Source organism: Mytilus galloprovincialis, chromosome 4 (genome assembly GCF_965363235.1).
Source record: "Mytilus galloprovincialis chromosome 4, xbMytGall1.hap1.1, whole genome shotgun sequence".
In the NCBI taxonomy this organism is placed as follows: domain Eukaryota; kingdom Metazoa; phylum Mollusca; class Bivalvia; order Mytilida; family Mytilidae; genus Mytilus; species Mytilus galloprovincialis.
In genome coordinates, this window is record NC_134841.1 from 25,940,517 (window position 1) to 25,991,936 (window position 51,420).

Genomic DNA, 51,420 nt, shown 5'->3' on the forward strand with positions numbered 1-51,420 from the left:
TTTGTTGTCAATTCAACAGTTCGTTTCATGTACATGTATTTTAGTTCATCTTCAGACGGAAACAGAACACTTTCACATGTGCATGACGGTAATAATGAAGTAATACATGTGCATCTTCGGACGGAAACAGAACACTTTGACATGTGCATGACGGCAACATATAAGTAACATATGTGCATGATGGTAACAGTAAAGTAACACATGTGCATGACGGTAATAATGAAGTAATACATGTGCATCTTCGGACGGTAACAGTACACTATCACATGTGCATGACGGCAACAGATAAGTAACATATGTGCATGATGGTAACAGTAAAGTAATACATGTGCATGACAGCAGAAGTTAAGTAACAATGGACCAACAGTATAACAGTAAACTAATAACCGTTATAAATTACACAAAATGCTACCAATGTTGGTCCAGCTTTTGTTATCTTCTGTAAATACATAAATATCGTTACCATTAAATATATAATGTGTGGTAGAATCCACTTTTGTTCCAGCAGTGATTGTTGTAGGCCTCAGCGCATGATTTGAAGCTTTGTAGTAATTCTTATTACCGTTATTGTCAATAGGAAATGATGAAAGAGAACTACTTTGTACACGGTAAACAGTATCACCAGAAAATATAAATATGTCACCAACACCGTTAACGATAATAGCATCTATGTCTGTCTGTGGCATTGTCAGTCCAAAATTACTATCTAGTGATATATTACTTATAGAAGAACTTTGAATCAAAGAACTATAGGTGTAGATCATCTGGTCTGAAATGGTAAAAAAAAATATGAAGAATAAAACCTAGAAGTTATCTCATTCTCAGGATATGATTTTAACTTATTGAACTTTGTTAAGAAATACGTTAATTTTAACCTATGTGTTCCGTGACAGGTTTAGATCCACGACTAATAATTGCTCAAAATAAAAAATACTTTAACAGCTAAAATGTCAATCATATGTGTTTGGTGTTTACATGCAAATTTTCTGTTTTAATTTGTGTTTGATTTCTAGAGTCAGCATATTCTGCGGGAATCATTAAGAATAAAAGTGTCATGAATATTACATTTTTATTGAAGTAATAAACCAATTTTTAAGACGTTTCGGCCATAAATTTTTTCTCAAATAGACAAGACCTTTCTTCTCGATTCTTTTAATTAGTTGTAAGACGCTTTACCCTGTTTCCGAGTCCAATACATGTATTGTTTTTTTTCTAAATCTCTCGCCAACATTTAGTTGAAAACAATGCTGTACAATTCTATTTAAAATTCTGATATTAGGGGCTTTATATAGTTATCAGAGGTACCAGGGGTGGTGTTCTCGAAGCTATCTTAGGATCAGGACGTGTCCTAAGTCTATCTTATGACAAGACTTTGTCCTAAGTCGTGTTCTCGAAGCTCTCTTAACTTGTGATATATCTCATTTTTCGTCCTAACTTTAAGACACCCAATAAGGTGTCTTAAGATCATCCTATCTTCATCCTAGCATAATAAAGTTTGAATTTCGCTTTTTGCTCATTATTTTTCGTGAAAGTGAACATGAATGAAACGCATCATCGGTTATTAACTCGTATATAAAGAAATTGTGCATGATTTATACTTTGAACCTCGTGTTTCACGATTCGATTACACTACAAATTTAATTCTCATTCCAAAAGAAATTGTTTTCCAGTTTAAATAAGAATCCTTTTTGATATAATTACTTTTGTAACTGTGTATTAATTCTGTACATGTTATTATAAAATTCGTAAACAATTTTATTAAATAGTTTCGTCATTAATAAATGTTTTATCAAAACAAAAAATTACTTTAACGATTTAATATTTCGACTTAGGATGTATATATATATATATTATTTAGAAAACTACCCCTTTACATCGGGGGCACCAGTCATCAGGGTAGAAGATATGGTGCGTCTATACTATATTATTTACAATTATATATACATTTTAGTTAATGGTTTCATTATAGAATGTCTTTGAAACAATAACATACATGGCACATTAATAAGACAAAAATAGAGATTTCTAAAATACATAATCATAATATAAAAAAAAGACAATTTGTAGAATGTTAAAATATACATGTAATTAAAACACTCATAGACAAATATGACCATGCAGCATGTATAAAGCATAAAAACTAAGATCAATCAATATATAATAGTAAATATGAGTAAGTTAACTCAAAGGTTATTTTGGTTCAACCATAGTTTGGATATGTTTAGGACGTCCTATCATAAGATTAGTCTGAGATAGCTTCGAGAGACAACTTAAGAGTGTCCTAAACTGACCCTAAATCCATCCTAAAATTGGTCTAAGATGTGCCTTAGGACGAATCTTAGGATACTTTCGAGAACACCACCCCTGGATTATAATTTAATACGCCAGACGCGCTTTTCGTCTACATAAGACACATCAGTGACGCTCAGATCAAAATAGTTATATAGCAAAACAAGTACATGGGATGAGAAAATCCTTAGTTTTTCGAAAAATTTAAAATTTTGTCAACAGGAAATTTTTTTAAATTACCATATAATTGATATTCATGTTAACAGCGAAGTGCTGACTTCTGGGCTGGTGATACCCTCGGGGACGAAACGTCCACCAGCAGTGGCATCGACCCAGTGGTCTTAATAGTTATATTTATACGGTGTTATACAGAGAATGAAAAGTTGTTAAGTTACATTTGCTTTGTGAAGTGTTTCCTATATCTTACCTTTTACAAGCATTGTATTAGTTCCATCAGAATAACCAGCATCAACCTTCGAAGGTGCATCCGTAAATATGTTTGTCAAATCTTCTCTCCGAAAATTGAAGGTTGTCAAATCATTTACAGAAGTATATATTTGAATATATTTGTCAAAGAATAACCATATTTCGCCATTACTGATTCTATATATTGCTGCATCTACAGAACAGGTATAACTAATGATCGTTGTCGTGGAAACGGTGGTTGCTTTTGGTGAAGTTTCTTGTGTTGTTTCATAAGAACTACTAGAACTTTGAACCATAGTGTTTGGTGTTGTTTCAACGGAGACTGCTCCTTCGTGTGTCGTTTCTGGTATTGTGTTACATTTATCAAACTAGAAAGAAAGAAGATATTTTCTTTAAGCTTTTTTTAAAATAGAGCATAGTTAGTTTTAAATATAATTGACGGGTTTCATTAATGTAGAATAAGTCGAAAAGTAACCATCGTATATTATATCGCGTTACTCTAGAGTATGTGCTAAGCATATATTTATTTTGAATGCTATTTGATAGATGAACGAGGAATCTTTAGAAGCTGTTGACCAAAACCAGGGTTGACCTGCGTCGATACATGTTTTTGATTGAGTTTGCGTAAGACATTACTGAGTGATCATTCCTTTCATTGAAGGCAACGAAACTTTGACGAAAGTCAGTGGCGTAGCCAGGGTTGAAATGATGTGGATGCCTTCACCGAGCGCAGCGAGTCGGCGAACTTTTTTTGGGAGTATTTAATGCAGAAAATTATATTTTTTTTTCAGACATTGTTCCTGTAAGCACATGTACTCCCCTAGAATCCGACACTGGTTAGATTTTTGTTTAATTTCAAAATACCCACCAATAATTATATTTCAAACAAAATTTTAATGTTTTCTCGAAATTCTCGAAATTGAATGTAATTCATAATTTATTTATTTGATGTAAAAGTTTCCCACCAATCTTATATTTGACATCTCATAAACGGTCCCATCACCGCGGCACTTCTGTATAAAGGAACTGAAGTGTCCTAGCATTTCTCAAAAAACGGCCCCATCACAGCGGGACTTCGGAATATATGAACTGAAGTGATCCCATGCATTAACGCGTAGCAGGGGACATCATCGAAATTCCTGGTGTCCGTCCATCCGGTCTTGTTTGCACTCTCATGTGTACAATTCTTGCCAGATTTTTATATCATCAGCAATGACAATTTCGAAAATAAGTCCTAAGCTTTTGCAATATAAATTATAACTGAAATCCCATTGCATTTTCTCTGAAGCTTTTATTTCTCCGTTAAAAATAAAAGGAAAAGGAAAAGGAAAAACATTATTTTTTATTAGTTATTGCCCTTGTTCCTTGGTTAAATAAAATATGTGCAATGCAGGGGACATATGAACTTTGTTCTTTTATTGAAAATAAAATTAATATGTGGACCTAGATAGAAACTGGAATTTACCGATAAGCCTAGGAATGATCACACTCTATTATAGATTAGTTTTTTTTTTCACGTCGTCTTTCATGTCACCGGAAACGATATCAGGATATGGTGGTTTAGTTGTCAGTTATGTTGTTAATGAGTTGTAGCAGACATCGCTCCGCTAGGCTCAATTTCAGATGAAAGATGTCCGAGGATCTGTGCATCGTCCTCTGCACTTGCCGTAGCCGACGACGTAATCTTTTTACGAAAAAAAAAAATCGAAAACACTTTTCTGCGATTTATCCATCTTGTTTTATTACATGAACTAAATTATCCTTAATAAAAGACCACGCATACTTCATCGGAAATAATTGGATGTTATCCTCATATCCTAACCCTTGTTACATACGGATACCTCCGAGTTTAACTGCTGCGAACATATCTTTATTTATATTTTCCCCTGTCAAAATGATGTGGATGCTTGAGCATCTGAGCATACATGCAAGCTACGCCACTGCTTTGTGTTAAATTCCGTCCGGAATCAGAAATCTAAAAGTATACAGGTGTAGTTTCCTATTTTCAAGTAAACCATTTAGGCTAAAAAATATTTTTTATCTTTCCGTTCCTCTTTTTTTTCATTCATTGAGATATATCCCAGAAATAAAAGGCTTTTTATCAAGTTTTCAGCCAGAAATGTTCATGTTGGTTGGCATTTATTAGCGGAAATAAAAATCGAGTGTTATATTGACTGAATGTAAATACAATGTTTGAATAGAAAATATTTCCATTGAATGTTTCCACATTCTGCTATTATGAGAAATGATGAAATGAAACTTTATAGAATGGAATTTTATTTGTAAAAGGAGTTGATGATTAACTGACAATACAAAAAGCGGGCACCAAACAGTGTTGAACGACTTTAGAAACGTCATAATCGTTTTCAACAGCATCGATGTAGACACTTCTTTCCGTAACCGTCTTTCCGTATAAGGAGTCGGTTAACGCTGTGGATATTTGTTGATATCTTCATTCCTAGTACTAGGAGATAAAACATCATCTATTATAGCTATAAAAAATTATGCTCAAATTCACCTAAACAATATTAGATCTGCAAATTTGGTATTCGAACCCTTGCCTAAATGAGATCGTGGCAACACCGACAGCATTATGACCTAGACCACTCGACTAACGAGATTGTATAAAATTATTTTTATTGGTCGAGTAGTGCCTTTTATCGTCGGCTTTATCTAGGATTTAACACAGTACGTGATGTTTAAGGTAGGTTCACACTGCCGATCAGATTAACTCGATCAAGTCCGATCAAGACAAATTACGTGATCGGGAGACTGGTCTGACTCAATCGACAAGCATGCTCGGGATAGTCTACCTTGCTCTTCATCGATCTGACTTTCTACCCGAAAGTTTTTGACATGTCAAAAACATTTGAATAAGGATCGAGAAGCAATTCACTCGAGAAGAGATCGAGAATTCGTCGAGTAACGGTCGAATTGATCGGGAAAGGATCGTGAAGAGATCGAGTTTGGTCGGAATACAACAATTTTACCGATCAGTACTCGATCATTTCGACCTTTGCTCGAATAACGTCCGATCATTTCCATATTAACTCGACCAATGCCCGATCGCTTCCAGATCACTGCGACTTCTATCTTTATTTTATCCCAGACCAATTCGATCAATACCCGATCCGTTCGCGACCACATTCGACCACTCTTCGATCTCTACTGGGCCATACACGAGAACACATGACTTCTACACGATTCTCTGAAAGTGTGTGCAGATCTGATTAACTCTCATAACTCTGCTTCCGCAGAAATATATTGGCAACGTTTTTTTTATTGTACAAAAATTCCTCCATGTATACAGTTCGTGTCTTAACTTTTGCAAGGAGAGGTAACATTTTAAAAGAGAGGCAAAAGACACCAAAGGACCAATCAAACTAAAAGGTCGATAACAGCAATAGCAAAAAACGAAAACATCAGGTGTTCCGGAAGGGAAGAAAATTCTGCAATTTTGGCACAGGCGGATTTTTCAAATATAAAGTAATTGTGCAATAACATTGATTTCATTATTATTGAAAAATCCGCCGGTGCCAAAATTGCAGGATTTTCTTCCCTTCTGGAACACCTGATATCTTCCGAGGTTTTGTTGGGTTACGTATTGCTATGTGCATGCGTTTTTGACAATTCAAACAGGGTCAGCAAACTCTGAATTAAACGATGCATTTGTTTCTGCTTCTGTAACGTTTAACAAACTATAACAAACGGCACACACCGTTTACCAAACTTTGGTGAAAAAAATGCACTCTGGATAACTTGATAGATATATGTAAAGTTGTAAACAGTTTCAGAAAAGGCATCACTCCAGGGGATTGAACTTCTACTTTGGGTGAAATTTTGCGGAAATATGTGACATCTTTGCCCTCTTTTGCAATACTTTTTAGCACATGCATGCAGGTTGTTGCCATACAGCAAATAGAAAATGAATATCTTTAACCCTTCAACTACTGGATATCAAATCTATGAAAAATACTGATTACATACTTATGCACAATATATGACACAAACGGTACGCTTTATATGTAAGATAGAAAGAACAAGGAGTGGTGAAGTTTATGTATATTGCTGTCTATCCAGAGTCAAATCTCATTTTGTGGTGTCATTTCCCAAAAAAAGAGCTATACAACTACCATTACATATCAGTGTCCACTATGAGCAAGTTTTTATAAGCACTGGGTTCCTCTTTGTTGAGTTAGTGCAAGTCTCTCATACTGCCCACACAGTGGTCATCGTGTCAGCCACTGCCTCGCCTAGATTTCTCGGCGCCCGTTGCTGTCTACATCATTTTCTATGCACTCTTCAAGCTCCGTCACAGCTATTAACCTGTCCCTCTGAGCTCTTTTAACACCTTGTCTACAAATCCAACTGCTTTATTTCTATTTTAAATGTATGATTTTACTCGGACCTTCTACTGAATATAACCAAATAAACGGAGAGTGTGTCCAGCTAGCATATATAACATTATACAGGGTCATTACGCAAGAACGGCCAACCAAATTCGTATTTGTATTGTGTTTTATGGTAATAAGCATTGTGTATACGGCGTTTCATAAAATTTGGTGGAAGCAAAATAAAATTAGAGAGCGGAAACTAATAATGTTGGGACGTGCGTACGGACAAGGGTAACACTTAATGTCAACTCCGAAGCGGCGGGGAATAAAAATTTCGGAAAAAAATGTGCATACCCGACCAATTTGAGATTATCCTTGCGACCCATATACGATCTGGTCGCACTGGTCTGGTCAAGATCAGGTTGAGATCGTGAATAGTTGATGTGGTCTAGATAGTCGAGTAAAGATCGTTAATTGATCGGAATTATCGAATAAGTATTCATTTTGTTGTCGGGATGAAGTTATGTTGAAGTCATTAATGATTCGTGAATGGTCGAGTTAAGGTCGTGTACAGTCGGATGGTGGTCGGGTAGAAGTCGTTAAAAGGTCCGATCAAGAATTTGGTTGAGCTTAGTCGTGGAATTTTGGACAGTCGGGATAATCGAGTTAATCTGACCGGCAGTGAGAACCTAGCTTAAGTGGCAAGTAGATGGTGTACCTTTCAGACCTGTATTAAGACAGTACATGTTGTGAAGTGGCTGGTGAATGGTGTACCTTTCAGATCAGCTATGCTGCCTGTCGTAAAGAATGATAATGTTACTTACCGCAAATCAAATTTGTTTTTTTTAAAATTTGACAACTTGAACTTTATAACTCGACAGACATTCTCAATTGGATAACACGTAGTTATACATTTATATATAATATACATGCATATATTTTATATGATTGATAAATATGATTTTTATTTGGTAAAGATCTTCGAATAATACTGAAGACAGTGGCGTAGCTTGCATGTATGCTCAGATGCTCAAGCATCCACATCATTTTGACAAAAGAAAAAAATAGCAGCAGTTTAACTCGGAAGTATCCAAATATAACAAGGCTGAGGATATGAGCAGTCATTTTCGAAGCACTATGCCTGGTCTTTCATTAAGGATAATATCGTTTATGTAAACAAGATAGTTGAATCGCAGAATAGTGTTTCAAGTTAACTTTTGGTCGTAAAAAAAGTCTACGTCATCGGCTTAGGCAAGCGGAGAGGACTGATACGCAGACCCGTGGACATGTTTCATCTGAAATTGAACCTAGTGGAGTGATGACTTCTCATTTGACTATAGCAACTAACAACTAAAACACCATATCCTGATATCGTAACGTTTCTTGCGACATGGTAAACGACGTGATGAAAAAATCAATTTGTAATAGATCGTGTTAAGTCCTAGGCTAACGAATTCCCGTTTCTATCTAGGGTTAAATACTAATTTTAATTCAATCAGTAAAGAACAATGATCCAATTTTCCCCGCCAAGCACATTTCATGTCATATTTTAACTATTAAAGGACAAGGAACAAGCTAGGGAATAACTAAAAAAGCACTTTTTATTTCTTTCTTTTTTTCTTTTCAATAAGCTTCACAGCAAATGAAATGGGATTTCCATTACAATTTATATTTCAAATGATCATAACTGGTTAAAAATATTTGATCACGACTTATTTTCCAAATTGTCAAAGACATTGCTTATGATATGAGTTTCACTTAATCTGACAAGAATTGTACACATAAGAGTGCTAACAAGACCGGACGATCGGACGCCCGGTATTTCTATGTCTCCTGCAACGCGTTTAGCTCAGTAATAAAAAAATCAAAAATCCAAGGTTGTAGACTCAAATTCCTGGAAAGAGAAGTCACTTCAGTTCCTATATGTCAAATATAACTTTAAGATTGGGTGCAGAGGCGGAATTAGGGGGGAGGGGGGGGGGGCAAGGCGGCCCGGGTCTCCCCTTTTCTGCGAAAAATTTGGTTGCTTATATAGGGAATCACTGAAGCATGACCGGAGCGGGCCCATAATTTCTGGATCCGCCACTGGGGTGGGAAACTTTACATCAAATATTTATGAATTGAATGATGGTAGTTTCGAGGAAACAATAACATTTGGTTAAAAATATAAATATATGTATTGGTGGGAATTTTGAATTTAAACAAAAATCTTACTAGTGTCGGATTCTGTGGGAGTATATGTGCTTAAATAAAAAGTAATTTTCTGCATAAAAAGGTCCAAAAAAAATTTCGCCTCGCTCCGCTTGGCGCCGAGACATCCACATCATTTCAACCCTGGCTACGCCACTGGAAGATAAAAGAAAAGCTTGCCTTAAAACAGTTGACAATCGACATTTCGTTCGCGCACCCTCATGAAAATCGATTGGTAGTTCCCTTATATATATATATATACAGATTAATGTATGAACCGAAGCTATACACCATTTTCTCTACAAATAAGGAATAAAGCTGATCATGCGACACATGGAACATTGTTTTATACTGTTCTACGTTAATAAAGCATTGGCAGGTTGGTTTGACCTTGACTTATTTCCCACGTCTCTTTTTATGCGTCCTCGATACAAAGACGACCAATCATCGGCATGTTTAATTTATCTGTGCTCATGCTTTTTAAAAACGAAATATAAAGGAATAAAACCAAAATGAAATTGTCCATTAATTGATTTCCATTGTAGTACTAAATATACAAACGTATAATAAAGTAAAACTGCAATACATTGAATTGCATAATATTAAACATAAAATGACTTAAATTGAAATGTATACTTTCGATCAAATTAGTACGCAGCTAAATCGATTAACTTTTATTTTGCTAGTTTTCTTTGATACATCATGCAATTAGTAATAGATATTCTCATCCGGTGGATTTCAAAAGTAACCAATACAATATAGTAATGGAAAGAAAAGATAGCATCGGACATAATATATATCGTGTTTTTTCGCGGTTTTTTTCACTTTTCAATTAAAGCGGAAGTCATTGCTGAATTAAATGTTTTAATAAAATAAAGTTAAAAGACAAAACTATGATGTATTGGGGTAAATGTGATCTCCGTAACTGCAGTTACGTATATCCAAAGATGGCGAAGGATGTTTCTGGTCAATATTTCTTTTGTCAATTTTGTAATAGTAATGTATTGTTCTTTGGTATTTCGTGTCTTTTGTAACGTATAACTAAATTTGAAACTGAAATACTAAGTGTTTTATTCATAATTCGACCGCTAAATGGAGAAAACAGCCATCTAAAATATCGTGTTGATATGGGTAACTGAAGTAAATAAATTTTTAATGATATCCGTATCTTGAAATATTGATATCCGTAACTGATTTTATTTCTAACTAATTCGATCATGTTTGGTATGAAATAAATGTCTCTGGTAATTAAAAGTTTAACATATTTTAATCAGAAATGTTCTTCGAAGACTTAAAATTATATAGGTGAAAATATTGATCAGGCTTCCAATTCTATATTTCTATATAGATAGATATAGGAAGATGTCGTGTGAGTGCCAATGAGACAACTCTCCATCCAAATAACAATTTAAAAAAGTAAACCATTATAGGTCAATGTACGGCCTTCAACACGGAGCCTTGCATTGGCTCTCACCGAACAACAAGCTATAAAGTATAAAGGGCCCCAAAATTACTAGTGTAAAACCATTCAAACTGGAAAACCAACGGTTGAATCTATATATATATATATATATATATATATATATATAAACGAGAAACGAGAAACACGTATAAATTACATAAACAAACGACAACTATTGTACATCAGATTCCTGCCTAAGGACAGACTCAAACATTTGCGGCGGGATTAAACGTTTTAATGGTAACTATTTAGTCAGTAGCATGAAAAATGAGAAAGAGGGCGGAAATTTGGTAGCTTTAAGAGATGAAATACAAGTAAAATTGAGAACGGACATTCCTTAAACAAACAAAAAAAAATCAAAATCTCTAACACACCAAACAAATTTATAACAACTGTCATATTCTTGATTTGGCACAAGCATTTCCTAATGTAAAAAACTGGTAGACTAAAGCTGGTTCTATAGCTAGCTAAGCCCATACCTTGTATGAGTCGGATCAGATGATAAACAACAAGTGTATAAACACCAAATTTCAAGACCCCCAAGAGTGTCTCAGTATTGGAAAAATGGTCTCCATTGGTCTACCTCCACCTAAACAATGGCCAAAGTGGGGCGTCCGTTTTGCTGTCCGGGATGCACAAATACGCATCCACGTTCGGTCAGAATGGGAACCTTTTTTCAATCAGATGCCTCGTGTAGAGAGAATTCTGTGCTTTTTTGTACGTTAATAATCCTTGTAACAACTCTTTGAGGGGTCCATAAACGGCATGTGACAAAGACAAAAGTTTGTCCCTATCCAATCTGCCATTCCCGTGGCAGTCCAAATTTTTTCGACCTTCATCCAGGACGGCCTCTGATGCAAGACTTACCTACTGTATCTATATTTTTTCTCGTCCTGAACATATATATAATAAAAAAATAATGTGATACGAGTGTAAAGAGACTCTCCTTAATGCTCATATCACATAGTCTGCTATAAAAGGCGCCGAAAGGACAAATGTAACACAATTCAAACAAGTCAACTAATGGCCTTATTTTGGGGCAAAAAAAAAAAAAAAAAAAAAACCAAACGAAAAACACAACCACTGAATTGCAGGCTTCTAATTTGTGTCAGGCCTAGGCAAATACAGGATGTGTCAACGATAAACATGTTACCTGGTGTCCAATCCTCCCCTAACCTGTGACAGTGGTGTAATGGAACAACATAAGACTTAAAAATCAGTTGAAAAGGCTTCAATCATCATGTGAATGCAAATACAAATATTTTTTACACAAAAAAGCGAACGTGGGAGGGTACTTGTACATCAAAAAAACAAACAGACTCTAAACAAAGATCTGTGAGTAATCGCAAGTACTGAAAGCTAGTTCAAAGCAAAAAAAAAAACTATTAAAAAATCATGGATCTATAACTAATTTATCAGTTATAACACATCCAACATCCAAAGGATTAAGTGTGAAAAAGTCTTAAACAGTGGGTTTTTTTTTCTAAAGTTGTTATATAACATTGTGGGCATAAAACGCCACACACGAAGTTGTAAGTATAAAGGATTAAGTATCATAAAGTTACACTTTTTTGGCCTCTTAATTTCGGAAATCAAAAAGGATTATAAATCTACTAGATAAAATCCTACACGAAATCATACGAATCCAACTAATAACATGTATGTAAAGAATTGTACTTACGTTAAGCAATAGCATTTAAGAATTGAATGCTTCTTTTTGTTACTTCATTGGGGTTTGAAAGCGTTTACCGAAGTACATTTTGAATGATCCTCGCTTCATTCTAAAAATGTACGCACGGTCAACGCTTTTACACCCCTATAAAGTTACAAAAAGAAGCATTCAATACTTATAATTACATTTTTTAGCTATGAGCATGAAAATTCGAATTTTATATATTTAATTATTTAATTCACATGTGCACTTTATTGTTGGAGCACGTGTTATCATGAGTGAAAAGTTGTATTGAGCAATGCAACTGCTTACGTAATAACACGTGATGTGCAGTTAGCCAATCAGAATAAAATATTATAATGAAACATACATCTATTGTTATTATTGAGTAATGCAATTGCTTAAGGAATAACACGTGATGTGCAGTTAGCCAATCAGGATAACGTATTATAGTGAAACATACATCTAATGTAATTATTAGGCTACATATAACTTAAAATGTGTGGTTGCACAGTCCATTTTGATGTGAAAAATTTGTCCGACCACGATGACATCAGTAAAACTGCTGTAGCATAGATCCAACTTTACTAGGAATTCTTAATTCCAAAGATTCCTTGTGCACAGATATCCACTATTAAGAGAATCTTGAGAGGAATCTCGTTTCAAATGGGGAACACATACTCCATAGGCAGGCGCTGCTGGAATTTTGCTACGTAGAAATGGAAACTTCACAATTGGAAAGCAATTTATCTCCTACTTTTGGTCTCATCTGTCCATAAGTTGTTAATCTAAATGAAAGTCTAGATATGAAGTAGACTTGACTGTATCTGTTGTATCCTTTATTCAAAGTTTGATGGGATAGCATAGTCACAAATATTTGAATTATTTTTGAGCGGACATAATCTATATAGCAGACTTGAGGTTTAAAAAAAATATAGTTTCATTTCAGTCTTACTTAGAAGCTCATAATAAGTGACTATTGCAGAAAAACAAAAATATGAAAAAAGGAAGACAAGATGCCAATAAAAAAGAAGGGGCAAGCAAACAACATATAGATAAAAAAAAAAAAAGACAAGACAAAACAGAAATAACGTTGAAAAACAAACATTAGTCCAAGAATATATCACACAGACTATATAACCCTACAAAACAAAGGGGCGAACTAAGTAATATACCAAGGATTTAATCCATTTTGCGATTTTTATGTGACAAAATTACATTTTATGGTTTAACCTGTTTCTTTTAACTAGAAAATTAAAAATAGAAATAGAAAACAAATGTTTTTTATTCATAGGGAATGGACGAAAAATAATGAAAGCTGATCAGAAACTTGCACAATAAACATGAAAAATTCATTTTTGAGTTACCAGTAAACCAACGACACATCAACAAATGATCAATGTAAAATGAATAAATACTGCTAAAGTTCCCATTTTGGTGATTTATAATTTTTTATCTTTACTAACAAGGTTTTAAAAATTAAATTGATTTTACTCAAATATAGTGATACTGACATACTTGATTAAATTTAGATTAAGTGAAAGATATTTGAGTTAAGTTATGCTGGCCTTTTTGTCTGCAACGCATCAACACTCATTAGTGTAAATCAATTTGGAACCCACATATGATCGATTTGACATATTTTGACTGAGCTATAATAGGTTCCAGATATGTACTTATTCAAATATTTATCATCACTCCGATATGTCGAAAGACAAATTCATGATTTCCATTGTCTATAATTATGCATGTATAGTTTGGTGTAGATGTCAGTTGCTTAGCCAACTCGGTTCATTCTAAACATTTCCTTCCGGAGAACCATACATCAATTTCTGGTAGATGTGAGTTAGCATGTTATAAGCTTTAATTAGTTTGACGTATTCTCTGTTGAAAATCGTACATTGATACAACTTAAGTTATCTTGCTCATCTGCATTTATTTTTTCTTATTTTCATGTTATTCCCGTTGAACTTCGTGTATTGTCCAAATCATCTGTGATGTTGATAAAAATGAGAATGGAAATTGGGAATATGGGGTCTCACTGAAAGAAGATGTTAGTCAAATCCTATTTATGAAAGTATTGTCGTCTCACTGAAAAATGATGCTAGCCAATCTAAATGTAAAATAATATTGGGGTCTCAATGAAAGGTGGATCTAGGTATTATGGTTTCACTGAGAGGTAGTCAATTAATGTTTCGGCTTTTTTCTGCTCTTTGATTGGGTTGTTGTGTCCCTTTGACACATTTCTCCATTTTCATTCTCAATTTATTAAGATGTTATTGTGGGTTCACCGATAGGTGATACAAGTCAATCCATATTTAAGATGGTATTGTGGTCTCACTTACAGATGATGCTAGTCAATCCAATTCAAGATGGTATTGTGGTCTCACCGACATGTGATGCTAATCAATCCATGTTCAAGATGGTATTGTGGTCTCACCGACATGTGATGCTAGTCAATCCATGTTCAAGATGGTATTGTGGTCTCACTGACAGGTAGTGCTAGTCAATTAATGTTAGAGATTGTGTTGTGGTCTCACCGACATGTGATGCTAGTCAATCCATTGTAAGATGGTACTGTGGTCTCATTGACATGTGACGCTAGTCGATCCATATTTAAAATGGTACTGTGGTCTCATTGACAGGTGATGGTACTGTGGTCTCCCTTACAGGTGATGCTAGTCAATCATATTCAAGATGGTATTGTGGTCTCATTGACAGGTGATGGTACTGTGGTCTCATTGACAGATGATGGTACTGTGGCCTCATTGACAGGCGATGGTACTGTAGTCTCATTGACAGGCGATGGTACTGTAGTCTCATTGACAAATGATTGTACTGTGGTCTCATTGACATGTGATGGTACTGTGGTCTCATTGACAGGTGATGATACTGTGGTCTCATTGACAGATGATGGTACTGTGGTCTCATTGACATGTGATGGTACTGTGGTCTCATTGACAGGTGATGGTACTGTGGTATCATTAACAAGTGATGGTACTGTGGTCTCATTGACAGATGATGGTACTGTGGTCTCATTGACAGGTGATGGTACTGTGGTCTCATTGACAGGCGATGGTACTGTTGTCTCATTGACAAATTATTGTACTGTGGTCTCATTGACAGGTGATGGTACTGTGGTCTCATTGACAGATGATGGTACTGTGGTCTCATTGACAGGAGATGGTACTGTGGTCTCATTGACAAGTGATGGTACTGTGATCTCATTGACAAGTGATACTCGTCAATCTATATGTAAGATGGAACTGTGGTCTCATTGACAGTTGATGCAAGTCGATCCATATCTAAATTGGTACTATGGTTTCATTGACAAATGACGGTACTGTGGTCTCATTGACAAGTGATGGTACTGTGGTCTCATTGACAGGTGATGGAACTGTGGTCTCATTGACAGTTGATGCAAGTCGATCCATATTTAAATTGGTACTATGGTCTCATTGACAGGTGATGGTGCTGTGGTCTAATTAACAGATGATGGTACTGTGGTCTCATTGACAGGCGATGGTACTGTAGTCTCATTGACAAATGATTGTACTGTGGTCTAATTGACAGGTGATGGTACTGTGGTCTCATTGACAGGTGATGGTACTGTGGTCTCATTGACAGATGATGGTACTGTGGTCTAGTTGACATGTGATGGTACTGTGGTCTCATTGACAGGTGATGGTACTGTGGGCTCATTGACAAATGATGGTACTGTGGCCTCATTGACAAGTGATGCTCGTCAATCTATATGTAAGATGGAACTGTGGTCTCATTGACAGTTGTACAAGTCGATCCATATTTAAATTGGTACTATGGTCTCATTGACAAATGATGGTACTGTGGTCTTATTGACAGGTTATGGTACTGTGGTCTCATTAACAGATGATGGTACTGTGGTCTCATTGACAAGTGATGGTACTGTGGTCTCATTGACAAATGATAGTACTGTGGTCTCATTGACAAGTGATGGTACTGTGATCTCATTGACAGGCGATGGTACTGTGGTCTCATTGACAAGTGATGGTATTGTGGTTTCATTGACAAGTGATGGTACTGTGGTCTCATTGACAGGTGATGGTACTGTGGTCTCATTGACAGGTGATGCTAGTCAATCCATATGTAAGATGGAACTGTGGTCTCATTGATAGGCGATGATAGTTTGGTCTCATTGACAAGTGATGGAACTGTGGTCTAATTGACAGGTGATGGTACTTTGGTCTCATTGACAGGCGATGGTACTGTGGTCTCATTGACAAGTGATGGTATTGTGGTCTCATTGACAAGTGATGGAACTGTGGTCTCATTGACAGATGATACAAGTAGATCCATATTTAAGATGGTATTTTGGTAGTGTTGAATTGTTTTTATACCTTTACCATAATAGAGTCTAGTTTAATAAACTCATACGGAAGCGTATTAGCGCCACACATTTTTTTTTTTTATTTTTCTTCCTATGTTTGCGTTAAACGCAAACCTTTGCGATATAACACAAACCTTTGCGATATAACGCCAACCTTTGCGTTTAACGCAAACCTTTGCGTTGTAACGCAAACCTTTGCAATATAACGCAAACCTTTGCGATATAACGCAAACCTTTGCGTTAAACGCAAACCTTTAGCGTTTAACGCAAACCTTTGCGTTACAACGCAAACATTTGCGATATAACGCAAACATTTGCGTTATAACGCAAATATCTTGATTTCAATTATTCATTAAGTTTTGTATATATGTCCGTCTGTCATTCATTTCGGATGTGATTTACTAGTAGATAAAAAAAGAAACATACATACAAGGCCAAATCATTATAATAAATATGCATAGGAATAATGGAATAATTGAAGTGCAATTATACATAAATTAAGACTGATTTGTGCATCAGAAAAGTATATAATTTAACAAGAAAATAGATATAGTTTAGTATATAGTCATATTAAAATTGAAAGATCAAAAATAATGTCCTACAATTGTGAAACCAACCTCCAAGTCAAATAGACAAAATGATCTTTCTGCTTTAAAATGAATTATTAATAAGGAAACATTTTTTTTTAAATCTCAGAATATGATCAAGATTCTTTGATAGAAAGTCATTGAATTTTCACTTCAATATAATGAAGTATTTTTAAGATGCTTGGGTAGCAATTTAAATAGAGAAAACCAATAATTTTATTAATAAAACATCTTCATTCTATACATTTATTGCCAAAGGGTAGCTTGTTTGAATCTAACCTACTTTACACAGTTCTCAAACGAGAGCTAACTTTGGAAGTATATTTATATTCGGTTATAGCTATATTACCAGGGTTGATTTTTTTCTTAGGTATAACCTCAATTTACTCAATTTTCTTTGTAATATATATACTAGTAGAAACATGGATATCGTTTGGGGACCTTTATAGTTTGTGTTCAGTGTGAGCCAATGCTCCGTGTTGAAGACCGTAATTCGGCCGATGATGGTTTACTTTTACGAATAGTGACTTAGATGGAGAGTTTTCTTATTAGCACTCATACCACATCTTCTTATATTATTCTGCTCATTATTAGTCATTGATATGATCTAATTATTCAAGCATTTTACTTTGCAAGTACTACAAAGGTGATAAATTTTAATATATACAGCCTCCTCCATTAATAACTACGGTTTCCTTTGGATCTTGAAAAAGAAATAAGATAAAACAAATGTTTACGTTATAATTTTTTTGCGTTATAACGCAAATGTTTGCGTTTAACGTTTTTTTTTTTTTTGCGTTTAACGCAAAGGTTTGCGTTATATCGCAAAGGTTTGCGTTACAACGCAAAGGTTTGCGTTATAAGGTTTGCGTTGTAACGCAAAAGGTTTGCGTTATATCGCAAAGGTTTGCGTTATATAACGCAAAGGTTTGCGTTTAACGCAAACATAGGAAGAAAAATTTAAAAAAAATGTGTGGCGCTAATACGCTTCCGTAAACTCATCATAGATACCAGGATTGAAATTTTGTATTTGCACCAGACTCATCAGTGACGCTCGAATCAAACAGTGTTAAAGGCCAAATAAAGTACGAAGTTTAATAGCATGGAGGACCCAAAATTCCTACAAGTTTTGCCAAGTACAGCTAATGTATTCTATTCCTGACAGTGGCGGATCCAGCCATTTTAAAAAGGGGGGTTCCCAACACAGAGTAAAGGGGGGTTCCAACTATATGCTCCCATTCAAATGCATTGATCGGCAAAAAAAAGGGGGGTTTCAACCCCCGGAACCCCCCCCCCCCCCCCCCCCCTTGGATCCGCCACTGTCCTGAGGTAAAGCCTTATAGTATTTAAAAAATTCAATGTCTTGTAAATAGTTAATTTGATTTATGATTATGACCATATTAAGGATAATTCATGCCAACACAGAAGTGTTGACTAGGTACATGCTTCTCTTGGATTTGAAAACGCTCCGTTCTATTTTCTGTTTTTAAGACGTATTCGGTATGGTCGCATTTCGTTGTAGTGATACATACCTTTTGAATTTCTCAAAACGAATTCTATTGGATGACGTAATCATTATTTGAATTAAATTAAGAATAATGAAGTGTTTTCAGTTCCTTGTAAGCGACTGCAGGACACATATAATCTGTATTCCAATCAAATTGATGCGCTAATTCAATATTAACACACACTATACTTGAATAGTTTAGACTAAATAGAGAATAACATACCATGTAACCAACGAATAAAACACTAATCCTTACAAGTAAAATTGATTTGGAAATATTACGTAATCCTTTAAAAATTTCACAAAACAAATGACTGATAGTTGATTAAAAAAGTTGATAATTTATTTTTCTTGTCTATTTTGTCTTTATTATCCTATCAAGTTGTTTGTACATTATGTGCATGTCAGTAACATTTTAAAAACTCAAATGTTAATAGGAAACAGTTTTCGTTTTCGTAACGGTCCAACTGATAGAATGAGGTAAAAGGCATGAAATTACGTTTAATACAGTTTTTGAGTATTAAGATTAAAATTGTACAATAGATAATGATATTTAATTTTTTCTAATTTTAATTTTCAATTGAGAAATAATGTATTTGGAAAAGAACGTGAAGATATTTATAATAGAAAATTCATGCTTCTATAATAAGCTGTGAAAATCAACCGAGTTGGCTTAAATTGTTTTCCTTTTACATTTGTCCTACTAATAATGTATCCGTTTTTTGTACATGGATTTTAAACATTTTTTATTCCATTGCAAATGTAAAAAAATTGTGGCATTTAGCAATATAGATTATTTTGATTTTTCATGTTTCCTAGACAAATTATTCGTGTGCCTTTCTAAAGATTAGAAACATCATTAAGACTTGAGTGTTCGCCACATGTCTTTATTTTGAAATTATAGTATCTGGTAGAAACATATAGATTATGTTGACCAAAAATCAAAATGTAGAAAATTTTAGAAAGTTTTTTCTTCACTTTAATGAATGAACCAAAATAGCTTCCTTATTTTATCTTCAAATAATCTGGATGTAGTAATCTACGAACATATACACATATTTCCTTTTCTTTTCTTTTTCGTATTTCTGTTTTCCTCCTGTTTGTTGTATGTTTCGTAAACTACATGGGTGATTGAATTATATCATGATAGCTTATTAATTATTTGCATGCTATGACATTCCATAGACAAATATTATATCAAAGATCCTACTCCATATGTGGCACCCGTAGTGTTCCTCGTGGTAAGCACACATTCTCGTTCGAAATTGTCACAATCGAGGGAAAGGGGACGGAATTTTAAAATAATTACAACTGGAACATACTCGTGCCTATCTTTGACACAAATATTCCATAACGGTGAAACATCTTATTCTTACGGCCGCCACTCTGTCGAAAGGATAACTTTACAATAAACTCATCCTAAAAATTAGGATTACAATTTTATATGCCAGACGAGTGTTTGTCTACAAAACACTTATCAGTGTCGCCTGCATCAAAAAAGGTAAAAAGGCTAAACAAAGATGAAGAGCACTAATGTGAGGACCTAAAATCTGAAAGGTGTTTCCAAATAACGCTAAGGTAATCAATTCCTGGGGTAGAACATCTCCAATGTGAAGTCTAGTGATATGAATAAAGGAACAAGTCTAAAACAAGAGGAGCACAGTTAGAATGCTAATTGTCTATTGAAAGACGCGTCCTCTCAAACGTAACACATATGTTATCGATGTAACATAAGCACCCTGATGATGTCAGTTTCAGAGATTTTTATGTTTCATTTTTTTTTTACAAAGTATGATTGATTTCTTTCGAAAACAAGATATCTGTTTGTACGTGGGTCATTCTGTTTGTTTCTAGTCCGTTCTTTAATCATTTTTATTGTTAGAACAAAACAAATGGTAACGTATCGCAACGAAAGTTGAAGTTAGGACAAATTGCTTTTGCTGTACCGTGATAATCTACTGTCGATGTCAAAGTCTATATATCAGAACATCAAAAAGATTATTTTTGTTAGTGCTTTAACTTGTATTTTGTATAATTTTATCATCAATGGGTGTAATCAAGATGTTTTAACTACCAAGCTTAAAATATTCCTGGAACCAATATTCTAATATTTTATATTTATCTAATTTATTGATGCTTAAAGAAAATATGCCAATCGAATTTCGACGACAGTTATGTATTATAGGTTACGGATGCCTTCCCTATTCAAAATGTTTGCATCGACTCGAGGACATTTGAAAATTGTATTTCTCAAAAAATTTAGTACAACCTGAATTGAATGAGAAGAAGTTCGTGTTATTGTACTCCCTGTAATATTGTCAAATGAACCGTTATTTTGTTCGTCACTAAATTGTTTTGATAAAAAAAATAAGGAAATATCATTTACAAAGACTACTCTCTCTTACACTTTTTAAATGATGGCGGTTAGAAAAGTCATTTGCCGCTAGCTTTAGTCAATATGAATGGCATTTGGTTATACCATGGAAGTACGGACTTGGTTGTACATGACACGGAGCTGCTTCTTACCCCCGAATTATCGTACTTGCGAGTCTAGAAAATAAGAGTAAATTGGCAAAAAAAAAATATACCTAATTTTTCTATACTTTGATATCTTGAAATTGATACTCTTTGAATTATTGTCTGTATCACGAGAGACAATGATATGAACAATAAAAGTGCTCTTTTTTCATCTTTATAAAATCTTTTAAAATATTTAAATATTTAGATATGAAATAGAAAGTGATCTTGTTCTTTAAATCATATTAATTTACGTAGACAAACTCTCATATTGTATATACTTACTTGATATACTAACTCTGTTTTAATGTAAGTCTTTTCGTTTTGATTAGAGACATATATAGCTGAACGTATATTGAATAAGGCACAAAATGTTACTGTTGAACTAATTTTATAAGCCTGGAATCCTTCACATAAATCATCTGAAATACATTTTGAGGCGCATTCGATTGTGTTGTAAGTGTGGGAAATTGCGCCATCTGATATAGAACAGTTTATTCTGAAGAAATAATCAGAAATGATGTGCTGACTGACCACTGGAGCACAATAAATATAGTAGTACAAACCATACCACGAGATGACAAAATTAAGATATTTCCAGGTCATCTTTAAGATCTGTATTGTTCTATGTAATCCAACTATTTTTAATTAGCTAGGTAAAGCAGAATTTTCCAGCCATTGCACCGTGACTACTTCTATAGATACAGCTCAGTTATAAAACAAACCAATAATTTTCCGATCCAGCTTTTAAAGGAAGATATGTCAATAAATATGAGATTTTACTATGATATCATATATATATCCTGATTTTACCGATGCCGAGACTCATAGAGTTCGTGTGAAAGCCTAATTAAATAGAATTGTCTTTCAACAATAGGAGAATGACAATGGTTTGTTATAATACAATCGTTTATATTGTGTGATGTTTCTTTTAATACCTTAACTACCATTAAAAAAGTCAGAAAAAAATGTGTTTCTATTAATACAATGAAAAACATTTATGATTTTTGCGTATTTTTTTTCCCCCAATATGATTATGTACAGTATTATGTGCCATTTTGAAAAAAAAATAATTTATGTTTGCACAAAAATATCAACCATAATTTTCAACAAGAGGAGATTTGACACGAAGTTAGTGCACTGTTCATTAATTTATACCTGATGCATGAATACCGCTAGAAAGTACAGTGGTCGACATGAAGCAAACACAAATATGGTAGTCTTAAATTTGTTATAACCTCGCCACTCCTTGTCTTGCTGAAGTAGTGGAGAAACACGAATCTCTTTTTAACAGTTCAAACTTTTCAGCATTACAGTGGGCAAAGATTTATGAAAGGGTATGCAATAAAGGGGCACATATATACCGAATCGTAATTTGTATGGTAAATTCAATATCGAGTTTTGAAGTGCAGGTAAACAATCTTAGTTAGGTAAACACGCAGTTTGATCAATTGGAAAATGTTACTTTGTTTCTACAGAAACAGCATAAGCATACATCCCACTGGCATTAATATCTACATTTATGTTTCTTTCTTAGTCTTTTTCCCCAGGCTGTAATCAATTTATTTTGCACTCATGCCTGGTATAAACTTAATTCGCCTTTATGCAAGGTATAACAACTAGTTAACAGATCCTTAAACATTTATAAATCAAATGAGACAGCAATCCAATGATCAAAATAATTAAAGAGATATATAATTCAACAGACAGTCTCCAACAATAGTAATAAACGGTGTCTATATATTATGCCAAGCTCCTGAAAAGTTGAGATGCAATTAAACAGAAACAATATATAATAATTGATGAATCATGTGTATTTGACAATAATTTAATTTTAGATTGAACACGTCTTCTGATTGGCTGAAAGTGTTTTTTCTATCAGCTCATAGACACAAAATTCTGTCATGTGACCGCGACGTCATTAAAGTTTTTATCATGATATACTCCTTTTTAGAATTCATTTATAAGGAATGATCTCAATATTTTTTTCTGCCTATTCAAAATATATAAAAAATATGGCGCACTCTTTTAAATGAGGGTAGTAATGGGGGTACCTTCATGATGAATAACGGTAAAATTTCTTGCCAAATGACGTTAACGGTAATTTTTGGTGCATGACGATAAAATGTACACTTTCTTGATCTTTCTTTTAGACGTTACACAAATCGACTGATTTTGCATCACGTTAATTTTTTTCCAAAAATTACGGTAACGATAATTATTTGAGACCTCCGACGAATCATGGTAAGGATATTTTGACGAATCAAGGTAAAACTTTAACCAATTTGACGGCAACGATAGCCAAAAATGACCGTTTGACGACGGACGGTAAAGGGCGTTACTACCCTCTTAAATAACTGAATACGCAGGTTATTCAGTGTGCACCACATTTTTATATTATTTCTCCATAGACAGAAAAAATATTACAGTCATTTCTTAGATAATGGTTGTTTAGTTAGACTGTCGTTGTTTATTTCATTTTACTGTTTGGTATACTTTGGCTATTCAAACTGTGTTGAAAATTCAACCACAGAAATGCCCGGAACCAAACACATCGATCCAGGATATCTTTGGTTTTTTTTAAACAGGCGTGAGGGGAAAGAAAATATATATATTTTTTTTAAAGAAACACACTTTGATGGGCAACATGTTTTATCTTTAGTTGGAGTTATTGGATTGTATATTGTAGTCGCTTGGTTTCATTTTCACTTTTTGTTTAGTGTGTTTGTGTCGACGAAGACTAGAAAGAAAATAAAGATGTCGGCAATACGATTAACCATAAATTCGAAGTTGAAATATTTAAATTGTAGAATTTAAATATTGCGATGATGTGAATACAATGTGAATAAACATTAAAACACGATATTCAATTAAACATTTTTTTTTATATTTAAATGAATCATAACAATTAACAAAAACAAAACAACAAATAACCAATAATCAGCTTATAAATCACAGCTAACAATACCAATATCTTCCCATTTACCGTCTTTTTTGCCCTCCTTAAATACCGATATCTTTTTCCCGCTGAAAAAGTAATGCGTTGTAGAATCCACTTTAGTTGCAGCAGTTATTTTACTTGGTTTGTTTTTGTGATGTTTACCTTTGTAGTAGTTCTTTTCACCATTGTTATCAAAATTGAAAGACGATACTTTTTTCCCTTGTATACGTGTTATAGTATCATCGGAAAACAGAAATGTATCATCAATACTATTCAATATGACAGCATCAATGTTCTGTGGTACCGAATGTCCATAATACTCGTCTGTGGACTTCTGACTTGTAGAAGAGCTTCCACTCGCACTGTCATACATATATACCTTCTGGTCTGAAATTGAACAATAATACAGTATAAAATATGTGCAAATGATCCTTTACAACTAATCTGCTGGTCTGATTATATAGTTAACAAAGGTACCAGGATTATAATTTAGTACGCCAGACGCGCGTTTCGTCTGCAAAAGACTCATCGGTGACGTTCATATCAAAATATTTATAAAGCCAAACAAGTACAAAGTTGAAGAGCATTGAGGATCCAAAATTCCAAAAAGTTGTGAAATCGAACAATAATTCATTATAATCTATGTGCAAATGTGCCTTTACAAATAATCTGCTGACTTTGAGTTGAAGAACGGCAATGTAAATGTTAAGAATTGATACACCATACCCTTTCAATTCAATATAAAATTGTTGTGTGTGTCTATCATATGTTTTAATTTAAACTCGTTAACTTTTTACCTCTCAAAAAAGAATATTACATTAAGGTTTCTAACTTGTCCGTTTTTCTTCCATAACCGTTCGAGTCTTCAGTCCTTTAACAATGTCGCTCCACCAAGACTGCTTACATATATTTAATGATAACTCTTATAGAATACACCTTATAAATTTTGTTTTGCTTTCTCATTCTGATTTTACCATATTTATACAATATATATTATGCCACGGGTTTTCATTTTTCTTTTTTTTCTCCATTTTTTGTGTTATATTTTGTATTGGAGACATTAATCTTATTTTTATAAATCGTCATGGAATGGATTCGTATGACATCAATTATATTTTTATCTGGTATTTAATTAAATGATAGACAGTCTTTACCTTTTATAAGTATGGTATTAGAACCAACAAAGTATCCAGCATCAAGTTGGGCCGGTGCATCTCTAAATATATCTGCAAGATTTTCTTTCTGAAAAGTAGATGTCGTCAAATCATTAACAGAAGTGTATTTCTGAATGTATCTGTCAAAGAATAGCCATATTTCTCTTTTACTGTCAAAGAATATTGCTGCATTTACAGAACATTCATAATGCTTATCTATGTGTGTGGAAACTGTTGTTTCAGAAATGTGTGTTGTTGACACTTGCGTTTCCTTTTGTTTCGAAACTAATTTTTCGTTTAGAGCAATTTCATTTTCTCCTTGTGTAATTACATTGTCCACTGTTGTATCTCTTGTTGATAATGGTGAAGCAGATGTTTCTCCATTAGTTTCCACTAATTTTCCTGTATTTGTTGAAGTTATTGACAATTCTGTTGTTGCAAACGTTGATGGTACTTTTGTTGAAATAGTTGTTTTTTTTGTCGTTGAAATAGTTGGTTTTTCTGTTGTTGCATAAGGTAATGGTACTATTGTTGAAGTGGTTGTTGTTTTTGTCGTTGAAGTTGTTAGTATTTCTGTTGTTGCAGTTGTTGATGAGTCTGTTGTAGAAGTGGTTAACGGTTCTGTAGTTGTAGGTCCTGTTGTGAAAGCAATTGATGGTTCTTTGGGGAAAGTAGTTGTTGGGTTTCTTGTTGAAGATGATGTTTTAGCTATTGAAATCGTTGATGGTTCTGTAGTTGATGTCGATAATTTTTCTTCTGTTTTCATTGTAAAAGTAATTTCTTCCGTCATCGGGGATGTGTTTTCTGTATTGGTATTGATATGTTCGTTGCAATAATGAAACTGAAAAACAAAACAAAAATTGGATAAGGTTAAGAACGGCTAATTAATGTCCGGGTGAAATAAAGTATTTCAACAAAATGTCCATTGTACATTTTGCTATGTTCAGCGAATATATTTATCGTATTGTCTTGTTTTTGGTTATATTATAATTACCGTCCATATTTTAAACTGTATTTCTTATACCTGTTGTGTATAACCGAAAGCGATCTTTAATGATGACTTTGATAAAGAACTAGTGATATTTGCGTTGTTTATTGAAGAGGAAACAGTAATATCCAAAAAGATCGAAAAACGTTATTGTCATTTTAATACATTTGACGAAAAGAAGTGTTGATGTGTATATATTTAATCCGTCCCAAATAAAGGGAACGAATTAAACATATACACATTAACACTCTTTTTTAGATATGCTGCATTAAAATGGAGTAGAAATGTTCAGCTGTTTTGGTCTATGGAAAATTATGATATAAAGAATGTACGACTGGTAACTCAACTCTTCTTCCAGATTATAACTGAAAACTAATAGTCTATTTGTGTATTGGATAGCATTAATTCATTTCTTTTCAATTTACTATCTGCGTTTAGATTACTAATTTAAATGCAACTTATAAAATAATATCTAATACATTAACGTATTTTATGTCCTTTAATTCAACATATATAACATAATTAATTTAACATGACAGCTCGCAATTGGTCTTCTATACCAACTTAAAGCATTCGAACAGATATAGAAAGAGATATAAAAATAACATTGAAATGCCCTTTTGAAATAGAATTAAATGGTTGAAAATCCAATTAGTTCAAAAAATTACTGATATATTCGGTTTTAGGACTATTTCCCACCATCAGAAGTAACTGACAAAAATCCAATTAATATGTGTCCGATTGATGAGTTGATGGCTTCTTTATCAATTCTATGTATAAACGGCGAGGTCTATATATTTCAACCCGATTGGGTAGGGACAAGTCTCTGTTGTGTGGTTCCGCCTATATACACACAATGCATTTGTACATCATTTTATACAACTGTCATACAAGTGAGAGGTTTAGCTAGGTATAAAACCTGGTTTAATCCAGCATTTTCTACTTAAGAAAATGTCTGTAAAAAGTCAAGAATATGACAAATGTTGTCCATTTGTTTGATGTTTTCGAGCTTTTGATTGTTCCATTTGATAAGGGACTTTCCGTTTTGAATTTTCCTCGGAGTTCAGTATGTTTGTGATTTAATGTAAGGAACGTACTTTCTGCTTATAAAGATGAAAACTTTTATTCAGTTGCAAGTAACAATACTTTTGCAATCAAATGGTTAACAACTAAAAACAATTGTAATAAGTTAAACCCCAAGCTAAGAGTTTCAAATGGTGAAGTTGAAATCATCCCTTCGTAAATTTTACGGACGCCATCACGAGTTGGTAGACCGTTATGGAGTAACCGTTTCACAAATGATATCGGATATGTTCCTTACGTCGTAACTACAATCCCCTTCCGTTTCATGAATGTGACCTACCGAATTAGACTATTTACCGGATTTGTTATCACATAAGCAACACGACGGGTGCCACATGTGCAGCAGGATCTGCTTACCCTTCCGGAGCACCTGAGATCACCCCTAGTATTTTGGTGGGGTTCGTGTTGTTTATTCTTTAGTTTTCTATGTTGTGTCATGTGTGCTGTTGTTTGTTTGTCTTTTTCAATTTTAGACATGGCGTTGTCAGTTTTTTTAGATTTATGAGTTTGACTGTCCCTTTGGTATCTTTCGTCAATCTTCTAAGACCCAAAATGAAAAATCAACAAAAAGTTTGAAACAGATGAAACAAATATAACCATTTTGTCATCATCTGTACCCCCCCCCCCCCACCCCCACCCCTCCCCCTGTCCCCCATGTTCTTGATTAAGTATGATGGCAACATTGTCTGTCTACAAAAATCACCATTTATTGAGAAATCATTAGTACTATTTATTATCAACATTATTATTGTATTGTTGTTGAAATTATTATAATTTTCAGAACATAACAAAACAAAAACGAAACTATATCTAATTTTTATTTTCTTTCTATGATATTTTGTATGTAGACATATCAGTCTTTTTATTTTCTGGTGGTATCTAAATAAACTCATCATAGATACCAGGATTGAAATTTTGTATTTGCGCCAGATGCGCGTAAGGGACAAAGATGTGCATATTATATGTCACCATACGACCTTTTACAATAAAATCAACGCAAATAGATGACAAAATGTGTAATAATACAAAACAGTAAAACAGTGGCAATCTCCCATACTGTATGGGAGATTGAAACAGTGGCGTGAATCAAACTTCTGTTGGCATGATACAGGTTTAGTTCTTCTCGTATATTTTATGATGGTATGATACTAAACCCCTAATGCGAGGGATTGTGCTTGTTTTTCATAAGATGAATACATATGCAACAACAACTTTTAACACTAACAACAAAAACAAATACAATACAAAATAGATCAACACTCGTTCTGACGAAAGATATGGGATAGTTCTATAATATAAATAATGTTATTGGCCATTTTATTGCTCACTCTCTTTGTCACTTTATTTATTTTCAGGACGATATCAATTATTATTGATTATGTGAAAGACAATTACTTGAAAATTTCTCTTACAAAACTAAACATATTTATTTTATAGTACAAAGATCGTTAAATGAAACCATAAACATACATCAATACGAAATAAACAAAAAAAAAACAAAAAAAAACAGAAATTTAATTTTAACTATACGATATGGAGTAATTCCCTTTCAACATGACAATTCTAAGAAACACTGGATTATATTTTCATTTCTCCAGTTATGACGATCAATTACTGAATTTTACTTTATATAAATAACGTTTTGACGGCGATATCGTCGAGATATGGCCACATTCCTGTCAAGTGTTTCCCAGGAGTCCATTAAATTCAATTCAAAGAATACCATTCGCTCATAAACAGAATAATCGACAGCAATTTTATTTAGAATTTATTTTTTATAAATTCTTTTGTTTTTTGTTTTGTTTTTATGTTACTTTGTTATTCAATTCTTGATAATTAGACATTATGTCATATATCAGATCTATGGATTCCTTGATGCTTGCTTACTAATTTATCTCAATAATTGTTATTAAAGGTGTGCTATTCTCTTGTAAGTACTTTGGAGCGAAACCTTTTAATTCATATGGGGAATATTGATATAACATCTCAACGAAATTAAACATTTGATATACTGAATATGGCTTCTATATTTTGTTCTGAAATTTGTCTGTAATGAGCAACCTGAATTATTTCATATAACCATTTTCATCGGGAAAATTTACCCTTTTAAAAGATCCTCCAAGTAAAATAAAATAGATTCTCTGTATCTTTCATCTTTTTATTCCAATCAATCAAGGTGTACCACAATTGTCAAAAAAAAATATCTATTTTAAGTAACAGTGACACTAAACTTTGACTTGATCACATAGTTATTCAACTGTCATACAAGTGAAATGTTTAGCTAGCTTTAAAACCAGGTTTAATCAACCATTTTCTACAAAAGAAAATGTCTGAACCAAGTCAGCAATATGACAGTAACTGTTGTTATCCATTAGTTTGAAGTGTTTGAGCTTTTGATTTTGCCATTTGATTATGGACTTACCGTTTTGAATTTCTCTGGAGTTTGGTAATTTTTATATTTTACTTTTTTCCATCTGTTTATGATTCACTACATTCTTATCCAGTTATCAAGAGGGGATACACAACGTATCATCCGTACACCTTAGTTATGCACTCACAGACGGACAGAAATTCATAAGGGCGGGCGACACGGACCAATCAATGACTTTATGCTCTCAAAACTTGTTGGGGCATAAAAAATAAATGCATTGTACAAATATGTAAATGTTCACAACCGCCAAGTATCTGCCGCTTTTTCGCGATCATGCATGCAGTATCAAGGACTAAGACTAAAGTATGATCGATCCTGTTTGCAAATTAAAGTATATAAACTGATTTGTTATCAAAGTTACAGATCATTAATGTTCCTACAAGCTCGTGTGACGTCCATTTATTTTTGCATCGAGACAGGAGAATTTTTCGTGAACGAAATATTTATATTCATCTTTTGCTAGGCCGGATTATTTATTATTGATTATTTGTTCAATATATAATTCTTCGTATTTTTTTGGCGATATTTCTTTTTTTATCCTGTCTAACATTTTCTGCTCTATCACGACATTCCTCTCGAAAGCCCCTATACCCCTAAAGCTACCCCTCTCCCTAAAAATACAATGATCGTCCCCATATTTTATATCAGATACATTTAAAAGCGCTACAGGTAATTTAGAATCTTATATATTGATTATTTAAATATAGTGTCATAAGAAAATAACCACAGTACTGAATTCTGTGAATCCTAATTTTATCATCTTTCAGCTCTAGTAGAATAATTCTTATTGAGAATACAAGTTTCTATTGTTTCGTGTATTCAGAAAACACAAAGTCTCAATTGTATGAGTAGCTAACATGACACAAGGAAAAATGGTTTTCAAAATGCACTTTCATTTCACCAAAAAAAATGTGTATGCAAAAATATTAAGTCCCCCCCCCCCCCCCCCCCCAAATCATAAACATTTAATTGACACATATCTAGTTACTAGTTTTAATTCAAATATCTAAATTCAAATCATTAGAATTTTATTCATTAACATCACTTTGTATTTTTTCGGAATCAAAAAAGATTTAAAACAATTGTTACATTACCAATGTTATCAAAATTAATGATAAGTACTACTTGTTTCTAGATAAATTGACTACCCATGTGGGTTCAGACGGTTGGAGACAGTTTAAAAGGGATCTTTTTTTGATTGAAACATTGATTTTATTACGTAACCAGACAATTCAAAAATTAATAAACCTGAAACCTATCTATTAATCAATAAGTTTTACAATTTTGTAATTAATTTACTTCTGCAATGATGATGTATCTTAATGTACTAGATATAAACTTTCCGAGTACATTACTATCTTCTGGAAAGTGCTAATTTGAAAAATTGACAAAAAACCTAACAGCTGACAGAATTATGCCTTGTGAACATTGGAAAGCTGACAGAATTATGCCTTGTGAACATTGGAAGATGTTATTTGGTAAATTCATAATATTTTTTTTTTTTTTTAATTTTCGAATTCAAAGGATAAAAACAAAGGAGTTATCTGACCTTCTCCTTTTCGAAAATGAAGATATAACATTCAAACATTTCAAAATATATATGAATATCCACATAGGAGTGAGGTCAAGTTTCCCTGTATTTCTTTCACTCACAGGATCAAAATCAAAAAGTTTTTTTTAAACCTACTGGGGTGGTAATAATAAGAAGTCTATATTTTTACTTTACAAATATGTAAAACATCTTTCCATACAATCGAAATGATTTTCCGTGCTACATAATGGTATCTGTTGAAGACATTAATTCCATTAGTTCATATTTTTTGTATAAATCTGCATTGAAGGACATCGTTATCAGAACTAAATTAATTTATATCTTAAAGGTGCTCGAGGGTATAAATTATATATATATATATATATATATAACAAGTCAAAAAGGGTATAACATCACCATTAAATAACTATAAAATATACAAATATTAGATATTTCGGATAACAGATATCCTTCTTCGGTAATTGCACAATGACAAATGAATCATGTCAATTCAAATTGAGACTCTATCAAAATCTTGATTTATACAATTTAAGCGAACGCTGGAACAATTTTAAAATTTCCAAACACACCGCAAAGACTACAGAAATATGCCAAAAATAAAAAATAAAAATAGTTATTTACGATGTGAAATGGCACAACTCTATGTTTCCAAAGGTTGTGACAGTTGAGATGTTATAACTGCATTGAGGGCAGTCCTCAAACAAAAAAAATCAAAAATGTCCTAACCGATCCAGGATGGTATAAATTAGACAACGGTAGGGCAATTACAACAGAAACTACATATTTAAGCCTCCCAAACGAATATCAGTCTAATAATGATTGAAAAAATAAGTATTGTATAATGAGGTAAAATAATTGAACGTGGCAACGTACTTATACATCATCCCGAATCAATGAAAACCTGTAATTTAAACTGTTATTTTAAAAATAATTTCGAACTGTAAAGCCAGTACTAAATCCGGCGTTGTTTGAAACAGGTAGTCACAGGAAAATGAGGGACTCGTTCTATGTTTTTTCATTTATACCCTCTGTGGAGACTGTCCGTAACTTTCTTATCCAAAATCTTTCCCGAGCGACTCTGTCGACCTTCGACCAACCCTCGTTGTGGTCTATGATCGTGATGGTAAGGTTTTTGAGATCAGCTTGTGTGTGTCCAGGTGATCTCAAATGACGACTTACGGGTAGGTCGGGCTTGCAAGTGTAGTCACTTCGATGACCATTCATGCGTTTGTTAAATGGCTGCTCTGTCTCGCCAACATACTGCATGCCACATCGACATTGAAGGAGGTATACAACATTCTGGGTTTTGCAAGTTACATTGCAATATATAGTGTACACAGACCTAGTCGAGTGGCAAGTGAATGTTTGAGTATTCAGTATTTGTTGACAAGTCAGGCAACGTCTATTACCACATGACTTGCACCATCCTGCAATTGAACAGATTTTATTTGAGGAGACGTCAGCTCTAACAAATAAGTCTTTCAGACTTGCTGGTCTCCGAAAAGCTAAGACAGGAGGATTGGGAAAGATCTTGGATAATTTAGGATGATTGGCAATAGTTTGCCAATTGGCACGGATCAAACGTGAAAGGTTATTAAAGGCTGGATTGTATGTAAGAACAAACGGGACTATTTTGCTGCGCCTCTTCCGTTTGTACTGTAAGAGGTCATTGCGGCTGTTATTGTTAGCGCGCGCAAACCCCTTATCTATGTCCAATTTCTTATAACCTCGTTTTGTCAAAAATCCGCGAATTCGGGATGATGTATAAGTACGTTGCCACGTTCAATTATTTTACCTCATTATACAATACTTATTTTTTCAATCATTATTAGACTGATATTCGTTTGGGAGGCTTAAATATGTATTCTAACATGACGTCCTTCAAACGCTTTGAGTACACACCCGTGGTAAAATATGAATATATTGCCAGTGCTGTTCCGATTGTACTCCCACGTCATATGCTTTTTTATGAATGAGATACCCGACGTCATAGAACAATGACGTTAGAATGCAAGCATTTTACGGGAAAATACACGCTTGTGAATCCGAAAATCATCACAAGGAAACATACACAAATGATGCTAAAATGTGGCAAAAGCCCTTTATTGTACATCATATATAAGACATATAAATAAATTATCATTCAAATTCATCCAAAATTGTCTAAATACATTATTTTAAATAGTTTAAGCATGTCACTAATGCAGTTTGCTCCGTTCTTTTACGCTAGTTTATTAGTGCGTTTATTTATGGGAACGGCAAATATTTGCCTACACCTAGAGCGCTTCGATCCAAAAGAATTGCCGTATGTGTCCTATCAGAATCGAAATAATTCATGGGGGCTTGAATATATCTAGATTTTACCACGGGTTGTCCCTTTATGCCGATATTTTACCCCTCGCTATCGCTCAGGGGTAAAATATTTGTCATAAAGGGCCAACCCGTGGTAAAATCACGATATATTCAAGCCCCCATGAATTATTTCTTAAGTTTCTGTTGTAATTGCCCTACCGTTGTCTAATTTATACCATCCTGGATCGGTTAGGACATTTTTGATTTTTTTGTTTGAGGACTGCCCTCAATGCAGTTATAACATCTCAACTGTCACAACCTTTGGAAACATAGAGTTGTGCCATTTCACATCGTAAATAACTATTTTTATTTTTTATTTTTGGCATATTTCTGTAGTCTTTGCGGTGTGTTTGAAAATTTTAAAATTGTCCCAGCGTTCGCTTAAATTGTATAAATCAAGATTTTGATAGAGTCTCAATTTGAATTGACATGATTCATTTGTCATTGTGCAATTACCGAAGAAGGATATCTGTTATCCGAAATATCTAATATTTGTATATTTTATAGTTATTTAATGGTGATGTTGTACCCTTTTTGACTTGTTATATATATTATATTTTGTAGTGTACAGAATCATATTACATGATCCATCGCCCTGTAAGATTGATCGTTGACTATTTATTCAGTCATTTTATATATATATATAATATATATATATATATATATATATATATATATATATATATATATATATATATATATATATATATATATATATATATATGATTTTGCTTTATTTTTCTATAAATGAACTTTTTCATATACTTAATAGAAAAATAAAATAAAAAAATGGGGTCACTGTTCACACAATCTGCCTCCAAAAGAAGCATACATTTTTGTTAATATCCTTTTTTCTGTTGAACTAAAAGGAGAAGTAGAGGTAACATCGAAATAAAATAAGAACTAAATTACAGAAATCGCTTAAATTTTACAATTATTTAGTTTGTGTACAGCTTATTTGAAAACAACAATAAAAAAATATAGGTTACCGATGAGTTAAAAAAAGATATTTCAATTTTAATGCCCTAAAATGACATTTTTGCACCAAAGGCAGATAATTTGGAGCTTTTTCAGTGATATAAACATTTAAAATGTCATTTGTGGTCAAACGAAATCGATTTGTTTGGATGATTTTTGTACCATATCATAAGGTAATAACTGATAGTGTAATAAATAAAATTTGTAATGAAAAAACAAATGTTTAATTTTTTGCTGAAATTTTTGTACCCGCGAGTCTCCTTAAAGACAATAAAGCTTCCAATTACTTGCTTCATTGGTTTTGTTTACAATGTCCTTCCATTTCACTTTTTTATCATAACGCAAATTTTACCAATTCTTGAAAATAACTGTCTGGAGACATATTTATTTGTCAGTTATAACTTGTCGCATGTTCAAATGTAAGTCACTATGTTGTTTAACCGTTAAAAACACACATTCATGAATCTATAGCAAAATTTATAATACGGTTCTTGTGTGATATAAATACACGGGAAAGTTCTACCTCTTTCATTGTCAAGAAAAAGACTAAAAAATACTAACTTGAACACGAAGAACTCATCGTACAACCTATAGTCAATGAAATAATATATTTCAGATCTTTGTTGTTACTGTAAATATTTGTTATTATCATTAACAAGCTAATTTATTTATTCATCTGTCAAAAATATAGTAGTAAAATTTCTTTATAACAATATAATCATAATTTTTTTTCAAATACAGAAATCACAATTAATCATTAAAATTATAAAAGTTTGAGATAATTGGGCTTAATAAGGTTGTGGAGTTCTCTGTAACGGCATATGTGTCGAAAAGCGTCATGCGATATATAATATTCTAAATTTTAAATAATGACAATAACTGAAAAAGTAAAATAACAAAAATATTGAACTCCGAGAAAAATTCAAAACAGAAAGTCCCTAATCAAATTGCAAAATCAAAAGCTCAAACACATCAAACGAATGAAGAACAACTGTCATATTTCTGACTTGATACAAACATTTTTATTATGTGGAAAATCTAATTTCGTTTTAAAGCTAGCTAAACCTTATACTTGTTTGACAGTCGCATAAAACTCCATTATATTGACAACGATGTTTGAACAAAACAAACAGACAAATGAAAATTTCATACTTTTACAAACAGTAAATTTATAAAAATGACCATATAATTGATATGCATGTCAACACCGAAGTGCTGACTAACCTCAGAATAAAAACGAATACGTAAAACAACCTAGGACAGCACATAAAAACAGCACAACAGAACCACGTCTTGTCTGTCACACGACTGAATCGACGCCACAAAAGTGACGTCACAGTTTTTAAAATTTCTGAAGAAATGATATAGTGCAATATTAAAAGCGTTACTGGTCACTGAGGTTAAAATGTCAAAATGATTGTCCCCATATTTCATATCAGATGCATTGAAATAAAGGCAACAGTAGTATATCGCTGTTCGAAAGGCATGCATGGATTTAGGGAAAACAAATCCGGATTACAAACTAAAACCGAGGGAAACACATCAACTATAAGAGGAAAGCAATGAAACAACAGATACTCTTTTTTTATTTTCGAAAATAAAGGGGAAAAAAAGAGGGCTTATCTTACCTTCTACTTTTCGAAATGGAACATTCAAATCTTTTTATATTATATATGAATATTTACATAGGATTAAGGCTGTTTTTTCCTGTGTTACTTTGACTCAAAGATCAAAATTAGAAAGCTGTTTGAACCTATTGAAATTTTAATATTAAGTAGTCTATTTGATGTACTTAGAAAATATGTAAAACATATTTCCATACAACCGAAATGATTGTCCGCGCTACATAGTGAATGCTGTTGAAGAAATTAATGCCAATGGTTCATTTTTTTGTATAACTTTGCATCGCAGGACGTAATCCAATAAAACAATTTATATCTCAAAGAATTTACTATACGGCTCTTGTGTGAAATAAATTCCCGGAAAATTGGTGCGTTATTTTTTATAATGTCAAGAAAAAGACGAGAAAAAAATACTAACTTGAACATGTAGAACACATCGAACAACGTATAGTCAATGAAATAATATATTACAGATCTTTGTTTTAAACTGTTATTATCATTTATTATAATAGGTTAATTAATTCAAAAATATGTCTGAAATAAAGTAGTAAAATGTCTCTTTTAACAATATAATCCTAAAGTTCCTTCAAATAAAGAAATCATAATTAATCATTAAAATCATAAAAGTTTAAGCAAATTGTGCTTAATATGGTTGTGAAGTGCTCTGCATACAAAATTTCTAAATAAGTTAAATAGGATTTATCATTAAAGAGAGTTCATGAAAAACAACGGCATATGTGTCGATGAGCATAATGGGATACATAACATTTTTAATTGGAAGATAATGGTCAAATGATTCAGCGCTTGCATTACACCAATTTCGTTAATTTGTGGTAATAGCAATACAGGTATAGTCCAATTGTTGAGCGCCTGAGTAATATTTAATTTGAGGTTATTACAATAAACATGAAAGCCAAATGATTCAGCGCCTGTGCTTTATTTGCTTTGAAGTAGTAGAAATAAGAAGATAGGTCAAATGATTCAGGCCCTGAGACTTATCTGATTTGAGGTTATAGTAAAAAGTAAAATCACAAAAATACTGAACTCAGAGGAAAATCAATTCGGAAAGTCCATAATCACATGGCAAAATCAAATAACAAAACGCATCAAAAATGAATGGACAAGAACTGTCATATTCCTGACTTGGTACAGGCATTAGAAAATGGTGGATTGAACCTGGTTTTATAGCTAGCTAAACCTCTCACTTGTATGACAGTCGCATCAAATTCCATTATATTGTCACCGATGCGTGAACAAAACAAACAGACACAATAGGTAAAAATGTCAAAAATAGGGGTACAGCAGTCAACATTGTGTTATCATCTTAATCACTATAAAAACAACAAATGTAACGAAGAAGCACAAAAAGGCATACATCAAATTAACATCCTCATTTTGATTATATTATACGATTTTATTTGTCTATGTAAAATGCGCCCATCAAGGAAGGAGGGTTTTGAGTACTGGTGAAAATTGCGCGTTTGAAATTCGCACAGGTAGACATGAAATAATATTGTCGTTCAAAGTATGACGGGATGCATAAATACAGTCACGCAAAATAGATATAACAAAAACTGGCTTAACATTTAAAGTAATAATAATAAATAAAATAATAGTGTGGTTCAAAGTATGACGGGATACATAAGTACAGAGGCACGTCAAATGTATATCACAAAAACAGTGGGTTAACAGTAAAAGTAATATTAATAAATAAAATAATTTTGTCATTCAAGGTATGACAAGATACATATGTACAGAGTCACATCATGAAATAATTTTGTCGTTCAAAGTATGATGGGATACATAAGCACAGAGTTACGTCAAAAGGATATCTCAAAAACAGACTTAACAGTAAAAGTAATATTAATAAAGACAAATAAAAGAATAATATAACACGTTATTAAGATGATAAACAACGTCAGTACGCAAAATCTATACTTCAAGACCATCGTGTATTATTTGTGAAGTTGATACGGAATATTTATCAACAAGTTCTGGGTACCTTCCGATGAACTTTTTTAGAAAAAGGACGAGACGTTCTTTGACTTACCCCTGGTTCATCAACTTTCTGCTCAGACACTGGTGACGTTTTACAAAGTCTGAGTAGGAGCTGCAAGCTCTTGAATACCGAATAAGTTGGGAAATGTATATTCCATATGCAGGTGAAGTTGGTATATATTGCTACTAAGGTGGGGGAAATTGATAATTTCAAAATCAAAATCGTCTCGTTTGTCATAGATTCTGGTACTAAGATGACTGTATATGTCAAATTCGAGGTATAAGTCTAAAAAGGAGGCGGAGGAAGCCGTGTCTGTTGTCTCTTTAATTTCTAGTTCTGGTGGATATATTAATGGAACCCAATCAGAAAAGGTCGGATTGTTAATGGAAAGAACATCATCAATATATCTGAAAGTGAAATTAAATAACCTGGCTTCTTTGATCTTCTTGTTTTTGACAAGTGTCTGAAGGAACTCCGATTCATATGAAAACAAGAAGAGGTCAGCAAGGAGAGGCGCGCAGTTCGTTCCCATAGGAATGCCGACAATTTGTTGAAAAAGTCTACCTCCAAACTCAACAAATATGTTGTCGATAAGAAACTCCAGCATACTGACCACTTGTTCTTTTGTGTAGCATGTTTTACCTTTTTGTTTGTCACTATTAACGAAATATGCCTTATGAAATCCCAAAGTAATAAATTTATAGCGTATGCTACCATTTTTATGTTGAAAGGCATTGTAGATTATTTCTTTTAGTCGATTTTTCAATTTCACATGGGGAATGGTGGTATACAGGGTTGAAAAATCTAAAGTTTTGATAGAACTAATTTCAGAAATAGACCGAGATTTAAAATTGTCTAGAAGTTCTTTAGAATTTTTAAGAATCCACATATGGTTAATACCACTACGCGAGTAAACAGTTTCACAGTATTTCTGAAGACCCTCTTTCACTGCGGATAAAATTTTAGTCAATCTAATGGACAATTCTTTAGTGGAACATGAAGATGAGCCAGCAATATACCGTTGTTTGTACGGAATTTTATGAAGCTTTGGTATCCAATACAAACAAGGTAAGTCCTCCGATTTGGTGTTCAATGTAATGTTTATTGAAGCCATGAAGGACTTATGATTTGCTAAAATCTCATCCTTGTCAAATGATATGTCTTTGTATGTGGGATTACCTGAGTGCTCATTTATACCCAATTCTTTAACAAGACATTCGTAGTAATACGATTTACATACAAAGACAATATTATTTGAAGCTTTGTCCGCAGGAACAACAACATACTTATCATGAAGAGATGATAGACATTTCATGGCCTCTTTGTCTCTGAAAACGGACTTTGGTCGATCGTTCACACAGTTTTTCAACTTGTGAATGCGACGTTTTATCAGAGACTAATATACACTAGCTCAACTGATTCAGTTTATTTTATTTGAGGTAGTAGTAAAAAAAAGGTGTCAAATGATTCAGTGCTTGGGGTATATTGAATTGGAGGTAATAGCAATCAATACACATCAGAGCCTGAGCTTTATTTGCTTTGAGGTAGTAGAAATAAAAAGATAGGTCAAATGAGCCAGTGCTTGAGTTATATTTAATTGGAGGTAATTTGCAACAAATAGATAGGGCAAATGATTCAGCGCCTGAGTTATATTCTTTTGAGGTATTATGAACAAAAAGATAGGGCAAATGATTCAACGCCTGAGTTATATTCATTTGAGGTATTATGAACAAATAGATAGGTTAAATGATTCAGTGCCTGATTTATAGTCACTTTGATATAGTACATGTAGTAATTTAAAAGATAGGTCAAATGATTCGATGCCAGAGTTATATTTGATTTGAGGAAATATTAATTATTATTTAGCCCCACGGATGAAATGTCTGGGTAATGTTTAATTAGATGTTAAGATAAGGCTACATGATTCATTGACCTCAGTTATAAAATATGATTTGGGATAAAATCAGTAAATAGATAGACAAAAAAATCAGTGCCTTGTCTTAGGGTTTTCTTCATTGAATTACATTTGATTTCAGGTTTTGAGAATGAAGATAAGACCAAATGATTCATTGCGTGATCAATATTTGATTCCAGGAAATATCAATATATAAATATATATATTTGTTATTTACACCGTGAAAGTTAACTAATGTTGCGTCATAGCCTCTTCAGTGCAGTGCAGTGGCTTTTTACCAACAGATGAAATCATTAAATGTTCACTGTGCTCACTTTTAGTAATAATGAGTGAGCATTTATTTATACATAGAATGAAATTCAAAACAGTGTAGCTGTGGCCATTGATTGACACATTAAAATCATCCATTGACTGGGACAATTTAGGTGAACGTTTGTATGTAACGACCAATGCTCACTATGTACTTTTTAAAGACACTTAAACTATGGGGTCACCAAAGGTTCTCAACACCTAAATAAAGTAATTCGAAAAATTAATCAGAAAAAACACGATATTTTGATTTAAATCAATTATATAAATCAAAACACAAAGGTTATTCCTGATTAATTTTTCGAATTATTTTATAATTAAAGGCGTTAAGAAACCTTTGGTGACCCCACAGTTTAAATGTCTATCGTAGGTACGTCGTGAACAGTGGTCGTTACAGACAAACGTTCACGTAAATTGTCCCAGTCAATGGATGATTTTAATGTGTCAATCAATGGCCACAGCTACACTGTTTTGAATTTCATTCTAATCTCTCGGTTTTGCATTTGCGGATATCTTAAAATTCATTTAACAGGCAAAATTTACCATTTACTTCCTGTAATGTATTTTATCAAATATATCTTTGCATTGGCACAGCCATTGACGGATGAATATAATCCCGCCACATTCTGTATATACCTGTCCCAAGTCAAGAGCCTGCAATTCAGTGGTTGTCGCTAGTTCTTGTGTTACATATTTGTTTTCGTTCATTGTTTTGTACAAAAATTAGGCCGTTAGTTTCTACGTTTTAATTGTTTAACATTTGCCATTTCGGGACCTTTTTTAGGTGACGATGTGGTATTGGCTTTGCTCATTGTTGGAGGCCGTACGATGATCTATAATTGTTAGTTTATGTGTCATTTGGTATGTTGTTAAAGCCTCGGTCACACCTTACCGGATAGCTCGAACGGACGCCTAACCGATAACTTTTTTCAATCCGTTCATGTCCGTTAGACGTCCTTTCTTATTCGTTAGACGTCCGTCCATATCCGTTGCACGTCCGTTCTGTCCGGTGGAAAATTTTGAGCATGTTCAAAACTTTGAAAGGACGCCTAACGGATAAAATGTCCGTTGAACGTCCGTTAGGCGTCCGTATTGTACGGTACTCGTCCGTTATGTTTCCGTTTTGTATCCGTAACGTGTCCGTTATACATCCGTTGAAGGTCTGGACGATAAATCCAGCAACGGACTTCTACCGGACGTTTAACGGATAAAACGGATGTTGAACGAATGAGAAACGGACTTCTACCGGACGTATAACGGATAAAACGGATGATGAACGGATCTGAAACGGATAAATGCCAATTGAAAATTTCGCGTCAGAAATGCCAATTATTGGTATGTCAGATTTCTTAAGGTTCATGAATTTTATTATTCATAATCAATCTTGGAGTAAGGGCACGTCTTCACAATCAAGCAGCTCTTATTCAGTCCAGACACTGCCCTTTGGCGGTATTTTGAAGAACAAACCAAAACCAGTTACACAGAAACATTTTGAATATTTATGCGAATTACATGTATTATTATTGTCGCCTTTAACTTTTCCGTATATCTTGTTCTTCCGTATTATTCGGTACGCTTCCGTTAGATGTCCGTTTTATACGGTACTCGTCCGTTGGATGTACAATGTACATTCGACATCCGTTCTGTCCTGTACGTTTCCGTTTCTCGTACGTTGCATATTCGGTGTGTGTCCGTTAGGCATTCGTTACAGGTCCGTTTTATTCGGTCAGCACATCAACGGACTCCCAACGGATAACAATTTTGTTAACGGACAACTTTTATTTCCATCCGTCCGTTCGTGCTATCCAGTAACGTGTGAACGAGGCTTAACAGTTATCTATCAGGTAATCACACCATATCTTCTTTTATATAATATATTTACCTGAAGATTTTGAATAGCTGACTATCTGTGATAGGATGTTATATCAATTGCAATTTTAGTAAGAATCTTTATAAATGCTTAGTGCTCCTTGCTAACACTTTTTAACAACCGTTCACTGTGACTTTGAGATGAAGACCTGTTCCTTTGCTTTTTGTGTTTATTTTTGTTTTGTTGTACTGTACATGTACTAATTTTGGATGGATACACATACTTTGTTTTTCTCTTATATATGTAACATTGGAGATATATAACCATGTATATTAAAGCCTTTAATAAAGGTCAGTGAAAAAAAGGGGAATCATATTTTCATTCAACATTTTTTTTTTAATAAATATTCTTTCTAAATAAAAAGCATCTTTTTGGTTTAGATTTGGTATAAAATTGTAGGAAATGGAGCAATACTTATCTAGGATTTAACAGTTGCACATAACCGAAATATGCTAGCTTAAAAAAAATCCAATCAAATAATAAAAATCAAAGATTGATTTCTGCAAACTAAGCCGATAAAACATATGATGTAACTATTTACATATGTTTCTTAACATAACAGACTCATCGAAAATTCGTATGAACAGTACTTTTATTATTCTATTATGTTTTATGTAAATGGCAAAAACTCACTTACTCCAACAATAAGTAAGAGAAATAACAAATATACAACTCACCTTTTCATTTAAGTCCCTTTTAATATAAGTTTTTCTTGATAAATCTGAGACATACATAGATGAGCTCATGTTAAATAAGACACACATTGTTGATTTCGAACTAACTTTGTAAGCCTGAAATCCTTCACATACATTGTCTGATATACATCTAGAGGCGCATTCGATTGTGTTGTAAGTGTAAAAACTGGCATTGTCTGTTATAGAACAATTAAATCTGAAGAAATAATCATTTATTATATTGTGAGTTAGAACTGGTACACCATAGAAGCAGTAATGTAACAGATACCATGACAAGACAAAGCTTGCTGACTTCCAACTCATCTTAATCCAGTCTATTGCTCATTCTGTAGTTCATTGCTCCTTAATCCATTGGCTGTTAATTACATGTGTTAATATCCTATACTTTATGTTACACTATGATTTTATATCCTGCTGCAGCCAATAACATTCCAACTCTGCTGTACTGAGAGAATTTATCAATACCTTTGAGATTTTCATATGATGTAACACATTTTGCGTGATTTCGCTGGTGCTTATAAGATTTTTGATTATATTAATTGAAGTTTCATTGATGTATACATAGTACTAGTGATCATGAGCATTAACTTCCTTCCCAGAGTAAAATTGTTGTTACTCATCTTTCCTTTTTTTAGTATCTTCCAAGACATTAATTTGAGGTCTGCCTTTAGATACGTTGGTTTACCATTACATGGGAATAAGTAATATGTTTTTACGTTGGTTTACCATTACATGGGAATAACTAATATCTTTTTCTATCTGTTGTGTTCTTTTCTTTACAACAGACTTTCTGTTTCGGATATTAGAAAGTATACAGTGGTATGGACAACTCGCGACGATTTTTTTCTAGAGCATTTGATATTGAAATGTTATATTGTCATAGTTTAAGATGTGTGCTGTCTTTACTCTTTTCAGAATCTGATTTCACAGAATTTTATAAGGTTTTCAAATCTAGGTGAAATGTGTTCTTTTCAGATCTCTGATAGTGATAGTTATTATAAAAAAAAGAAGATGTGGTATGATTGAAAATGAGACAACTTTTCACAACAGCCCTAATTACATAGAAATTAACAACTATAGGCCAGTCATCATACGACCTTCAACAGTGAGCAAAGCCGATACCACATAGTCAGCTATAAAAGGCTACGAATTGACAAATGTAAAACAAATCAAACTAGAAAATTAACGGCCTAATTCATGTACAAAAAATGTAAATAAAACAATTATGTAACACAGCAACAAACGACAACCACTGAGCTACAATGTTTGTTATTATTCAATTCACTACTCTTCTATACAAACGGTGATTTTGAGCTGAACATATAATTTTAAAGACGTCTGTATCTTTTTGAAGACTTTATGGTGACCTCTACAAAACTTAATTGTGTTTTAGTTGTTGGGTTGATATTTCATTGACGTTTAACCGAATCTTTTGTTGTTCACATTATAAATCTTAATTAAAATGAATTAATTGGTTCATTATTGTTTGCGTAGCGACCAAATATGAATTTTCAGTCCGAAAACAGATTAAGAAATACAAATCAATATGTAAATAAGAAGAGTTGATATCCAATAGACAAGTCTTATAAACCAGAGACCAAATGACGTAGAGGTAAGCAAATTTTTTAAAGGTCACCACGCGGTCTAAAACAATGAGAAAAATCCATGTAACACAGCAACACTGCTATAAAAGGCCCCGACATGGCATATTCAAACGAAAAAACTAACGTCCTAACTTATATTAAAAACAAAAAACGAAATATAAAGAAGATATACCAAGTTACCAACAAACGACAATCACTGAATTACTGGCTTGACATGGGATAGACGCATACCGAATGTGATGGGTTTAAACATGTAAGCGGTCGCCCCCTCAAATTGGGGTAATTGTAAAACAGATCAACACATGATAAACACAAAACAATAAACTAAAACGAAATATGAGAAACAGCAACTATCAAATTACAGGCTCCTGCCTTGAGTCAGTCACTTAAAGAATGTGGCATGCTTTAACCGATGTTTGCAGGCGTCCAAACCTCTTCTAACTAGGAACAGTGGTGTAACAGCACAATAAAAGAACAAATGATAAAACATCTCATCAGATCGATACATACACAAATATAGCTCACAAAAAGTGTATTCATCGCCTAATAATATGTTTAAAAGGATATTTTTAAGTCTATGTTGCTCATATGAATATTAGTGCAAACGATGGCTTTTATTGTTCAGGGGACTTGGTCGGTAGTAATCTTATATCGATGTTGAATTTCACATCGAATCAAGTTTGCTTTTAAATTATTTGATTCATTAGAGTTTCCTTATGTAATATTCAATGATTTATTTGTATATTCACCTTGTTATAAACTCATTTCTCAGCATGGTATCACCTTGAAGTAGTTTGTTGAGACGAAATTATATCAGTTGAAGAGTATTATTTCTCTCGTGTTAATTAATAAATTTTCCAGTAGAATCAATTTTACATGTTCATTAGATGTTAAATCTTATAATATATTATCACGGTTAATAAGTTAAACTATATCAAGAGTAGTATGAAATGGGGTCAGTCCCCCACCAAAACCCCACCGGAAGTCACGTCACAGCTAATCCTCTTAACTATGACGTAGTATCCGGTCTATAATCTCTTAATCCTCTTAACTGGTACTTAACATCCTGGTTATAATCCTCTTAACTGAAGTGGATTAATCTCTTAATCCTCTTAACTGCTACTTAACATCCGGGTTATAATCCTCTAACTGAAGTGGATTAATCTCCTAATCCTCTTAACTGCTACTTAACATCCTGGTTATAATCCTCTTAACTGAAGTGGATTAATCTCTTAATCTTCTTAACTTGTACTTAACATCCTGGTTAAAATCCGGTGGGGGAAAAAAATTAACGGACATGTTTTTTATTCCCCCCTACCCTCCTACGTATTATCTTGTAAACGTGGCATACACGTTGAGACATGCACGTTTACATCCTAAAGTTTAATCTTGTGAACGTATAATCTAAATGTAAAAAGTTTATAAACTAAGAAAAACATTTACTATATAGCATACATCATTAATAATTTCATAAGAACAAACAGTATGAATCTCCAAAATTTTAATATGTATACACTTTTAAGAGAAAGAGAACTAACAGGGAAGATCAAACGATCACGAAGAGGTCCCAAAAAGACTGCAAATTTGATAAGGAACAGGGTTGATAAACTTCATCATGAAGAACTATCTCGGTGTCCAGTAGAAACATGGCTTCTGAAAAACGGTTACATTGTTTGTATTCTATACAACTTTGAACACCACCCAGAGTTTATTGAAGATCTATATTTTTGTGGATGTTACTTTGATGCAGTGTTAGCAGACTACAAGTTTATGGATCCTGTCAACTACCAATAAGAAAAAAATCCATGTATATCATTTACATGTGTACAACGGTCCTTTTAAGGACCAACAAATCATTCAAAAAGAGTCTATTATTGTTGTACATGATCAGTTCGTTTTTCTTCTCCAACGAATATGAAATATCTACAAAAGGTTCACAACTTGTTTATTTTCGAAGAAAAGAAAACTAGATTGTACATTTTATTACTTTCAATTGATAAACATACATTATTTCAACTAAAACAACAATATGATAACAAAAGTTTTCATATTGAACATTGGAAATTACATCTTCTTAATGAAATTCTACTATAAAATATAGACATATATATATATATTTTGTGTATTTTAAAAAAAAATCATTTTGAGTTAACATGTTAGAGAGGATGAGCACAGAAAACCTTCAAACAAAGTGGTGTTTTTTCGGACAGAATGTACCAAAAGCAGAGATCGTGTATTTTTGTCAGATGATAATAGTTTTCATAATTGTTATTGCGGCAGTTGTTAATTTATCAACACAAAATGGGAGTATAGAACTATGGGTTAGTTTATTAAGTGGTTGTACCGGTTACATTTTACCAAACCCTTCTATAAATAAAATATAAATGAGATTCACATAAAAAGAAGGGAGGAAAAAAATGTTCGAGTAACCCTCCTTCTAACCACGTGACCGAAACGTTCACCATACGTTTCGTTTATCTCTTAATGAATCATCATGAACAATTTAAGCCGCTACCACAACTATAAAAGCACACAGTTATATCAATGGCACAGGCACAGGTTGATTTATCCAAAGAGGTGTACGGTTGTGACTTTGATCACTTGCATACTGATTTATTCAAGAAACAGATCGAGTGTTTAATTGATGAAACAACAAAAGTGGTGGTGAAGAAAAGAGGAAAACATACTCGGATACAGCTTGTTGTTAAAGGGAAAAAGATTCTGATCACTAAAGAAAATTGGACGAAACTGTGTTATCTAAAGGACAGCATCTTATTTCTTCATTCATTTATAGACGAACACTGATAGTACAATGGTGGCAATTAAAGTTGGTATGGAAAAAAGACTGCTTTCAACTATATTACTGTTTTCTTTTGCTGAATTATTGGATGAAATGGTGCAACAATTATCAAAGAAGTTTTGTCAGGGATGCAAAGTGGAACATGGATCACAACATAGACACGAATGTTTGATGGATAGTGAACTAGATAAACTCGAAAAACATTTTGATCAGGCGTTCTGTGAGTTTAAATACAGTCACATACTAGGAAAATACAGAGAGAATGTGAGAACATTGACCTTGGAAAATAGTGTCGTTTTAAACTTTTTCATTCTTCATGTTTTGTTCATGGACACGCTTCGATCAGAAAAAATGAAAGTGAGTGTTTATAATTTAATGGAAAGGAAATTAAAACTTGAAGGACGTTTCACACAGTAATATTGTATTTTGTGTAAATATATGTATATTTCATTGAATAAATTTATATTGATGTGGAATTTTTCGTTGTGTATTTATTTTCTGGTAAAGATACAAAATGTTATATCATTTCATAAGTTTTCGTATTCATTCGTATATTTCCGTATGTATATATATTTCCGGTAGTATTCGGAAACATTCGTTTATTTCCGAATGTATAATTATTTCCGGTAGTAGTCGGAAACATTCGTTTATTTCCGAATGTAAAGTAATTTCCGATCATTTCCGGAATCGTTCGTTGATATCTGTTTTTTCATTCCGGAATTATTGGGTTGCTTCCGTACTTTACTTCATTGGTTGCCTTTTATTGTGTACTTAATTTCTTTTTTCTGGTTATCGTATTTTGTTTCTTTTTTTTTTCCTTGATGGTGATGTATTTTGATTCTTGTTTCACTCTCTGGTGGTATATTTTTTTGTCAAATAAAATAAACCAAAATAATTAGAAACATCAGTGTATATAACAAACACATATCTCGAAAAATAAACACAACGACATAAGACAATTAAGGTGTAGACAACAAACAAACAAACAAAAAAAAACAATGTGTGAAGACCAGGAGAAAGTGCTTTTACCATTTCAGTCACCGTGTTGTATACAAATAGTTGGACCTACTCAGTCAGGAAAAACCATGCTTACATATAAAATACTAGCTCAATCTGAATACCTATTTACAAAAACACCAAAGAAAACCATTTATTGCTACTCTGCATATCAGGATTTGTTTTCAGAGATGGAGAGGAAAATTGAAAACATAACTTTTCACGAAGGTTTACCAACTAGTGAGGAAATTGATAAATGGTCAGAAAATAAAGAACATATGATTCTTTGTCTTGATGATTTATTGTGTCAAGCTGCAAACTCTAGTGATGTTTTAAATCTTTTTACCGTTAAATCTCATCATTGAAACATATCAGTTTTGTTTTTGATGCAAAATCTTTTCCCTCCTGGAAAATGCATTCGTACTATTTCGTTAAATGCGACATACATAATCTGTCTTAAAAACCAACGTGACAAACACCAGTTATCAGTATTAGGAAGGCAGATTCTCCCAGGTCAATTAGACTATTTCATGTCAGCTTATGAAAAGGCAGTTTCTTTAATATATGGATATATTATTATTGATTTGTCAACACACACAGATAAAAAATATTTATTGAGAACAAAAATTTTCAAAGGAGAAGATCCAGTAATTTTTGTTCCGAAATGAGTAAACAAGTTTTAGCCCATGTACATTTTTTATCACTTTTAATTTCATGTGAGGAAGAACAGAAAATTGCATTGTTGAAGACCATGAACGATAAACAATTTCAACTTTTAGTTGAATGTTTTTTAAATGTGTTATGTGGGGTATTTCCGCTTAGTCAATCAGATAAAAAGAAACTCATGAGATATAAAAACATTATTCGGAAAATAACAGATAGAGAGACAACACGTATTCAAAGAAAAAAATTGTTACTTAAATATCGTAACATTATTTCTATCATTGTTAAACCAATACTTGATACAATTTCAAAATGACGAAAGAAATGATTCTTCTGCCAAAACATAGATATGAAAGTATAATACGAACAGAAAACACAGAAAGCGATAAACAAACTAGTGCTAAGGAAGAAATTTCACCCCAGGAGGATATTAAAACAGAAAAAGATAGTTCAGATGATTTGAACACTTTGATCGAGTTAACCATACCAGTGAAATACAGAGAAAAGGCAAAAACACTATTGCAATTTCTTCAGAGTCAGTCTACAATAAGTTGGAACAAACATGGAAAAGTTAAGATCAACAACGAAACTGTACCAAACTCACATATTGTTGACTTATTGCGGGATGTTGTTATTCCTTATGGATGCAAACAACTACCAAGTGGACATGAAATATTTTATGATTTTCTTAAAAATATTCACATACCTATGGGACTAATTTCAAATAGAATGAGAAAACAACTGGTTCAATCTGATATACAAACAACAGAGGAAAATAAACAATTAGCTGAAAGTGAACCAGAGAAAAATAAGAAGAGGAAGATTAATAAACTTTTTGTTAGGAGGGAACTCTCGAGACTGTTTGAAGAAAAACCTAAACTAAAATGGAAAAGATTCAAACTATAGCATCATTGCTAATGAACAATTGATAAAATATGTTATTTTCTATGTCAAAATAAAGATGGATAAAAAAGTGTTTTTTGGGTTTTTTTTAATTTTATTTCCATGTTACAATCTAAAAACTAACTTGAGTTGTTCCATATACTTTAATGTAAAAAAAAATCATTAAAAAAACAGCAGAAAAAAACAATAAAAAAAACAACAACAAAAATACTTTCAATGTACAAAAAAAAACATAATATATATTTTTTTTTTCATTTTCAGGTACAACCCCAATATTATACACTTTGATTTGATAAAAAAAAAACCTATAAAAACTATTCTTATGATTACTTTTAATAAGACTCTTGTAGTTGTTAGAAGTAACATCTTATCAAAATAACCTGAGTATGAATGAGGAACTAGATTCTCTCCTGAGTAAATACTATTATGACGTTGGAGGACCAGCTTCATATGCTTCTGTCGAAAAACTATATCACATTGTAAATGCAGAGGGCAAAAAAGTTGGAAGATATAAAATAAGACGGTGGTTAAATTCACAAGATAATTACAGTTTACAAAAAACACCTCGTCGTTCTTTTAAAAGAATAAGAGTTTACACTACGGGGATGAATAATTTGTGGGATGCTGATTTAATGGACCTAAAACAATTTTCAAAAGAAAATGAAAATTTCAAATACGTATTAGTTGTTGTTGATTGTTTTTCACGCTATCTTTGGTTACAACCATTGAAAAATAAAACGGGAGACGAAGTCACCTCTGCATTTAAAAAGATTTTCACTGAGGTAAAACCAGAAAAAATTCGAACAGATAAGGGACAAGAATTTCTAGCAAAAAAAGACACAATCGTTATTTAAAAGTAACGGTGTCCGACATTTTTCGGCTCAAAATGAACTTCATGCAAATTATGCTGAAAGGGTCCTACAAACTATAAAGAATAAAATTTTTCGCTTTTTCACAAAGAATAGAACTCACAGATATATTAACAACTTGCAAAATTTTGCAAAAAGCTATAATGGTACTCCACATAGAAGTTTACAAAACATTGCACCTCAAGATGTTAATTCTGTCAACGAAAGTGATATCTGGGGGAAAATGTATTTAAGTAAAACAGAGAAGAAACCAAAAGAAATAAAAGTACAAACAAACAAAAAGAAACGGAGGAAAAAACAATTCAAATACAAAATCGGGTCTTTAGTTCGACTGTCAAATATTGCT

The 51,420-nt window shown here is 33.0% G+C and overlaps 1 protein-coding gene and 1 long non-coding RNA gene across 2 annotated transcripts; both read right to left on the reverse strand.

Annotated features, from left to right (window-relative positions):
• Window positions 1-206: 206 nt before the first annotated feature.
• Window positions 207-22,058, reverse strand: LOC143071716 (uncharacterized). The gene is made up of 3 exons (XR_012976959.1): window positions 21,636-22,058; window positions 2,717-3,083; window positions 207-769 (listed from the first exon to the last, which is right to left on the reverse strand). It is a non-coding gene; the product is annotated as an uncharacterized LOC143071716 (long non-coding RNA).
• A 2,178-nt stretch (window positions 22,059-24,236) lies between these two features.
• On the reverse strand, window positions 24,237-26,282 carry LOC143070545 (uncharacterized). The gene is made up of 2 exons (XM_076244796.1): window positions 25,446-26,282; window positions 24,237-24,678 (listed from the first exon to the last, which is right to left on the reverse strand). The coding sequence occupies exons 1-2, from the start codon at window positions 26,233-26,235 to the stop codon at window positions 24,296-24,298; spliced, it is 1,173 nt and encodes a 390-aa protein (XP_076100911.1). The 5' UTR covers window positions 26,236-26,282; the 3' UTR covers window positions 24,237-24,295.
• Window positions 26,283-51,420: the final 25,138 nt, after the last annotated feature.

Excerpts from the sequence above, each read along its gene's own strand:
- LOC143070545 (XM_076244796.1), bottom strand. The coding sequence starts at position 26,235 with ATGACGGAAGAAATTACTTTTACAATGAAAACAGAAGAAAAATTATCG. Across the intron at positions 24,679-25,445 it reads TAATACCATACTTATAAAAG|ACCAGAAGGTATATATGTAT; the intron begins GTAAAGACTGTC and ends GTTCAATTTCAG.